The sequence below is a fragment of the Phyllostomus discolor genome, chromosome 3, assembly GCF_004126475.2.
Source record: "Phyllostomus discolor isolate MPI-MPIP mPhyDis1 chromosome 3, mPhyDis1.pri.v3, whole genome shotgun sequence".
NCBI lineage: Eukaryota > Metazoa > Chordata > Mammalia > Chiroptera > Phyllostomidae > Phyllostomus > Phyllostomus discolor.
The window spans coordinates 93,260,773-93,317,259 of record NC_040905.2 but is presented as its reverse complement, the minus strand read 5'-3'; the positions used below and the strand labels follow the sequence as shown (position 1 = coordinate 93,317,259).

The 56,487-nt window shown below is 42.5% G+C and overlaps 1 protein-coding gene and 2 long non-coding RNA genes across 4 annotated transcripts; 1 reads left to right on the top strand and 2 right to left on the bottom strand.

The window, feature by feature from the left end:
- Window positions 1–5,722: 5,722 nt before the first annotated feature.
- On the bottom strand, window positions 5,723–30,025 carry EIF4H (eukaryotic translation initiation factor 4H). Of its 2 annotated transcripts, XM_028507745.2 has the most exons (7): window positions 29,778–29,991; window positions 14,488–14,675; window positions 12,459–12,523; window positions 12,277–12,373; window positions 11,918–11,977; window positions 7,928–8,065; window positions 5,723–7,689 (listed from the first exon to the last, which is right to left on the bottom strand). In XM_028507745.2, the coding sequence occupies exons 1-7, from the start codon at window positions 29,834–29,836 to the stop codon at window positions 7,550–7,552; spliced, it is 747 nt and encodes a 248-aa protein (XP_028363546.1). In that variant the 5' UTR covers window positions 29,837–29,991; the 3' UTR covers window positions 5,723–7,549. The 2 variants fall into 2 exon arrangements, with proteins under 2 accessions (XP_028363546.1, XP_028363553.1); XM_028507752.2 differs by lacking the exon at window positions 11,918–11,977 and having other exon boundaries at window positions 29,778–30,025.
- LOC118499542 lies at window positions 8,171–10,043 on the bottom strand. The gene is made up of 2 exons (XR_004902039.1): window positions 8,684–10,043; window positions 8,171–8,589 (listed from the first exon to the last, which is right to left on the bottom strand). It is a non-coding gene; the product is annotated as an uncharacterized LOC118499542 (long non-coding RNA).
- LOC118499543 lies at window positions 22,689–23,274 on the top strand. Its single transcript, XR_004902040.1, has 2 exons — window positions 22,689–22,728; window positions 22,957–23,274. It is a non-coding gene; the product is annotated as an uncharacterized LOC118499543 (long non-coding RNA).
- Window positions 30,026–56,487: the final 26,462 nt, after the last annotated feature.

Genomic DNA, 56,487 nt, shown 5'->3' with positions numbered 1-56,487 from the left:
TCAGAGAGCGAGAGACAGAGAGGAAGAGGAACAGGCAGCGTGAGAATGAGAAAGAAGCACACAGCAGACACAGACACGCAGAGAGGGAGAGAGGGACAGGCAAAGACCGAGCCTGGGGTCAACCAAGACACTCAGGCTCAGCGAGACAGAGACACAGGAAGACAGAGGGAGACAGAGAGAGACTCACAGGCTGTCAGAGACACAGAGCCAGAGAGCCAGAGCCAGATACTCGAAGTGAGAGTCCCAAGAATGAGGCAGGCAATGCACACAGAGAACATGGGACCTGGGTGGATGGAGAAGGCAGAACTGGTAATGGCTGGAGACAAGGGCCGCTGACAGTGGAGCAGACATTAGGGGGAGCAAGACAGGCAGCCACACTGTGGGACAGAAAGGACAATCACGACCCCTCTAGTCCTGGGAGCCACGTCTCTTCACCCCCATTTTCCAGATGAGCTCATGGAGGTACAGAACAGAGTGAGGCCACTGCCCCACTCTGATGGCTGCAGCCCGCACACCAGCCCTCCGCTCAGCTGTGGGAGGCGTGATGGGAGGTCTGGAGAGCACCCGCTCAGTGGGAGATCAGTAGCTGCAAGTACGCTCCAGGATTCATGTTGCTGGTCATCAGTAACTTGTCCAATGCCATGGAACTGTCAGTGGCATCCATCTGCCAGAGATCCCAGGGAAGCCCCCGAGGGTCCCCTGACACCCCCTCAATCTAGCCCTTCAGAGCCTGGTCTCCCCAGCTGTAGGCCTGGGACAGGATGTCTCTGTGGGCCCAGGGTGGGGTCAGGGGGATGGCCAAAAACTGCAGCCAAGGCCCAGCCAGGGATGGCGAGGGGCCAAGTGCAGACAGGAGGCTCAGTCGCAACCGAAACAGGAACCAAGGGTGGGCTGGGCCTGCTGCTGACACCCCGTGGAGGAGAAGAGCAGTGCAGGGACCAGAGCCTGTTCTGGATCCTGTGGACCCTCAGTGCTAGGACCTCTTCCCTATTCCGGTGCGGGTGGGACTAGAACCAAAACTAACCTCATGTGACTCCCAAGCCGGTGATAGTGCAATCACACCACCACACTCCCTTATGTCATGGGGGCAAGGCCACATTTATGTTAGTTTCTTATACAGGCAAGAACACCATGGCTCACAGATGCAAACTGAATTTGAACCCAGGCCTCCAAAGCATCTAAAGCCCATTGTCTTTCCACCACCGGAATGCAAGGACATCAGTGGGTAAAAGCCTGGGTAAAAGCCAACAGCCCTCCTCTCTTGGCTGCCTGCCTGGCCCCTCCTCACACAACTGGGATGAGCCTGCGTGGGTCTCCACCCATGCCCGGACCATGTGCCTCACAGGGGTTTCCTGCCCGCAGAGACGTCAGAAGCTCCAACACACGTAATGGGAATGGACTTCTGCTCTACATCCCTGGTCTGTCTGGGCCTTAGCAATGGCAGGTGCTGGAGCAGTAACCTCGGACCGCTGGCAGTCTCCAGGCCCAACCACAGTGTGACCAGCAGCCCTCTCGGACCCTCTCTGAGCCTGCTTTCCACCTACAAGAACGGGCCTGTCAGCCCAAAGACCCCTTTTTGGACCCGGGTGGACCTTGCTCCCTTTCTAGGCACTTCTCAAATTCCTCCAAGTTCTATTTTATTTATAAACCATTCACTTGTGGACTTGACTGGTGTGGCTCAGTGGACTGAGTGCCAGCCTGCAAGCCAAAGGGTTGCTGGTTTGATTCCCAGTTAGCGCACATGTCTGGGTTGTGGGCCAGGTCCCCAGTAGGAGGTGTATGAGAGACAACTGCACACTGATGTTTCTCTCCCTCCCTTCCCTTCTAAAAATAAAAATAAATAAAATCTTTAAAAAAAAAAAACCCATTCACTTGTGAATTAGAAAATAAGTTTTAAAAAAACTAGACAGTTTATGTCCTGTTGTATAAATTCTAGCGCACTTAGTTTTTATTTTTTTACAATTAAATGGGCTTGGGTACATTACATTATATATAACATAAAATTTACCATTTTAACCACTTTAAGTGTGCAACTCAGTAGCATTATACTCACAATGTTGTACAACCATAACTAGTTCCAAACCTTTTTTTATCACTCCAAACAGGGTTATCTGGCTTAAAAAAAACCACTATTTTTAGAGAGAGGGGAAGGGGAGAAAGACGGAGAGAAACACTATGTGGTTGCCTCTCTGCAGACCCGGCCCACAACCCAGGCATGTGCCCTGATTGGGAACTGAACCAATAATCCTTTGGTTCGCAGGCTGGCACTCAATCCACTGAGCCACACCAGCCGGGGCCTAATCAGCTTTTTATTTCACAGCTGATTAAGTTGTGCACACACTTGTTATAGCAGCAAAATGCCTAGGCAGTAATGCAACAGCTTTAAGAACTCTAAACAGTTCCAAGAATGAGAATCTCCTGGGGTCACATATCCTTCAAAGGCTAATAGGAAGCTATGGATTTTCTTCAGGAAAAATGCATCTTGAGAAGCGCATACACTCTGGAAGCCCCTGGAATGCACTGTGAAGTTGTCTGCCTGCCACCCCCAAGTCTCAAGGTGCAAATGGACATTACTCCCACCTGTCACGCCAAGCCATGTATATTTCTCTCTGCTCATTAACTCACTACTCAGTGGAACCTAGAATATTCCATTGTTCTGCCTCACCCTACCTAAGTAACTGCTGTTTAAGACATTTTGTTGTTTCTGAAGTTTTTAATGTATTTTTTAGAAGTATCATGCTGTCTGTAAGCGTTTGGGACTTTCTATTACCATCACCGAGACCCATCCCCACCGTTGCGAGTGGCAGTGGTTCATTCCTTTAGACTTCTGTACAACATCCCATCATCTGAATACAGGTTTTGGATATGTAGCTGGGAGGGGAACCACCAGGCCTGGAGTACAGGGATGTTCAGTTTTCAAGTTCATTCCAAAAGCAGCTACACTCATCGACACCTTCAAATGACACTGAGCCCCACAAACTCTCCAGTACTGGTTTTTCAGGCATCCTGACCTGCTGTTTGAATGGGTGTGAAATATTTTATTTCTTCAGTCTTTACAATTCCTTGATTGCTAATGAGACTGAACATTTTCTGCCATATTTCCTATTCTGTGAAAGACCTTTTAATGTATTTTACTTAGTTGTTTCACCAGCTTGCAAAATTCTTCATATATCCTTCATTTTTTTTTTAGTTTATAATGTATCTTTTCCCTTTTTGTTTTGATAAAGTACTTTAACTGAAACTCTGGACTACCTGCAAAGCTGCTCTGATCCCCCTCCCTCCCAATCCCGTTAAGAAAAATTAAGCTTGTAGGCCAGTAATGATTTTAACATTGTACCTGGTCTCCCACAGTGCACGGAGACCAGGTACAGGGGACAGATTCTGTCTGCTGTCCCAACTGAACACGGAAGAGCCTGCTGCTGTGAAACAGTCTGCTTTTCTATTCGTATGTTTTCTTACAGTTAGAGGGTGGTTACAGGTGGGGAAAGAGAGTAGGAAGTTATAGTTAAATATGTAGTCTTCATATTTTGATTCATTTTCATGACAAAAATATTTCCAAAGTTAGACTTTAAGATACTGGATATGATTATACACCTGTTAACCTCACCCAAACACAAGAGTAACTCGAACACCTCAACATTGTAAAACACTGGCCAAGAAAACATGGAAGATGGACTGAAGCTCCTCATGGAAAAAGGGCCTCACAGCCAGGCTCAGGTTAGCCACTCCTATCACTGTGAGGAGACCAGCTGAGCGAGCCGCCTGCCCTCTGTGCAGATGTTAGGGCAGCCCCGGTGACAGCCTCCTGCCACACACTCCACAGCAGGCTGTCTTGTCCTGAAGACCCTTCAGGAAATCTGAGGTGTGACACCCCCGACCTGTAAGAGCACAGGTGAGAGGTCCCACTGGGCACACAGCAGTAAGTGGCTGAGCAGAACATGGGCCGCCTACCCACTTTTCTCCAGCAGATCAAGGAGCCTCATGGACGACCCTGGGCCCTGTCAAGTCCTGCTACAGCGGACATTCCAGTGTGAACCTTGTCCCAGAGGCAGTGACCCTGCATGACCTCCACAGCCATCTGGAATTGGAGAAGGGGACTGAGGGGAAAGAACAAAATGTATGAAAAGTACAACTTGTGAAAAGAGCAGATCCTAAGGCTGTTTAAAAACAGGCACCAGAATCTCTGGAGGCTGCGGAGCACACTGTAAAGGAATACCATTTCTAGTGAGTCTCAAGCTTGAAGGGCTTTCCGTTGAAGTTAATTAGCTCTTCTTGTTCTAGACTTAATCTCTACCAAGTAATCTCCTTCATTGAGAAAACCAGGCTATTCCTAAAAATCGCAAGTTGAAAGTCCAACACCTCCCTCCTATACTCAATGTCCCCTCCCGAATTTCTTCCTTTTAAGACTTCCCTGAAGGAACAATACCCGAGTCCTGACAGAAAACCCAGGCTTCTGTCTGCCCAGGAAACAATTCCTTTCCTAGGGCCTAGAGAAGCAATCTGGCCTCTGGCAAATGGATTGGAGTTAAGAACATGCTTAGAAACCTGAGCCACTTATTAATAATGAAGGGGCCTCATTTGTAATTTCATTAAATTTTCTCTGAAGCCAGGTCAATAGTAGAGAGAAATCAAGCATAAACTCTTAAACTCGTTTCTGGACCACTCACATAGTAGGTGCAAATGTTTATGAAAACGACACTATTTATTTAGGTGCTTCTTTGGGGAAAGACGCGCCCTCGTCTCTTAATTTAGTTACTTATGGACGGGAGGGAGACACTAAAATGCTTTCTGTACTGTTCAGTATTACACCCCAAGGGGATAGGTGCTTGTGGGATGCCACCATTGTGAATTCTGAGCAGCGCGGGAGGGGAGGCAGAAAGACAGCTGCACAGGAGTTTCCTTTCAATTGTAATTCCCTCTGAATTCCCGGCAAACCTGGCTGACTGGTGTGAGGGCCTGGACATCCTACAGGCCCTTCAAAGATGGAATCTTCAGAGGCCTCACAGAGTTGGATTTCAAGCCTCTGGCCACGGGGAGTCTCCCCCTTCAAGAAAATACCAGTAGGTATCAAGTCCTCTCCATGCTCTTGGCTGGGGAGTAGTTGGAGTGAACAGTCACTCATGCACTCCCTCCCCAAGCTTATTTCTCTAGATCAAGCGGCAATCAAGGCTCCCGCCTCAAGGAAGGGAATTCTGCATGGTTTCAGGCCCTCTACCTCTCCCCTGCACCAGCCAGGCAGGTCCCAGACAGCTCGAAGCTCTGCACCTTACCCACTGTCATAAAACCACCAAACTACACAGCAGTGCCTCCCTGAACATGATCTACTTGCCGCAGAGTAACACCCAGCACTGTCATGAAGGGTACCTAGAATTTCTTCTAAAAACAAGCAGTTAAAAAAGCAAGTATCTGTCGCACAAATCTTTGATTTCTTCCGTATTGGGGAAAAAAGTCCCTTTGTCCAACCAAAAACTATAGCCACACCATTATGTAAGGTTTCTATGTGCTAGGAAAACTGTATTTTTTAGGCAATGAAGAGAAAAAAAGTTGGCACCCCATTTTTAATCACCACTAATTCCTTTTAAGATAACCTCACTAGTCCTGAAACTTCAAAAAGATGCTTTTCTCACTTAAATTGCATGTCTACTAAATTTGGATACCACTTTCCAAATTTAAAATCGCTCATTTCATGAAGGTAAAAATAACTTGAAAATAAAGACAAGCATTAAATATTACGTAAGGTTTTCTTTTATTTAAAAGATCATTCACAAAATACCATATCCATAGATTTACTTTCTGTCATATAGTTGAATGTGTTAAGTGTTTGGAATTCCATTCTTACATTTAAAAGTCAACTGGATTGCCCAGAAGTTTAGATGAATTTGTTTTGTTCTTAATCTTTTCCACATTGAAGATATAAGTAGGTCGTCTGAAAGCATCAGGTTTGATTACAACCACATAATGCATGTCTTTCTTAAGTTAAGTACTGGTGTTACACAAATGGTTCTTATTCCAGAAGCAAAGATGACAGGTGGAAGGAAAGAAGGGAGAGTTCTGTAAATTGCTGAGCCCTCGTGACAAGGACAGAGTAAGAGGAGCCAAGGATGCCAGCTAGTGACAAACTCCTGTCTCAGCACAAGAGTGCTGCGTGGGCCGGGACACCCCTGGCCCTCCAGTCGTGCTGGCGGGGGTCTCTTTTCTCTAGGGCTCCAGCTGCTGGCTGCCCCCAAACTGCTCCAAATGAAACAGCTGGGGCCCAGGTGCTAAGGAACTTAAGTTGTCCACACGTGGGCCTTCAAGCTCAAAAGCTACTGCCTAGCCCCCAGCCCCGTGGACATGCTGCACATGGTATGTGGGAACAATAAACTTTGTCTCAAAGATGAGACCCAGCAACTTATGGCCACCTACCAATTATTTTAAGGTTCTTGATAGCACTGCATAGTAAAATTCTCAATTCATCAAGTGAAACAGTAAAGTGCCAGATTCTAGGCCCATTTTCATTATAAAATTAAGGGATGGTGGGAAGCACAGTATCTTATTGTTATATAGGAAACAGATAAATGCAAGGGAGAGACGCAGAACACACAGATAATAGGGATTTGGAAAAAGCAGTGTCTATACTATACAGTTAGCCCAGCACAGCTTTATCGCCACCACCCTTACCCCCAACCTTCAGTCCCCCAAAGCACCTGTGCCCAGCAGAGAGGAAACCAGCAGCAGGCAGTCTGCTACATCCAGCAGCCAGAGGAGCCTCTGGTGCAGCTGGTGAAGGAGGGAACCAGTTTGGACAGTGCTGAAAAGCAGTAATAAATGTGTGGACATGGTAGTACATTCAACTGATCTCCCATGTAAACTCCCTACCGACATTTCGCATCACCCTTTAGGTTTCACTGTTTGAAATTTGAGCCAAATATATTCTGCTCTAATAATCCATTCGGAGAGGGGGCAATAGACAGGACTACCTATTAAATAGGGATGGAAGGAATTTGAAAACAAGGTGCCTCAAAATCTGTATGTTGATCAAGGCTGAATAAAAATAAGATATATCCACTTTGTGACCTTTTTTGGGGGGGGGGGGAGCCACAGAAATACAGAACTCAACATGCAGGTCAGAAGCACTGAGAAAATCAAAGGAAGTGACTGGAGTCTGGCCAGTGTGTTTAAAGAAAGAAGAGAAAGCAAAGCAGAAAAATGAAGCAGCACCTATACCCAGAGACCTCCCACACAGTGGCTGCCTTTGTCCCTCTAGAGAAACTCATGTGCTGGAAGGAAACAAGGAGCAAGAAGGAAAAAAGACACAAGGAAAATGGGGGAAGGAGTGGCAGGAAAAAAAAATGCACGAAACAGGCACTAGATACAGCAAAGCCAAGAATGTACTAAAAACCACTTGTTAACTGCTGACATGCACTCACAAGCTCTGTTTCCTTTGTAAGAAAGGAGGACAAAGGTCAGGCGCAGGAATGGTAACTGCAGGACTGCCAGTCCAGGGGGCTAGCCAGGCTGCGGTCTCGCTCTAACTGCCCCTACACCCCATTCCCTCCCAACCGCAAGCTCATTCTTGCTCCTTGTGAACAACTTCCTCTCTGGGCCGGGCTCCCCCGAAGATAGCGGAGTTGGGATTGGCTACTTGATTGAGGGGCGTTGCAACTGTTCGAGGTTTAAGCTGGAGCCGTGGTCTCTGTGCTCTTTCCTCTGGGGGGGAAAAACAAGGTTTTTAAAGAATGGTTCTTGTTCCCCGCTGGGCCAAAGAGCAGACTGATGCTGATCCCTACAGCCCAGCCCAATTTCTAAAAATTAACAGCCTTGACAAACTACTCCACCCCTAGATACACCAATGAAGGTAAACTTACTATTTAAGACTAAGGGTGGTGTCCATGGCCTAAGAAGGTATTATGAAAAGGTACCCTCCATCTACAAGTTGTCGCCATACCTTCTGTGGGTTCTCTGAAATCCATGTTGGACCCTCGAAGGGGAGGGCCATCTCTGAAACGGCTCCCCATTGGAGGGCCCGTTCGCCGGTCCCCTGGACGACTCCCTCCCCTGCCTCCTAAGAAGTCGTCCCTGAAACCTGAAGAAAAAAGATGACACTGAATTACTTTTTAAACTGTCTCAAAGTGGATATTATCTTGAGTAGACTGTTTCTGACTTCAAAACGTTAGGTTCTTTAGTTTGTCCAGCGTCTGAAGTTCTTCCAAAATACAGTACATTGAAAATGAGTCCAAATGTGAATCTGCTTGGTAATTTCAATGCTAACAGACTTTTTAAATAAAAACGAATCTTAGGAGAGAAAAATAAAATAAGCCGCTTAAATTCTTAGCGTGCAGTTAAAGTGGGAAACAACGTGAGGCTATATTCTAATATGGTTTAAAACAAAATGAAAGTCCTCAAAGCACATTTTATTGTTTTCTATTATAAATCTATAGTTATTAAGAAGATAAACCTGAAACTTAGAAGTTACAATTCAGAATGCAAAATCACAAGAAAAAACTAGATACAAAGACAAAATAAAAATACAAAGTCACCTCTGGGTGACACTCCCCATTTTCCCTGTTCTGCTGCGTTTCAGCGTGGATCACTCTAAAAGCAAAGCACCTGTGTGGTAAACAAAGCAGTTATCTGAGTTAGGCCCACTCCCTAAGGGGGTGTGCTGAAGAGAAAGGAGCACTCACACCCAACCTTATCTCACCTCCTCTGGCTGCAGTGGGGTTTTCTCCATTCATTTCTGTATCTGCTAAAACAATTACCAACAGAAGTAAAATGCATCCATGTATAAGTGTTAAGAGTAAGTTATGCCCTGGCTGGTGTAGTTCAGTGGACTGAGAGCTGGCCTGTGAACCAAAAGGGTGCTGGTTCAATTCCCGGTCAGGGTACAAGCCTGGGATATATATAGGCCAGGTCCACAGTAGGGGGCATGTGAGAGGCAACCAACCCATGTTTCTCTGGCGTATCGATGTCTTTTTTACGCTTTCTCCCTCCTTTCCTCTCTCTCTAAAAATTAAGCCACAATTGTCATCAGTGTGTAGAATAGAGTATTTTCTCAATGGACTTTGGGCAGCTTAGGCTTCTTCAGTTTTGTATTTAAGTGAAAGTCCTTCCGTTACAAGGGTTTAAGCTAAGTAACCTTTTAATAGTATAGCCTACTAAAACTAAAGTTAACTTCCAGTAAAAATATAGGAAATAACATTGTAATTAAACAAATGTACTTGACTTTTGTTCATGCTCCCAAAGCTGACTCTTTTTCTCACTCTAATAATGGCGCCAATGCTCAAGGTTTTGTAGGAATGTATCTTTAAGAGACCTAAGCCTGAGGCATATTCTTCTAGAGAGAGGAGACCCCATTATCCAAAGATTTCATTTTTGCAAATGAAATCGACAACACTATCGACAACACTTTTGGTGCTTTTTCTGCCACCTGGACATGCACAGAGCAGTTAAAGATTGGGTCGCCTGACGCACAGGTTCTCAGCTGAAGCAATACTCTGGGCCTTGTTTCAGTTCATAATGTAAACAGACCCTTTCATGATCTGATTAGTGCTAGAGTTTTTTTTTGATCTTGTATTTATTTTGTTGGTGATTTCTGTTTAAAATAGCCCCCAAACAGTAATGAAGAACTTGTAGTATTCTCTAAGCACAAGAAAGCTGTGATGTGTCTTAGGGAGAAAGTATACGTTTGATAAGCTTCATTCAGGGCAGTTACAATGCTGTTGGCTGTGTGTTCAATGTTAATGAATCAACAATGCATGGTAAATGAGATGTCTTTAAAACAGAAACACATATAGTTTGTGTTGACCAGTTGGTTGACAAAATGCAGTGATCAGAGGCTGGAAGGATCCTGCCCCAGGGGCAGTGGATCAGCACTTGCTGGTTCGGTGCTCTCGGTGACTCTCCAGAACCTAACTACCGCACAGACGGAGAACCCACCCTATCTGTGATGGTGGCGCTTTCCCTGTTCTTTAAGGGTGGCAAGGTTTTTGGAAATATATCAAGTTATTTAAAAACCCAGTTCAGAAGCTGAGTTGAATAATACCAATTTTAACAAAAGAAGCAAAAGACAAAAACAAACAAAAGAAATACAAATGAACAAACAACAACAAAAAAACAATTCTAAAAGGATTTAGACCAAACAGGAACACTGCTTTGGGGGAAGACACATTGGGACGCATACAGTCAAGTGTAAGATTCTTCAGCCTTTGAACCTGACCTTCCCCAAACCAATCTAAACTGTAATATGTACCTTTCCATTGAGTATGAAAATTACTTTCTCTTAATGAAGTTTAAGTAATTTTTGCTGCCAGTTCAGCAAAAATCCATCAGCTCACACCCACACTGACAAGGCAGGTAAACACAACTGTTACTGTGTCCAAATTATGAGACAAGTATAGAAGAAAAACCACGTACATTATCACTGACAGCTTCATTTCAAAATATGGTAAGAGCAGTGGGAAGATTATGAGAGAAAAGCAAGGCTAATATTAACAAAGATCTTTTAATCAATTAGATGAGATTTCTAGGAGGTACACTATTCATAAGAATATTCTGAGTTTTCTTTACAAAGTTTAGTTTAACACACTGGCTATTTCTAGTGGCGGAACTTTTAAATTTTTACTTGATCTTTAGTAAAGCTTGATATATCTTTTACAAGTATGTACCATTAAAAAATAGCATCATTTTTTATTAGAGTAAAAGAGATCCATTTTCATAAATAACATATAAACGTAGGCATTACTCTACCATGTGGGCACTTCACCAAAACACTGCAGTTCACAGTGAACCTGGTGGGTGGCAAGGTCGTTTCTCTGGCTGTGTTCACTGTATGTCTCTGCTTCAGAGTAAAAGCAGAAGCTAAGTCAACAGCAGAAAGGCATTAGTTACTTAACTTCCACAGTTCCAGAGCTATGAGCTCACTGTGCTATTCCCAAACTACCAGGAAATGCACAACTGACAGGTCAAAGGCCACCGCTTATCAAGCCACTGACTGCTGTACCTGGACTGGCTCTGAGAAGACATCTGCTGCGTGTTTCAATCAGAGATTAGCTTATACATAAAATTACAGGTTTACTGGATTATACTGTACTTTTATGAATAAGCTCATTTCTGACTGGCTATAAAACTTTTAAAAATTAAATTACTCAACAGATATAAACTGTCATCTGTTTAGCTAAAGCAATACTGGAAATAAATTTTAAAACTTTTTAAGACTCACGAGACATTCTGCACCAGTTTCTCCATACTTACCCATTACTTTGTACTGAATTTGGTTTTGATGGGGGCAAGGTGATAGGGTGGGTGTGCTGATGTTCTCATATGTTGGAGAATATGGAAATAACCAAGTTCACAGGAAAGAAAACCCTTTAAAAAATTTCCTTTCTGTTTGTTATAATTGACAGGTTTATTACACATATGAATTACTTAAAAATAAAAGTAATTAAGAGAAGAAACGTTTAAGAGATCTTTCAAAGCAGAGGGCACACTGGCCTCTGGAGTTGAGCCAAGGAAGCCCCTACTTGCCTGCCTCGGTCAGGTCAGTCGGTGAGAAAAGGACAGGCAGAGCACGTCACACCCATCACGAAGGGATGAGCCCCTCACCTCTCAGAAGAAACAGGTCACCAGACTCTTACCGTCTCAGAGGGAGCCACCAGAAACCACAGTCACAAGGCTTTTTCTACATTTCTAGAACCTCCATACCATTTCTAGAAGTAAGTGTATTTCTATGTGTGCCGTACACATGAGAGCCACCAAGGAGCTTCCTTGGGCCAGACCCTGAGAAAAAACTGCTGCACGCCTGGGTACATTTTGGGAAAATTTCATTTGTCAAAGAAACTAAAGAAGTAGCCCAGCCAGGCCGGCTACTCACAGGAAAGGCACAATAGCGCCAAGGCCATTGAAAAAGGTTAAGTGGTGATACTTTAAATACTGATACCGGAATTGAAGTCATCCCGGGACTCCCATCCACCTCTAGATTCTCGAGAGCCACCCATTCCTGAGGATACACAAAAAAGAGTAAAGTTGAGGTTGGATCATTACCTTGCTGCACAAACATGGAAAAATTTACTGGGACGATGTACAACTCGTGATGGGAAGTTCAACAGAATTAGATTTTTTGTTGCCAGCAGGAAAAACAAAAACAACCCCAGGCTTGCAGAAGCATCATCCATTCTAAGATTTTATTTTATAAAAAGCTCACAAAAACCTATCGCACCTATAAGACAGAGTTCTACCAGTAACCTTCCAGAGTTGCAACCAGTAAGTTTTATGTTCAGTTTTAGAAGAACCAATCACCTCTGTCATCTGGTCCACCTTTCCTGAATCCAAAGCCACCTTTATCTTGTTTTCTGCCTTCTGCAATGTCCACACGAAGTGACCGATCACCCAACAGCTAATAGTAAGGGGAAAAGAGTGTCAGTATTTGCAAGAAAAAAGCCCAACTACTAACATGACAGAAAAAACGTGAACATACTTACTGCACCATCGTATGTCAAGGCTTCCTTAAGGGAATCCACCTCGTCAAATTCTACATAGCAGAATCCTGTAAGAGAAAATGAACTCCATTTCCTCAAGAAATTATGGGTCAAAAATACAGTGGGTCCCCTATTCATACAACTTGGTCACATTGGAACTACCACTTTTGCTGCATCTAGATGACTGCAGACTAGTAGATTCTGAAAGAACAGATTTTGCTTTTTAGTTAAGTAGAACCTGATTGGTATTCCTCCCTCTCAGTTATATTTTACCAGAAAACGCTAACCAAACAGGCACTAAAATAGCAGCTGTGTTTTTATAAAACTTTCTTCTCATGTGTTTTAACCATAATATTAAAACCTTTCTTGGATCACTGCAGAGTTGTTGGTTCTGGTTTCTGAATGACTTTAATATAATCTAATTGGGGTTTTAGGACAGATCTCAAAGTCAGTAACGACACTCTGAAGGAGAGGCTGAAGGTGCCTATCACTACACAGGTAGTTGGTATAAAGTCTGAGTAAGCAGTTCCCTTTATGTGCAACACTCTCGTCCACATGCTCCCAGAGTCTACATCTGGGTTAAGAACTCTCCTTGCCCTAATATATTCACACTGCACCATGTATTCCCTGCGCCTGCCAGAGTATCCTCATCCTACGTGAAGATTATACTTTACTTTCAAAGCCCATGAGACTGCAAGTGCTCCGAAGGCCTGGGTCCAAACTTTTCCTGTTCACCACCTGCTCAGTTATGTACTTACACGAAGAATGCACCGCTTGGCTGGAGAATGTCCCCGGGTCTCCCCACCCCCACTTCATTCCCTATGTGGATTTAATGTTGAGAGGAATCGAGTAGACCACTTTGAAGTTCAAAGAGGCAACAACAGCTCAGTCACACACCTGACACCATAGAGCTGCTGAAACCGAAGATGATCCTCTATGAAACGAAGTCTAAAACCCGCTATTGCTACTCACTTAGCAGCCCGAAGGTTGGCTTCATCCACCCATTTTGACCGTAAGTGTGAATTCTTAATGTTTGTTAGCAAGCAAACTGGGTGGGACTAACACAAGTTTAGTCAATACATGTTTTTATTGTTTGATCACTTGGTAACAAGGCTTCAGGTTCTAAAGTCGAAAAGCTTTCAAAAAGATAAAAAAATGCCACTACACACAGGACCACTCAAATGAACAACATCGTTTACCCTGCACCATGCACTTCACTGCTGGGCATGCTTCCCCTCAGGCAGCCCTGAAAGCTAGATGATAATGTCATTCGATTCTTCATTCTTACTCCTTCTCTGCTCAATTGCCCTGAAGACACTAATCTATAGATACTACCTGAATTTTGAGCCAACCCTCTCCCAAACACATTCCACATTTTTTGGACTATAAGACACACTTCCCTCCAAATTTGGGAGGAAAGCGGGGGTGTGTCTTATAGCCCAGAAGTAGTGTGCCTGGCTTGCTGTGGGGGTGGTGGCGGTGGAGCGGGTGTCAGAGGTTATTAAATATTTTACCACATCTTTTGCTTCAAAAATTTTTTTCCTACTCTAAAACCTAGGTGCGTCTGATAGTCCTAAAAATACGGTACTCTGAAGTCACAAATGTACAGTGATAACTTATTAGTTTATCTTTTGGATTTTATTATAAATAACTGAATCATAGGAAAACTACCAAGAAGAAAAGCACGAATTGGTTAAGGTGAAATATACCTGCAAAGTCCTCCGATTTGAATGCTCACATCTATTCACTGCCCTCCACCTTAGCTCCTTCACTGTCACACAGGAAGTCAGGCAGACAGCAGGTTTACTTGCGTATGTGCCATATACTTCCAGATGATATGTAAAACATCTTCCCCCAAGTAGAATTGAGGGCCTTCGCATTAAAGTGCTATGTTTATTTCAGATATAATACTTGAACCCTAAGCAAACATTTAGAACACTTTCATAATTAAAGCCCTCTAGTTCACTAACACATTCTGGTTTAGACCTCCCCCTTTACAATAATGTACAATAAGAATGTCCCCCAAACTCACCTTTGAATTTGTCTGTGTCTTTGTCTCGGACTAGCCGTACACTCCTTATGCTGAGATCCTTAAAGATAGCATCTATGTCGCCCTGAACTGTATTAAAAGGTAGATTTCCTACGTATGCTGTGTAGGGGGGCTCTGTGGGCAGCTCCTTCTGGCTTCGGGAACCATGGCCACCAGCATTGCCGCGGGACCTAGGAAATTAAAGACAGAGTTCAAGTCTGCTCACGTGTTCCAGCCCCAGACCAGGGACAATAAAAATGCCTCCCAGCTAGCTATACCACCCAGGTGAGACACTCCTCCTTGATGTAACATATCTTTACCTGGAAATTATGAGTATTCCAAATATCATTTTATGAAAAAGGTACTTGTTTTTAGTGACAGAAATGTCCACAGAATCATAGACTCTATGTAAACATATATTTCTCTGAAAAATCAAATCCAAATTTAACACATGTTCCTAATAAGAAGTTGTCTCATATTCACACAGAATCAGCATCTGCAAAGTGTTTACTTCCTAAAACCTAAGCAAATGCCTTCCCTCACACTCAATAATACTAATGCACGCATAAACGGACTGTTCAGAGTCACCGTGCTGAACTCAAGAGGAATTACTGAAGCTGCAAAAGTTTAGTGCATTAACAATACAATTGTTTCTTGCTATTATCTGGTTATGGATAATACTAGAAATTTTAGATTTCATTTAGCAAGTACTGTGTATGTATATACTACTCTCTATTCCCCATGCAACACTTCACTGGGCTCTCAAATACACATATGTGGTGCGTATTACTTATCCATTTAAACTTCAATGTCCTTTCCTCAGATTTAACAAGAAAGGTGTACTTGTTCTTGGTCACAGAGCTAAAAAGCGGCAAAGGCAGGACCTTGATTATACTTCATCACTGCTAATTTACAGAGATTACCAGCTCTGCCACTTACTCGCTGTGACCTAATAAGCTCTTTCTCTAAGCATTTATTAATTCGTGAAATTGGATTAATATTAAGACATCGAATTATTGAGAAATAACAAATATAAGGTGCTTCAACAAACACTGCCTAACAGACAGTATGTATGTATAGAGTAACAAGTAGTATTATCACTGCCACCTACAACCTGAGGTTAAAAATGTTTTACAGATAATTAAGTGGGACCATCCGTCCAAGCCCACAGAACGAACGTACAACACCAAGAGTGAACCTGAACACAACCGGACTTTGGGTGATAATGACGTTCTCAATGCAGAAGTTCACTGACTGTAGTGAACATACTACTACTCTGCAAGCAGGGGAGGCTGTGCACGTGCAAGGACAGGACGTATATGGGCACTCTGCCATTTCTGTTCAGTTTGGCCGTCAGTCTAAAAGTGCTCTAAAAAGTTCTATTTAAATGAATGAATGAATAAACAAACAGGAAGGGGAAGGGGAGATATTCTGTACATCAATAAGAACGTCAGCTAATAAATGTTGAAGGAATCATCGCTATTCTGCAATGTGGTTAGCAGTAACCGATTTAGGCCAAGGCCCATCAACAGATGCCAAAACCACTGATAAGCTGTTTTTTTGGGTACAAAATATTCACATGGTCTTAAATTATCACCCCGTAGATTATTAATCTCAGGGGGGGAAAAGTTCTTTCTCAAATGGAAAAAACCTGGCAGTTACCACCATAATCAGGTAATTGAACTTGGTACCACTAATAATGGAACAAACTTACACTGTATTATATGCCTTCTATATTGGTTCAGATTCTTCAAATACGTCAGTCAGGAAAGACAAAAAAAGGCAGAGACTAATAATGAAATATGAAAACCAATGCTATGGAGCTGGCTGGTATGGCACAGTCCACTGAACGTCAGCCTGTGAATCAAAAGGTCAGAGGTTTGATTCTCAGTCAGGGCACATGCCTGGGCTGGGGGCCAGGTCCCCAGTAGGGGCAGTCATGTAAGAGGCACTGATCCATGTTTCTCTCCCTCTCTTCCCTCTTAAGTAAATAAAATCTTTATAAAAAAAAGATAAAAGTACCCCCAATGGTACATGTGATGTTTGGATCCTGAAATAAACTGCTTTAAAAGAAAAAGCAGGTGGAGAAATTTGAATATAGCATATACAGATTTTTGTATCAATGTTAAATTTCTTACAAGTGACAACTGGTATTGCAGTCAGTAGAATGCTCTGTTCTCAAGACACTTTATGTAGTCAGGGGTGAAGTGTCAAGACAGCCAATGTTTACTGTATTTTCTTTCAAAAAGATTTTACTTATTTATTTTTAGAGAGAGAGGAAGGGAAGGAGAGAGGGAGGGAAACATCAGCATATTGTTGCCTCTCACAAGACCCCCACTGGGGACCTGGCCCACAACTCAGGAATGTGCCCTGACTGGGAATTGAACTGGCAACCCTTTGGTTTGGAGGCCTATGCTCAATCCACTGAGCTACACCAGCCAGGGCCATTTACTGTGTTTTCAAAGAGTTCAGCATGAAAGATATATAAGCATATGTGTGTGTGTGTGTGTGCGCACACACGTATATATACATATAAACATACATATATAACAAATGTGAAACTTGTTAAAAATCTGTCAGAGCCCATTGTTATTCCTTCAACTTTACTGTAAATCTGAAAAATTTTCAAAATATTTGCAGAACACAGAAAAAAGTGAAAAACGGAGGTATTGTTTCTTTTAAAAGAAATATTTAAAATAAATGAATCTTATCACAATAAAGATCTGCTCAAAGTCATCCTTTTTGCAGGGGAAATATGAGTATTAGTCTTAGATAATGCTCTAATCAACTGAGCTGCCTGGCCAGGGCCAAATATCATTCTTTAAGACAACATTTTTCTGAAGCAGAAGAACCAAGCCACGGTGTAATTCTTAGAGGGTAAAAAATTTAAGTTTAATGACTCAAAATTCTGTTACTTCCCAGTAGGAAGTATTAAGTATTATTCTGCATTCTGTTGTAAGAACACCAGAAAAACAGGTTTATAAATGAATTGTATCCCACTTCCCCCATCTAAAGCTTAACAAATGTGACTCATTTCTGCATTTGTAACACTACTGATAATACAAAACACACCTATTACTATCTCAATAACCACAAAATCTAAATTATTTTTGGTAAGATACTCTTTGAAACTAGATACTGAATATATAACCATATGGAAAAAATGTCAAAACAGAGAATGAATAATAATAAACACTTTAAATCAATTCATGCAACATCCATTAAATATCTTGAGGGAAAACAGCCCCTGGCCTCCAAGCCCCTCACAATTGAGTAGCACCCATGAAACAAATAACTGTACACACACATGCATACGTTTGTGCACATGTGTACATATATATAGTAAATTCTCATTTATTATTGATAGATTCTGTGACTTTAAGCAAAACACATAAGAAAACCAATTTTACCATAGGCTAATGAATATAAACCAAGAGTTAAGTTCCTATAGCATCATGTTAAGAAACTGTGTTGAAATGAAATCATTTGAGGACCTGTTATACAATACATGCAAACAAGCAAAAATCCACAATGTTTTTTAAAAATTTAAGGTAAAGGGGAAGATAGATGACAAATTCCGTGTGATTGATGCATCAGGAAAATGGAAGTAAGAAAGCTGGCCAAAGGGTATATTAAATGCATATTTGAGAACTTACGGAGGGTGTTCCATGTAGAACTGAAGAGGTAAGGTCAGATGACCTTTGAGTACAGGGAACCAGGAGAGCTTTCATAAGGGCTCCTGCTGCCTAGGTGAGCGGTAGGAAGATGATGGGGGCACTAATAAGAATGTAACTGGCTAAAAATCCAGCTTTGGGAAGATAGAAAAATCCCATTTCAGGAAAGCAGTATTTTAAGAGCTAGAAATGTGGAAACAGGCAAACTAATCCAAATCCAACAACTTGCTCATTTTACTCTAGTATCACAAAACCATCAGTGGCTTAACACTCTAGACCAATGATTTTCAACTGGTGTGCCTCAAGAATTTTTAAAACATGCAATACTTGACTACTCAGGGGCACTAACCTCTTTTGCTTAGGTTGTCCACAACAACAAAAAAGACAACCGCCCACAAAACAACAGCCATCCAGTGTGAATGAATCAAAATTATACCTATTTTTGCCCTGAATAGCGTGGCTCAGTTGACTGGGCATCATTCTGCAAAGAAAAGGTTGCTGGTTCAATTCCTAGCCTGGGCTGCGGATTCAGTTCCAGGCTGGGCTGTGTACAAGATGCAACCAATAGATGTTTCTCTTTCACATTGATATTTCTCTCCCCTTTCCCTTCTCTCTAAATAATAAATATTTTAGTCCTGGCTGGTGTGGCTCAGTGGACTGAGTGCCAGTCTGTGAACAAAGGGTCACTGGTTTGATTCCCAGTCAAGGCACGTGTCTGGCGGGCAGGCCAGGTCCCCAGTTGGGGTAATGAAAGAGACAACCAATTGATGTATATCTCTTAGACACCTGTTTCCCTCCCTCCCTGTCTCTCTAAAAATAAATACATAAAATCTTTTAAAAAATAGTTTAAAAACATCTATTTTTGTGAGATCAGCAAAAAAATCTATTTTTTGGTGTGCTGCAGAATTTCAGTAATTAGTTTGTGTGTGCCATGAGATAAAAAGGCTGAAAATTGCTGCTCTAACCACTTTCAAGAATTACTGAAGCAGGTCTAAATAATACCCTATCTGATGCAGTCAGTTTTACATGATTTAAGCATTTTTAAGCTTTTCACTGAGCAGTGCACTGAAGATACTGCAGGATGCCCCAAATGGAGCCATCTAGGTAGATTTCAATTTATCCACGCTAACATTTATGAAGCATCTAGTGTGCCAGCAACTGAGTGACAAATCCCGGAGAGTGCACATACACATGAAATACACATTCTGTTATCAACCAAATAAAAAAAAAATCCAGTGTCAGAAAATTCTTTGAGCAAATATAAGTTTAGAGGGGACCACTAACTAAACCAATAAGCTGTATTATTACATGAAAGCACTTCCTAAACCAGGTCGACAACACAGAAAAGACTCACTTGAGACCTTAGTTTGGTTCAGGACATCTTCCAAATCACTGCTGTACCTCAAGTTCCCTTGTCTATTTTAAATCTTTATTTTTAAAAGAAGTTTAAAATTGACCATAAATACACTTCATAAATACCAATCACTTTATAAAAGTTTGATGAAACTTCTGCGTGTTACAGGAAGACTAACCCACTGGAGGTTACACTGCGCCTGCAGCAGCAGGGGACTACACTGCCAGCAATAGATACGTGTAAACCAGAAAACAGATGACACAAATGGCAGGCCCAGGCAGACTCTCCTCCCCATTCAGAACGGACACCTGAAGGTCTGTGCAGCAAAGTCCCCGGCCACACCGTTGAACCACTGAGCAATGATCCTCCCTGCTCATTATCCCTTCTTACTGTCCCTTGGGGGACAGTCCATTGCTTTTTAAAACAACATGAGACTCTCCTGACCAATGGGGCCCAGTTGCTTGGGCACTGTCTGGCAACTCAAAAGGCTGCAAGTTCGAGTCCCAGTCAGGGCCCATGCCAGGGCTGTGGGTTCCTTCCCTAGTTGGGGTGTGTGCAAGAGGCAACAGACTGATGTTTCTCTCTCACATCTACGATTCTCTTCCTCTCTTTCTCCCTCCTTCCCTCCCTCTGGAATCAATAAAAGAAAAAACAAACAAACACACACTTAAATCCAAACAAAACATGTGCCCTGGCTGGTGTGGCTCAGTGGATTGAGTGCCAGCCTCTGAACTGAAAGGTCGCTGGTTTGCTTCCCAGTCAGGGCACAAGCCTGGGTAGCAGGCCAGGCCCCCAGTTGAAGGTATATGAGAGGCAGCTGATCCTGATGTTTCTCTCCTTTCCTCCCTCCCTTCCCCATTTTTAAAAAGAAATAAAACCTTAAAAAATAAAATACATGTGATAGTTAAGGTAATAAATTGCACCCTCAGAATTACAAAATCCAACTTTCAACTCCAAGTATGGCCAAAACATTTCACAGACAAATCACTTTCTTCACTCCCATCAACTAAGTATCTGAATGTCCATGAAGTATAAAGTGCAGTATAACAAACCTAAACCTCAGTTTCTGCCCTCAAGGAGCTTAGAATTCAACCAAGGGGTGTGTCCAGGCATCTGGGAAGAGGAAATCCCACCCTGAGTGAAAGGACTGCAGAGGATTCAGGAGACAGCAAGGAGAGCCGAGCCATCACTGCAGAGTAGAACAGCGGGCACTTGGATTCTGCTTTCCAGAGAGTAGACAAGGAGAGCACTGAACTGTTAACAAGATGGCAACATGTGAGTAAGCAAAGATATGTAGGACTGAAAGGAGGCTAAAGGGTGACCATAAGAAAAAATATAAAGATTAGAAATTACTAGGGCTGGGCCCTGGCTGGTGTGGCTCCTTTGGTTGGGTATCATTCCACAGAGTGCCAGTTGATTCCCAGTCAGGGTACATGCCTGGGTTTCGAGTTCAGTCCCCCATCTGGGTGAGTGTAAGAAGCAATCAGTAGATGTTTCCCTCCCTTCCCCTCTCTCCAAAAACAACTAAATCTTAAAAAAAAAAAAAAAAAGATTATGGCTGGGATTAGATTCAGCAAACAGATAAATGAGAAAATTAAGTGCTTAAGACTTACTTCCAAAGTATTTATAAAAGCTAATAAAAAATGAAGGAGATATGCTAACTTCTGGGAAAAAATTTATAAAGATTTCTAGGAGAAGTAAAAACTAACTATACACAACTTAAAGCACTGTTGCTGCCAAGCTTAAAACTTCAAGACCAATGCTAAGAAACCAAGAAGTACTAACCCCTCTTTGGTATTTGGACCATTTTTACCTCTAGGTGATGACTGAGATAATTTCATTAGCGATGAACAACCCTGCTCTTTCATGTGCCACCCCAAAACACTTAATAGTACATATCATTTGGCATGTAGAACCCACAAGAAATCACAAGACTGTCATTAGAAGAGTAAAATACAAGCAAGCAAAAATTTTGAACCCAGTGAGCATGCTTACAAGAAAAAAAAGAATGGTCAAAATGTGTAACCTAGTTTCTAGACAATAATAATAAAAAAAAGGTTAAGCTCTCAAAAGCCAAGCCCTCATTTCATTTATACCACCTATTATTATCTTACATTAGTTACATATACTAGTTATAATCACTGAACCAATGTTGATGCGTTAACTGAAGTTTATTCAGATTCCCTTAGTTTTTACCGTGTCCTTTTTTCTGTTCCAAGATCCCATCAAAGACGCCACATAGACTTTAGCTGTAGCGTTTTAAAAAACTAGCTCAATGCAACTTGGATTAAGGTGCTTTACTTCCAAGCAGATCTTCCTCTGAGTACATTCATTTTCCAAGGCCCTCGATCAGCACTCAATATTCCCTTCATCTTGACAACTGTCATTTAGTATAGAATGTGCATGGAAGCCTCTGGAAGTTTCTGGTAAGCACTGGGGGTAGGGCAATATCTATGGTGAATTCTTCGATGTACCTATTTCAAGGAGCTCTTTTCTGCTGTCAATGAGATTCTAATAATTTAATCACATCTATAAGATGAAAAAGCCTTGCAGGAAAATGCAAAGTAGTTCTAAGGCAGGAAAGTTCAGTATTGTACACTGCTTTATCTCCAGAACTTTGTATTATCTCATACTTACCAGAGGTGGAAGCAATGAAATCACAGGCCTAGCAACTACATTAGCATTGCAAATGACTTCTCTCATTAACATGGGTATTCTTATTCAGGAAAAAAAAAATCTGAATACACCAGAGGGTTCCACATATTTATTTTTTTGAATTTAAATTTTTTCCTATGTTTTATCTATTTATTTGTAGAGCGAGGGGAGGGAGAAAGAGAGGAAGAGAACCAGTGATTGGTTGCCTCTCTCACATCGCCAACCAGGGACTCAGCCTGCAACACAGGCATATATCCTGACTGCGAATTGAAAGTGACCTTTTGGTTCATAAGCTAGCACTCAATCCACTGAGCCACACCAGCCAGGGCAGGGTTCCATGTATTTAGATAATACCCACAATTAGGTACACTTAAGTGTTTTTCAAAAAACTTTTTTGGCTGTGACCAACACCAATAAATACACTTTACATCATGACTTAACAATGCATACATATATACATGCCTGCACATTAACTATACAAATAAAAGCTTGCCCAATAGCACTAACTCAGTGAGTTTTAGTGAGTTAGTGTATATTTGTATTTCATCTTCAAAAATGCTGGTCAGAAGCCCTGGCTGGCGTAGCTCGGTGGATTGAGCGCGGGGCTGTGAACCAACGTGTTGCAGGTTCAATTCCCAGTCAGGGCACATGCCTGGGTTGCAGGCCACAGCCCCCAGCAACCACACATTGATGTCTGTCTGTCTGTCTGTCTGTCTCTCTCTCTCTCTTTCTCCCTCCCTTCCCTCTCTAAAACAAAAATAAATAAATAAAATCTTAAAAAAAAAAAAGCTGGTCAGGACCCAATAAATTACTTCCATCATCTATCAGTAGGATACAACAGGCAGTCTGTAAGCCTTGTTCTACATGAACAGTGAACACCAGGGGGCTTTTGGTTTAAATACTCTTTTAGGGAAATTTTCTTACTAGGCAAAAAGCATTTATTATGATATATTAAAATTTTGGATTCCCACACATTAATGAAAGCAAATAAATGAGTAATCAATTTACTTCATATGGGTTACTCAATCCAGAAGTCCCAGATTTTCCAAAGGAAATAAAATCTTAAATCTCAGATCTATTTACTGGTCCTCAGAGAATACTGCCACACACACAAAAACACACTTGTGTCAAAGCTATGGTGTAACTATTTCTATGGATTAGTTCTGAACTTAATAGGCCAAAAGTTCTTTTTCCCCTAAATTAGAATGTGTATTATTTGACTTGACATTCTGCAAACCAGCTGCAATTAATTTTAAATGAAACTTCAGTTTTTCATTCAATGTTGTATTTCATATAATCAACAAATAAATTACAACTCTACAATTTATATTTTAAAATTTTCAATTATTTAATAACTACAAAATGCTATAGAAAGACTACCATTTCAAATCTAGAGTTCAAGGCATTCAGTAAGAGCTTTTTTCCTTTTTTAATTTTTTATTTATTGATTTGAGAGGAGAGAGGGAACTGGAGAATGAGAAAGAGACATCGATCTGTTGTCTTACTTATGCACTCATTACTTGACTCTTGTACATGCACCGACTGGGGATTGAACCTACAACCTTAGCTTATCACAGAGCCTTTTCTTCATGTAACATTTGAAAAACCAAAAATCTAAGCTATTTGTATTAAAAAAATTATTAAAATGAATACTCAACACTAATAATTATGTATGCCAATATCAAATTTATTTTAATTTATACTTATTTCACATATAATTACAAGAATTCAATGTATTAAAAGTACCTGGAAAAAAGCTACACATACTCCCCTTTTACAAACTAATAGCTAAGAAAACTAGAGGAACCTATCAATTAAGATATTTGGAAGGCAGAAAAATCAAATGCAATGTGCAAATTCTGCCTGGTCCTGACCCAAAAAGATCAGCTGCACATCAAAATATATGAGCTAAGCCCTGATCAGTGCGGCTTGGTTGGCTGAGTATCCTCCTTCAGACAAAGGGTTGCTGGTTTGGTCCCCAGATGAGGCGTGTACGAGATGCATGTTTCTCTCCCTCTCTTCCTGCCTCTCTAATAAATAAGTAAAATATTTTAAAAACATAAGCTATTAGAGAAATCTAAATATTTACTGGCCTGTTGTATTAAGTTTTCATATGTGATATTGTAGTCATTTTTAGAGGTCATTTAATTTAATTTACTTATTCATTTATTTTAGAAGAGGAAGGGAAGGAGAAAGAGAGGGAGAGAAACATCCACAAGAGAAACAGCGCTCAGACCAGGGGCTAAACCTGCAACCCAGGCACATGCCCACACCTGGAATTGAATTGGCGACCTTTTGCTTTGCGGGATGACGGCCAACCGACTGAGTCACAGTAGTTAGAACACCAAATTGAATTATTACTCATGGTTCACTTGTAGTATTTAAAGGAGAGAGAAAGAGAAAAAAAGCCAGGTTCAATAAAGAATATCCTTAATAAAGCAGTACAAATTATTAATTTTATTAAATTGTGACACATTTTTTATATCTAATGTATGGAATGGGGATAAAGCACTTCTGCTGCTTACAGAAGTACCATGGTTACCTCCAGGAAAGGCCCTCATGTAAATGAGTTACAGGCTGAACTAGCTATTCTTTTTATGAAACTACATTTTTGCCTGAGAACCAACAAACTGGTCATTCAGATTTGGATATTTGGCAGACACTTTCTTGAAGCCAGTATGGTCTTGGCCGGGTACCTCAGTTGTTTAGAGCATCTTCCCCATATGCCAGGGTTGCCGAATGACCCCCTGCTCAGGGCACATATAAAGAGCAACCAATGAAAATACATAAGTGGGTGGGACCAGAGATCGAATATTGCCCCCCCCCAATAAAATAAACAAATACAGCAAGCCTGTCACTTCAAGGAAAACAACATAACAGTACTTGTGGCTGATGATAAAATGCCGGCTTTCAAGCCTCCCCCAACCCTGAAAAAGAGTTTTAGAAAAGTTGTATTCATTAATGTTAGCTTGACAGACTTCTAATACCCGAAATTTTTTCAGATGAAATTGATGGTGAGGGTAATAAACATGATTTTTTGATACTATGTAATAAAATGTGTCAACATTTGGAAGACCTGCATAACTTAGCCTATTAATATCTCCCAAATGACCACTGTGTATCATGTCATTCAAAATATTAAGACTGAAGGATTTTAATGTAACAGTATGAAAAGTCTATTGATAATAAAGTTTCAAATTATCAACTAACCTTTATGTAAACTACCACTTATTGAGTTTTGGTATAATACAATAGCAAATAAGAATATCCAGAATTACCTGAAAAGGCTATTAAAATACTCCCTTTTCCAACTACTTATCTGTGCAAGGCTGGAGAGTACGGTATGTACCTTTGTTCATAAACCTATGTCAGCCAAAACCTATCTCAGAAGCAGGTATGAGAAACCAGCTGTTTTCTATTAAGCCAGATACTTGAAAGACTCCAAAAATGCAAATGACTAATCACAGAAGAATGTGTGCAGAAGAAGAGAGATCAGAACATCTCCATCTACTCTATACTAGAGTAAAATGCTTAACTGGAGGTGTCATATTTTCAATGCAGTATCAATATGTTGGAATACATCCAAAGGACGCATCAAAAAGAAGCTCAGAAACTATGGCATGAGGAAAACTTGAAAGAACCCAGGACACTCAATTTTAAAAGCTGACTTGAATGAAAAGGTCAAGAGGCAGGCAGGCTCTCCAGCCCAACTCTCCCTTCAGTTTCTCGGGAGAAGCTGAAAACTGGAAGATGGAATCTGATTTTGGACTGACCACTCCCTGCAAACATTCTGCTTTGGATGTTCTAAAGTTCTGGGAAGGCTAAAATTATGCCAAGTCTTCCCAGAATACTGTTAATTTCTAATAGAAATATGAATTTAAAAAATATGCTAAAACACTTTCAAGAAATCCCAGAGGCATTTATATTAAACATTTCAACCATAAATTCTTTAACAAACCAAGCAGGACCTTGTAGCGCAACAGTAGCACATCTGACTCCAAATTCTGTAACAAACCAGTAACTTCGAAGAATTACTTCGTACTCATTTTATAATACTTATGAACAGGCTTCTCTTACTTGGATTTAAAAATAAAGACAGTTAAGCAAAAACTTTTCCCCCTCTACTAACCACAAAGGAAGTATCTTAAGAATTAAAAAATAATAAACCAATAACTAAGCATTTTTATGTACTAGATACTATGCTGCGCACTTTAGAGATTTCTCATTTAATATTCCCAAAAGCCCTATAGAGAGAAGTTTCTATCTCACATGTGGGGGAAATGAGGCTCAGAGAGGTGAAGGACCTTGTTCCAGTTCACACAGCTAATACATGGCTGAACTGACACTCATGCTCTGGTCTGCCTGATTCTGAAGTAGGGCTTTTGTCTGAACTGTCTCCCAGACACTTCTTGATAAAACCAAGTATTTGTAATTGTAACACTTTCCATAGAGGGTGATTTGGAATCAAGCACTGAGAGGCTGGGGAGTGAAGAGATGGATAACAATAAACCCAAACAACTTGCCATTTGAAAGGTAAACAGAATTTTAAAATAAGCTTTTCAATACTTTTACATATCCTGGTGTCAGTCAAAATAGCTACTGTTATTATACACTGCTTTCCTTCTAGTGTTAAGTTAAATTATGCTTAAAAATTTAGATAGAGATGCCCAGCCTAACACCTACAAGACTCAGAAGTTTAGAATTCTAACACCCTTAATTGGAAACTGATAAAGAATATTTTAAGTTTGGTAGTTTAATCCATTTTTAGCAGGTAGCATTCCAGCAACCTCAATTCTTCTTTTTTAACCCTCACCCTAGGACATTTTTTCTCACTGCCTTTGAGAGATGGGAATTGGGGGGTGGGGGGCGGCGGTGGCAACAGAGAACATTGCCTTCTTGTACCTGCTCTGCTTGGGGACTGAACCTGCAACCTGAATATGTGTCCTGATCTGGAATTGAACCCACAACCTTGTGGTCTACTGGACAACAATGCTCCAACCAACTGAGCCCTGCTGGCCAGGGCAGCAACCAATTCTCAATTGGTTCCAAACCAATTTTCAGGATTGATGGTTTTAGGTTAAACACTCAAAAGGCTTTACTGCAGCCAAGAATATAAAATCAATATTACTCTCCACTTTATCGACAATGGCAAATGAAAAACTGGAAACTCAGAACAATTTAGCAAATGTGGTAACAAAATACATTCAAGTTCTAGTATAACCAACTCTTGATAATTTGGAATTTTGCTTTGTTTTCCCTTTTGAGCAGCAGTGTGGTCTCTGGTTCTCTCTCCTTGGCCGCGGGGGACACGCCTCTACAGGCTGGGAAATTAAGCAAGTCAGAATTGCTTCCTTACAACTGCACTGGTTATTACATATGGCTATAAAATAAACTTATGGGGAATGTGTAATTATAAAAACCAAGTTTTTAGATTATAACTGTACATTTCAAAGTTGAAATCTTACCTGTGACCCAAGTGGTTTACAGTTGAGGCATCTTATCTAGCTAAGGTGTTTTAGGCTAGAGGGAAGGAGCCTTACAAAAGTACCAAACAAAGCAACATTAAGACTGGCTTTCTATAGGTGGTATAATCTTCTATAATGCTTAAGCATTGTATCTGAACATAAGCAAATAGCACCAAGACATTTTGGTGTGGATATACTTCAAATAACAATTAAAAGGATCACAAACGAGTATCCAGTAAACTATTCTGCCACCTTGCTAAATTCCAGAGATCACAATAACATAAAATAACTGACTCCTGGGAAAAGGAAAGCTTTGGCACAGACCACAACGCAAGTCTGGTCTGCTGCGAAGTTTCAGGACCCACTTTAGACACTATCTGAATGAACACAGAAATTCACCAATAGGTTTTTGAGAATCTGAGTGATATTTCCTATTTACTTTTACATGAATAAGAAGTCAAATGGAAAATTTCAAGGTCAGATATAGATGTATAGCAGTAAAGAGACTTTTTACTAGAAAGCTTATAAAGTGCTATAGTGATATAGAGTGCTAGCTACTGTTCTCTCCCAAATTTTTGGAGCACATCTGAGCAAATGGCTAACATTTTCATTTGTCTTTTGATATTTGAAATAGTGTTTTAAGAGAATTTTACTTTTGACCACTTTAAGTCACTCCAACTGTCAAAACTGACATCCACTGAAAGTCAAACTTGAACACCTCAAGTCACCAGAAAAGCTGGCAAATCTGTGAAAAGGTAGAATTAAAAAAAAAAAAAAAACCCCAGGCTCAGTATAATGACTTATAGCAGTCCCAAACCAACTAAAAATCCTTGGATCTGCCTTACATTGAACCACTCTGTTGGTTCACTGGGTACTTCTAAACGAAGAGAGAAAAAACCCTAGTTATTAAACTTCAAGTGCAAATCTGATCTCTAGAAACCTACCCTGGAGGCAACATTATTTCACACGTCACCCAACATCTATTTCTTTTTTATTAGCAAATAAAATATTCTTTGAAATAACAGGTGGCTCCACTTCCATGTTATAGTGTAATGAATGATGTTGGGTCCACTCCCAAACCCAAACAAGCCTCTGAGCCATTCCCAAACCAAGGCATTAAAGGATCATTCTTCATCAAACAAAGATGCTTTTGGGATCGAAACCCAGGAGACAGGACACCTCAGTAGGTACTATTGTGGTGTTATCCTGGGAAAGTAATCTTTTTGTAAAAGCACACAAAGGCCAAGTGTGTCCTTGACAAATAGCAAGATGTTTGTAGCCTATCTTCTAAATTCTGTATGAGGTAACTTGTGAAAAAGTAATTCAGTGCGAGTTCTTGGAATTAAACACCATAAGCTTTTTATTCACCAAAGATTTTTTTCCTTTAAAACAGGGCACCTCAATTATATATAGTCTGTATATGGCCGGAATCAGAACGAGAAACTAGGAGAAATAAAATTTCCTGCCAGCAAGCTCGTAGCACCTTGTCAATAAGGCACTCTACCCCAAGACAGAATAAAAAACCCTCTGATGTATTTGTTTTGGTTGGTCTCCCCACTTCCGACGTAAACCGGACCATTCCCGGGCTCCAGTCACCAAATCCCTGCCTCACACGTAAGGGGAAGTGGATCGTCCCTCTCCCGGCCTCCCGACCTTACCCAGTCGGCTGGCCTCCCGGCGAAAACGGTCAGGGCGCCTGCTGCGCAAGCAAACAGGAGGGTCGAAGCGGGGATCGGGCCCCAACCCAAGCGGGGCAGGCCGTGGCCCCGACCCCAGGCTGCAACAGAGACCCATGCTGGCTCTGCCATACTGGGGGATGGGGTTGGAAGCGGGAGCTCGTCTTTCCGGGTGCTCAGTGCTGCTACCGCCTGGCTTTGAGGCTGAGAAAGGGGGAAGACGAAACGTCGTCTTCGGCAGAGCCAGTTACCCGCCCTGCGAGCAAGACCCCAGTAGTCTAACTGCCCCCTCCCCGAGCGCGCCATTTCCAGGCCCCAGCCCTCCAGGCGCCTATTTCAGGCCTCTGCTCACCCATCCCACACCCTACCTCTCGCCGCCCTGAGTTCAGAACAGGGAGGCTGCCACCCTGGGGTCCCGGAATCCTCCCGTCCCCGGCACCCGGCTAAAGTCCGTGCACAGCCGCCTCACCCTCTGCCGCCGCCGAAGCTGCTGTAGGCCCGATCGTCGTAGGTATCGAAGTCCGCCATTTGCCGTCTCCGCTCCGAGAGGAACCAGGGTGAGCGAGGAAGGACCCCGCAATATAACTCCCCCCTCCTCGCTGCCGGGGCTGTCCGCAGCAACGCCTGATCGCAAATTGCATGCACGCACGCGCGCGCGCGCGCACGTACGCCGCGCCGCGCCCTGCCTGGGCCGACGGGCTGCTTTGGGCCCGGCGATCTCTGCGGCCCACGTGGTGCCGTGGCGTGTTTGCTCGGCTCCTGGCCTCGCGCCCCCGCCCATTGTGTGCTAGCTCCGCGGCTTCACCGGCAGCCGCTTCTTGCCCCTGCCCCGCCCGTGGCGCGAGCCTTGCCTCTCTCGGGGACCTCCGGTGGCTCCATCCGCACTCTTTGAGGGCCGCTTGCCCTGCTGGCCTTGGACCTTGTGCCAGGCCCGCAATGCTTTCTGCTTTTGCCTAGCTTTTCCTATTCCAGAGCTGGCGGGACCCAGAATCCTGCTCAGCTTCGGCCCATTCCGAAACCTTCTTCCCGGCCAAGTATTGCCGGCCGACACCAAAGGGCCACCTCTTCCAGTTTGAGACTCTTTGAAAGCTGGGCGCTCCCTGAGAATGCACTGGGGCGAAGGGCCTTGAAGGGGTGAGATTGGGGTCAGATCGGAGCTTGTGAGGAGATAGGAATGCAGATCTGAGTCGCTTTCCAGGGTCTGATCGTGGCCTGAGTATTGGAGTTGGGGTGGGTGAGGGGTATGAGATTAGAGTGTAGGTTGTCATTGAATTGGCAAAAGAGTTGGCGTATCTCGGTTTTGCAGAGTCTCTGATGATATGAACATTGTAATCACAGAAAAAATGGCCAACTTCTCTATTACATAAAGACCTAAAAAGAATTTTTAAGACCGTTCAGTAATTTTAAAAAATGGTCAAAAGGAATAGACAGTGAAAGAAAAGGAAAATATATATGGAGTACCCAACCTTGTTCATTATAAGTATCAGCTTGGGAAAACTTAGATGATTCGTTGTGAAGGTGATAGTGTGGATGAACAGCACTCTAATCCACTGTTGGACACTATACGTTTATAGAGGGCAACTTGGAAACAACTATCAAAAACAAAAGCTCAAAAACCCTTTGATTCTGTAATTTCATTTGTGGAAACCAATTCACTGCATTATTTGTGGCAGCTGAAGTCTGGAACCACCAAATGATCTTTGACGGGAGACTAGTTAGATTATGATACACCATATAGTAGAATTCTAGATGAAACCGAAAAAGCCAGCATTCTTGCTGTTTCCTACCAGACCCAAAAAGCAGAGACAGGGATTGAATCTTTATGGGCGCTTCATTCAGATGGCGATACGAGAAGATGGTGGGTTTGTACCCTAACAGACCATCTTAAATTTCATTATAAACAGATCCTTTTTATAAGAAGAAGAAAAGTGTAGGTAAGGGGTTTGGAATTCAGGGAAAAAGTTAATCAGATAAAAAACAGCATTCTTTTATCTGTGTCCTGTGCGGTGGTTGTCTCATCCTGGAGCAGGATGACTCAGATACCATCTGCAGTCCTTGCAGTCTTCCTGAGGCACAGAGGAGGAAACTGCTTATGGTCTCCCAGAGTCAGGGTGGGTCATACTCTCAGTTGATGAAACAATAGCTTTTTATATACATTGATTACTAAGCTTATTAGCTATTACCTGAAACTAAAATTTTTCCAAATTTTGAGTCCCCCATCATAGATAAATATCAAAAAAATACAGGGTGGGCTATGGCTGGCTGACTTGGTTGGAGCGTTGTCCTGTACACCAAAAGGTTTGTGGTTCAATCCCCAGTCAGGCCACGTAGCTAGGGTGTGGGTTTGATGTCCAAGGTTGGGCGGGAGTGCTGGAGGCAACCGATCAATGTTTCTCTCTCAAATCAATAAACATATTGTTGGACGAAGGCACAAAAAAATTCCCCTAAATACTCGTATGGCCACATCCTACAAGTTTAATGTGTTGTGTTCATTTCTTCTTTGATCAGTAAATAGTCTGTTTTAAAGTTTCAGCTGTATGGGGACTTGATTATGCATTCTGTCATTGATTTCTCATTTTATTGTATTGTGGTCAGATATTATGGTATGTATGATATTAATTTTTTGGTGTTTATTAAGGCTTGTTTCTGACTTGGTCAGTTTTTGAAAATGTTGCATGTATATTCTCTATTGATTCTGGAGTTTTATGAAGGTAGTTTAAATCTATGTCACAATAATTTTATTTATTTATTTACTTATTTATTTATTTATTTTAGAAAGAGGGGAAGGGAAGGAGAAAGAGGGAGAAAAACATCAATGTGTGGTTGCCTCTTGCATGCCCCCAACTGGGGACCTGGCCCACAACCCAGGCAGGTGCTCTGACTGGGTATCAAACCTGGGACCCTTTGGTTCACAGGCCCACCTTCAATCCACTGAGCTACACCAGCCAGGGCTAATTTTTGTCTGTTTGATCTAGCTCTCACTTAGTGGGAGAAGTATATTAAAAACTTTCATTATGCTTGTGGATTTGTCCATTTATCCTTATAATTCTGTAATTTTTGCATCGTATATTTGGAGACTATGTTGTTACATGCATACAAGTTTGAATTACTTTATTTTGGTCAACCAATCCTTACAACATTATATAGTAGTGTTTTTTAACTTTTGCTTTAAAATCTAAATATGTTCATAATGTATAAGACACACATGCTCAACAGCTTCCTTTTGCCTAGTTTACTTTTTTCCTTATCACTTTACATTTAGCCTTTCTGAATTTTTTATATTTTTATCTTTTTAAAGATTTTATTTTCAGACAGAGGGCAGGGTGGGAGAGAGGGAGAGAAAGATCAATGTGCGGTTGCCTCTCATGCATCCCCTACTGGGGACCAGGCCAGCAGCCCAGGCATGTGCCCTGACTGTGAATCGAACCATTGACCCTTTGGTTCGCAGCCTGGCACTCAATCCATTGAGCCACACCAGCCAGGGCTGAATCTTTATATTTTTAGGTTAGCCTCTTAAGAATAGTGTGTGGTTAAACTATAATTAATAGCAAATGATCAGATTATGTTTACCATTCAATTGGCTAGTCCACTTTCATTTTTTGTGATTACTGATATATTTGGATTATATATGTCACCCTCTTTAGTGCTTTCTGTAGACTTTGCTTTTTCTTTATTGCCTTTCTATATTTTTATCTTCCATTAAATTCATCAACATTTTTATTCTTTCCCCAGTTTCCTTATAATTCTGTTTTAAATATTTTAGAATTTAGAAGTTGTTCAATTTCCAGCATGCATATTTGATTTAAAAAGTCTAAAATTAACCCCAAACAAAACAAGGACCCTAGAACTCTTTAATTACTCTATTGCCATCTGTAGTAAGTTGAATAGTGGCCCCAAAAGATGTGTAAAGGTGGAGGCAGAAATAGTCGTGAATGCCACGGAGTGCCAGCAGCGACCAGGATCTAGAAGAGAGGCATGGAATGGATTCTCCCTCAGGACCTCTGAAAGGAAGCCACACTGGTGACAGCTTGATTTTGGGCCTGCAGAACTGTGAGAGAATAAATTTCTGTTTTAGACCATCCAGTTTGTGGCAGTTTGCTAGCACAGACCTGAAAAAACAAATACAACATCTTACAAGTTATTGATTTCCAGTATTTTATTTTTAACACTGAAATTAGGCTTTTTAAAAGTTCATGCTTATTAGATTTATCCACATACATACTATTGTCTTCACCTCTTGCAACCTACCCCTTCATTCTGAATTGCAGTTCTTCCTGGAATACGTACTTTACAATTCTTTAGAAAGGTTTTTTAAAAATATATTTTATTGATTATGCTATTACAGTTGTCCCATTTCCCCCCTTCTCTCCCCTCCACCCTGTACCCCCTCTCCCACCCATGTTCCCCCTCTTTAGTTCATGTCCATGTGTCATACTTATGACTTCTTTAGCTTCTACATTTCCCATACTATTCTTGCCCTCCCCCTATCTATTTTCAACTTACATTCTATGCTACTTATTCTCTATACCTTTTCCCCCTCTCTCCCCCTCCCACCCCCCTGCTGCTAGCCCTCCATGTGCCCTCCATTTCTGTGGTTCTGTTCCTGTTCTAGTTGTTTACTTAGTTTCTTTTGGTTTTGCTTTAGGTGTGGTTGTTAATAATTGTGAGTTTGCTGTCCTTTTACTATACATGTCTTTTCTTTATCTTCTTTTCTTAGATAAGTCCCTTTAGCATTTCATAAAATAAGGGCTTGGTGATGATGAACTCCTTTAACTTGACCTTATCTGAAAAGCACTTTATCTTCCCTTCCATTCTAAATGAGAGCTTTGCTGGATAAAGCAATCTGGGATGTAGGTCCTTGTCTTTCATGACTTGGAACATTTCTTTCCAGCCCCTTCTTGCCTGTAAGGTCTCTTTGGAGAAATCAGCTGACAGTCTGATGGGAACTCCTTTGTAGGTGACTGTCCCCTTATCTCTTGCTGCTTCTAGGATTCTCTCCTTCGTTTTTACCTTGGCTAATATAATTATGATGTGCCTTGGTGTGTTTCTTCTTGGGTCCAACTTCTTTGGGGCTCTCTGAGCTTCTTGGATTTCTTGGAAGACTGTTCCCTTTGCCAGATTGGGGAAGTTCTCCTTTATTATTTGTTCAAATATGTGCTCAATCTGTTGCTTTTCCCCTTCCCATTCTGGTACCCCTATAATTCGGATGTTGGAATGTTTAAAGGTGTCCTGGATGCTCTTAAGCTTTTCCTCATTTTTTTGAATTCTTATTTCATCATGGTTTTCTACTTGGTTGATTCTGTCTTCCTTCTGGTCCACTGTATTGTTTTGAGACTCAGATTCCTTCCTTTCACTATTGGCTCTCCTCCGTATATCTTCCTGCATCTCTTTTATGGTAACCTGCATCCTTTCATCTAATTTGCGCCCAAAATCAATCAATTCCGTGAGCTTTCTGATCACCAGTGTTTTGAACTGTGCATCTGATAGATTAGCTATTTCTTAGTCACTCAAAAGGATGAGACCTGGGGGACTGATCTGTTCTGTTGGAAATATGTCTTATGTCTTTCCCTGTCTCTCCTTTTTTTTTTTTCTGGTCTGGTCGCTCTTGTTACGGTGGGGGGCGGAGCCTCAGGTGTTCACCGGGGCTGGGCACCCCAGTTGCTAGATTGTGACGTTATATGTGGGGGCGGGAGCGGGCACAGGAGGGAACAATGGCGGTAGTTCCGTTCTCCTGGGCTCAGACCCTTCTCTGGGATCCTGGGCTGCGAGCTCTGCCCTGGTCCACAATTGCTGCCTCACTGGGTCCACCAGCCGCAGCTTGAGTACTCAGGGATCACCGCTGCGTTCCTGCGCTCTGGATGGCTGTCGTGCCGATTTCGCGCCAAATTTTCCCCGACCTCCGCGCGCCGCTGACCCGTGCCCGCCCCGTGCCCGCCCCGCGCCCGCCCGGCTCATCGTCTCCTACCAGTCTGGATGTACGGGTCTACTTCAACTTCTTGGCTGTCCGACTTCCATTCAGATAAATCCTCTATCAGTTCCGAGTGTTATTCTGTCTGTAAATTATTGTTGTTCTAATCTTGGTTGTGCGAGGAGGTACGGTGCGTCCACCTATTCCTCCATCTTGCCAGAAGTCCTGTTTTCTAGAAAGGTTTTATGAGAGAGAAATTCTCTCAGTTTTTTCTGAACATTTTTTTTACTTTTATTATTAAAGGATAATTAAGCTAGGTATAGGTTTTACAGTTGAGAGTTATTTTCCCATAAAATTTGATGATGTTATTGTGTTGTCTTTTTTATCTTCTGTTGTTGCTATGGTTCCTATTGTCAGTCTTGTCAGATAATTAGCATTATTTTCTATGGTAGCTTTAAACATTTTTTCCTGTTTGCCTTTATTCTGTACTTTCACCACAGTGGTTCTAAATGTAGACTTCTGTTTCTAAGCATGGGAGGGTTTGTGCTTCTTGTATCTTGTCAATTCTGGAAATTTATTAATTGTTCTCTTTTTAAATATTGTCTTTGCCCCGTTTTTTCATTCTCCTGGTAGACTCCTATTAGATGTGTGCCAGATTTTGTTATTCTCTCCTTTGTGTCTCCTAACTTTGTGTTTTCCCTCTTTTTAGCTTTTTGTGCATTCTGGGCACAGATAGAGTGTTCCTCAGACATGTCTCCCAGGTCACTAATTTTCATTTCAGGTACATTTTACCTGATAAGTAACATTTCCTTTTTAAAACTGTTTCATTGAGTGCATTTTTAAGTTTTATTTGGTTCTTCTACAAACCTGCCCCATATAAAGTCTTATTCTGTACAATTCTGATCCTAATATTTTTCTGATCCTAATATTTTTTATTTAATCATTTGTTAAATCATATTATTGAGTTTCAATGTACATCCTGAAAAGTGTACAAATTATAGGTGTATACCTCACTCAGTTTCAAACACTGAAAAAAACCCTTGTAACCAGCACCGGGTCAGGACAGAGTACATTCCAGCCCCTGCCCCCCAAAAAGCCTCCATAATGCCTCCCAGTCACTCCTTCCTTCCAAAGGCAAACATTCTTTTAAGACACTTTTAAGACATTTTGTGTTCTCTTTCAGATTGTTGTATATTCTGGAGATAATCTGTTTGTTTTGTCTCCTGAGTTTCAGTCCTAGAGGACTGTGAGTTCATCCTTAGGGTGGCTGAGTCTTAATTATTTTTTTTACCTCCGATAAAATCTGTTGCAACATTGAATCCTGGGAGCATGGCTTCAGGCTTTTCCCCTTTTGTTCATGCCCCTGGGTGTCACTGGACTGGGTGCCAGTGTATCAGCTGGAAGTAAATTGACATCCCAAACCATGTCATGCTGGGTTGGGCGTTTTGGGTTCTCAGCCTAAAATGGACAGGCTTGCTTGTCACCTCCTTGTAGATGGGCACATTTTCTCAAGTTTGCCCTTTCACTGAGAGCTGTGGCTTTACAAGAGTCCAGCTTTATGTGGAGATCTCAAGTCCACTCTGACCTTACGTGTACCCCAAGGCTGTGTCCTGTCCCCACGTGGGCTCTAAGCGTAAGTCCCTGCTGCTCACTCCACCCTCATCCCAAGGCAGACTCAGGGTGAGCCCCTTAGCTGTCATCTGCAGGGGTCAGTCCCACCTTGTTTCTCTTCCTGTCGTGGAAACTCAGCTGTGCATTTCAAATAAGCTCTGTTCTGTTTCATTGGTCATTTTAAAGAGATGCGATGAGAAAATATTTAGGTTACTTAATTTGCAAAGTCAGAAATACCTGAGCTATTTAGTACTCAAAATGTGGCTGTGGAAGTGATTTTTAAATTTTATTTCATTTTAATTAATTGACATTGAAATTTAAATAGCCATCCATGGTTACTGGCTCCCATATGGGACAATGAAGCCTTAGAGAAGGAGGAGCTGACCATGTCCTCACAGCCTTGGCAGTGTCAGGTCAGACTAATTCCAGGGTGTGGACAACCTACATTCCAACCTTGGTCTGGTCCAGGTCTCTGACGACCTTGGTGGAGGTCAAATGGGAAGCATGTCAGTTGGCCTACATTCCATTCTGTGGATTTGGACCCACCAGTGCATGATGAATTGGGTCAGTCAGCCTGGAGGACAGGCCCTAGGGGTGTGTGTCAGGGATGTGCATTAGGCCTCACCTCTTTGGCGGTCTGGGGCATGGCACCGAGTTGTGAAGGAGCAGGGACTCCTTGAGTGGTCATGAGGAGTCAGGACTCTGATGGTCTATTTTGCCCTTTATTTATTTTTTTTAAGTTATATTTTATTGATTATGCTATTACAGTTGTCCCAGTCTTGTTTCCCCCTTTGTCCCCCTCTACCCAGCACCCCCAACTCTCTCAGGCAATCCCCACTCCTTTGTTCATGTCCATGGGTGATGTGTATAAGTTCTTTGGCTACTCCATTTCCTATACTATACTTTAACCCCATGGCTGTTCTGTAACTACCAATTTGTACTTCTTAATCCCCTCACCTCTTCACCCATTCCCCCACAACCATCTCCCGTCTGGCAACCATCAAAACACTCTCTGTATCCATGATTCTGTCTCTGTTCTTGTTTGCTTAGTTTGTTGTTTAGATTTGTTTGTTGACAGATCTGTATTTATTGCCATTTTATTGTTCATAGTTTTGATCTTTTTCTCAAATAAGTCCCTTTAACATTTCATATAGTAATAGTTTGGTGATGACAAACTCCTTTAGTTTTTTTTTGTTTTGAGAAGCTCTTTATCTGCCCTTCCATTCTAAATGATAGCTTTGCTGGGTAGAGCAATCTTGGCTGTAGGTCCCTGCTTTTCATGATTTTGAATATTGCTCGCCAGTCACTTCTAGCCTTCAAAGTTTCTTTTGAGAAAACAGCTGACAGTCTGATGGGAACTCTCCTGTAGGTAACTAACTGCTTTTCTCTTGATGCTTTTAAGTTCTCTCTTTATCTTTAACCTTTGGCATTTTAATTATGAGGTGTCTTGCAGTGGGCCTGTTTGCATCCATCTTGTTTAGGGCTCCCTGTGCTTCCTGGACTTGCATGTCTATTTCATTCACCAAATTAGGGAAGTTTTCTTTCATTATTTTTTCAAATAGATTTCCAATTTCTTGCTCCTCTTCTCCTTCTGGCACCTACTCTGTGATGCGAATATGGGAACGTTTGAAATTGTCCTGGAAGCTGTTTATAATATCTTAATTTTTTTTGGATTCTTTTTTTTCTTGTTCTGGTTGGTTGTTTTTTGCTTCTTGAGATTCCAAATCATTGATTTGATTCTCAGCTTCATCCACTCTACTGTTCTTTCCTTGTAAATTGTTCTTTATGTCAATTAGTGTATCCTTCATTTTTGACTGGATCTTTTTTATGCCGTTGAGGTCCTCACTAAGTTCCTTGAGCATCATTATAACTAGTGTTTTGAACTCTGCATCTGATAGATTGCTTATTTCCATTTTGTTTAGTTCTTTTTCTGAAGTTTTGATTTTCTTTCATTTTTTTGTCTCCTCATTTTGGCAGCTTTTCCACGTTTGTTTCTGTGTATTAGGCAGAGGTGCTATTACTCTGTGTCTTGGTAGTTGTGGCCTAATATAGCAGGTGTCCTGTATATTAATTAGGTCCAGGTCCAGTGGCACAGCCTCCATTATCACCAAAGCTGGGTACTTGAGGTGCACCCTCCCTGTTGGCAGAGTACACCCTCCTCATGTAGTTGATCCTTGATTGATATTTGCAGGTCAATGGGAGGAATTTACCCAGGCCAGTCAGCTGCAAGGATTGGCTCTGACCACTGACCACTAACCTCCACCCCCCGTGGAGGATCAGTTGTGCAGGGGCAGGGTGGTGGTGCTCCGATGTGATCTGTAGCTGCCCACTGGGTACACAGGCACTGGGGTTCCCTGGGTGGTGCAGGCCAAGTCCAGCCCCCACCTGTGTTCTGCCTAGGGCCACCCTGCATGAGCTACAAAGCAATCTGAGATGGCTGCTACTTGTGCTGGGCTTGGAGATTCCTAGGCGAAGCCAAACTGTGAGCCTAGTCTGGCTGCTGCTAGTGCCAGGCCTGGGGCCAGTTAGCAAGAGGAACAGGTACTGGGGGGCTCACTGAGGCTGGCTGTTGCTTGTTTGAGAGGATTTAGGAAGTTGTGAAGCCTGAGCCAAGATCAGCCATACATATGGAAAAGCCACTGTTAACAGCTTGGGTGGACCCATAAATTAGGGTGATTCAGAGCCTCAGAGGATCTCTAGAGAGATCCTCTGAGGGGCAAACAGTATTGGCCAGTGGACAGAGTCTCAGATATGTCACTGGCCTGATGGCTGTGTGGCTCTGTTCAGAAAAGGAACAATGGGGAGGACTTCCAGCTAAGATGGAGGCATAGGTGGACACACTGTGCCTCTTCACACAAACAAAAGAAATACAACAACAAATTTTTTTAAATATTTTATTTATTTATTTATTTATTTTTAGAGAGGGAAGGGAGGGAGATACAGAGAGAAAGAGAGAGAAATATCAGAGGAATATCAAAAAGAGAGGTTATAGCTTGCAACCCAGACATGTACCCTGGCTGGGAATCGAACCTGGGACACTTTGGTTCCCAGCCCACGCTCAATCCACTGAGCTACACCAGCCAGGGCTAACAAATTTAAAAACAAAAATAACCACAACTGCCAGAAAATTGAACTGTATGAAAGTCCAACAACCAAGGAGTTAAAGAAGAAATATTCATTCAGACTGGTAGGAGGGGTAGAGATGGGCAGTTGGGGTGGAGAGGATATGTGGCAAGGTGGCAGCTGGTAGACCAGGTGGTCCCACATTTGCATGCAGATAAATGGGGAGGAACAATTTGGGAGCAAGACAGACTGCACAACCCAGAGTCCTAACTCAGGGAAGTAAACCTCTAAAATCGCTGGCTGGAAAAACTTATGGGGGTTTCAGTGGCAGGAGAAACTGCCAGACTCACAGGAGAGTTTTTTGGAGAGACCCACAGGGTCCTAGAACATACACAAGACCACCCACCCAGGAATCAGCACCAGAAGGGCCCAATTTGATTATGGATAGTGGGGGAAGTGACTGAAAGCCAGCTGAGAGCCAATCAAATGGCATTGTTCCCTCTCAAATTCCTCTCCCACATATAGTACCACAACACAGCAAAGAGGGTTGCCCAGTCCTGGGAAATACCTAAGGCTCCCCTTAGAACGAAACAGGTGTGCAGAGACAAAAAAAAAAAAAATGGCCCAAATAAAAGAGCAGATCAAAGCTCTAAAAATAGAACTAAGTGATGAAGAGATAGCCAACCTATCAGATGTAGAGTTCAAAACACTGGTAATCAGGATGCTCACAGAAATGGCTGACTATGGTTACCAAATCGAGGAAGGAGTGAAGGCTATGCAAAGTGAAATAAAGAAAAATATACAGAGAACCAACAGTGAAGGGGAAAAAAATGGACACAAATCAATGATTTGGAGCAGATGGAAGAAATAAACATTCAACCAGAACAGAATGAAGAAACAAATTATTTTAAAAATGAGTGGCTTAGGAACCTCTGGGACAACTTTAAACATGCCAACATCTGAATCATAGGGGTGCCAGAGGGAGAATAGGAAGAGCAGGAAATGGAAAACTTATTTGAAAAAATAATGAAGGAGAACTTCTCCAATCTGGCAAAGGAAATAGACTTCTAGGAAGTCCAGGAAGCTCAGAGAGTCCCAAAGAAGTTGGACCCAAGGAAGCACACACCAAGGCACATCACAGTTACATCATTCAAGGTTAAAGATAAGGAGAGAATCTTAAAAGCAGAAGAGATAAGGAGGCAGTAACCTACAAAGGAGTTCCTGTAAGACTTTCAGCTGATTTCTCACAAGAAACCTTTTAGGCAAGAAGGGGCTGAAAAGATGTATTCCAAATCATGAAAGGCAAGGAGCTCCATCCAAGATTACTCTGTCCAGCAAAGCTATCATTTAGAATGGAAGGGCAGTTAAGGTGCTTCCCAGATAAGGCCAAGTTAAAGGAGTTCATCATTATCAAGCCCTTATTATATGAATGTAAAGGGAAGTATCTAAGAAAAAGATGATCAAAATTATGAACAGTAAAATGACAAGCTCACAATTGACAACTAAATCTGAAAACAAAAACAAACTAAGCAAACAACTAGAACAGAAACAGAATCACAGAAATGGAGATCACATGGAGGGTTATCAGGGGGGAAAGTGAGGGGAGAATAGGGGAGAAGGTACAGGGAATAAGAAGCATAAATGGTAGGTACAGAATAGACAGGGAGAGGGTAAGAATAGTATTGGAAATGGAGAAGCCAAAGAACTTATATGTATGACCCATGGACATGGACTAAGGGATGGGTGGGGGAATGCTGGTGGGAGGCGTGGTACAAGGTGGAGGAAAAAAGGGGACAACTGTAATAGCATAATCAATAAAATATATGTGAAAAAACTAAAAGGAACAATGGTCATTGCCACCTTTTTGTCTGGGAAAAGCTGTCCCCCAGCTCTCAACAGATACTTCAGTTCCTCCCTGTCTACCACTGGTGCCTTCCACGCTGCTATCCCATGCTAGAGCTCAGGGGAGTGAGTCTGAGTAAGTCCATGTACAGGTTCTTTAAGAGGAATTGCTTGGGACTCCAGAAGTTTCTCCCATCAACTCAGTCCCTGCTGATTTTTCAGTCAGAAGTTATGGGTACTTATCTTCCTGGCACTGGAACCCTGGGCTGGAAGGTCTGGTGTGGGGTTGGGACTCCTCACTCCTGAGATATCCCTTCCAAATTTTTATCCACCACATGTGGGTGTGGGACCAGCCCATTCCATCTCTCCACCCTTCCTACCAGGTGGATGGATGTGGTTTATTTAATTCCATAGTTGTTGGACTTCCATTCAACTTGATTTCTAATGGTTTTGAGTGATGGTCCTATAGTTGAGTTGTAATTTTCCCTATTTTGCCCTTTAAACCTTGGCTTTTTACCTTTTCCTACATTCTGTCCTCAGCCCTTTTCTGACCCTCAGACTCTTCCTGGAGAGCCCCCCCAGGAGGGGTACCCCTGCCCAAGCAGCTACAGATCCCTGGTATACCTCAGGTACCTCATTTTCAGCCTCACACATCTCATGATTCCCAAAACACATCTTGCTTTCCCAAGCCTGTAGGCCTTGCCCATGCTATGCCCCTTCCTAGTGAGCCCTCTCTGTTACCCCCTACCCACTTTCCTGATGTGTACTTTAATTTTTTTGTTGTTTGTTTAGATAGAGGGGAAGGGAGGGAGAAAAAGGGAGAGAAACATCAATGTGTGGTTGCCTCTCACACGCTCCTTACTGGGGACCTGGTCCGCAACCCAGGCATGTGCCTTGACTGGGAATAGAACCAGCAACCCTTTGGTTCACAGGCCGGCACTTAATCCACTGAGCCACACCAGCTAGGGCCTGATGGGTACATTTTAATTCTTTTTCAAAACCAATCTCCAATGTTACCTCCTGTAGAAAGCCTAACTTCTATGCTCTCAAAACTTGCTAACATACATATTCTATTCTAATCCATATGTATATGTATATTGTGTATATATACAAATAAAATTTAATTTTTGAAGGAAGCTTTATGTGTACAATGTGCAAGATTCAAAATCCATCCACAAGTATGTGGTGAGACTTTTTCTTCCCCACTCCCTGGGTTTCCAGCCACCGGTTCTTTCCAAGGACAACTGCTGCAGAACATTCTTCCTTAAGGGCCATGTGGATTTGTTTTAACTTGCCAGACGGTGCCAGGCACGGATGATCTTGTTCTTTGTTTGCGGGCTGCAGGGTACCAAGGAAGGGTTTGATGATTGTGCAAACCAAAACTGCAGCCGTCTGAGGACAGGGGTCTGGGATAGTAAGAGGGAACGTAGTGGAGCTGTAACAAGGGGTCCGGCCCTGAACTCAAACTTGTGAACCCCTGACAGAGGAGTGGACAACAGTGCTACTAAGAAACTCACCTGCCAGCTTTCTGAGGACACCAGAGGTGGGAGCTGACATTTGTTCCTGGTTAGGATCTTATTCGTAAACATTAGCCATGGCTCCTGATATGGTCAGGGACAATTGTACACATCAGTGCTGTGGACAAAAATGAAGTGCTGTGACAATTCTAACTGAAAGTAACCTCACAGGGTGATCTGATCATAAATTCTCAGCTGGGCAGGTTATGGTGGTAGTCACTGCCCCAGGCCTGTAACTTCTTTAGTAAAAGGTTTTTAAGCAAACCCTGTCCGTTGTTCTTGTGCATGGAGGTTAACATGCCTTCAAAATGCCAGAGTAAGCCTCTTTTCTAGACCACCTGTGAGGAAGCTTTTGAGATCTTGCATATGCTCAGACTGAGGCATGTCTCAGTATGGCTCAAATTCATAAAAATCCCCTACAGGTTTAGACATTTCTTACATTGTCGACTGTGCAAATGTTTCAGGCTCAGCCACTCCCAGCTTCTCTGGAATACCAGTGGAAATGCGCCTCCTTCATAAGGCATCATGGAGACCACATTCATGGGAACTTGATGACTCTGAGGCTACAGGTGTCACCGCACTTGGTTGGAAGTGACCATCTGGTCCCGCCTAACTACCAGCCCCATCCCCCGCCTCTCCACCATAGTGCATCCTCCTACAGTGCTGGACTCCTAGTGGTTCTGAGACACTCCTAGTCCTTGTTCACATCTGTGCCTTTGCACACACTGTTCCCACAATGTCCCTGTCTGTGCCTCCCCCTATCTGTCCTCACTGCCCCCCCCCCATGTCCACCAGGCAAACACCTGCTCCTTCTGTACACTTATTGCAAGTGACACCTCGACCAGGGAGCTCCTCACAGCATTGGTTTTACAACACTGTCTGTTAGCACGTCTGCCTCACCACTGCACTCTGGGCCCTCCAGTCCAAGGGCAACATGGGATTCACTTTTATCCCCCTCATCTTGGCAACTGGGTGTGCAACATGTTTGCCAAATAAATGGAGTTTTGAAAATGCTCATAGCATTATTTCAGGAAAAGAGAGACCTAGCTTTAAACTGTGTTAATGTGAAGTTTGTAGTCATCCATAAAGTCATTTCTCATTCTGAGATCCAATGAGCTCTGCTTTTCAAAAAGCAAATGCCGCCCATCTTTAAAGTAATAGACATCGACTGGATTTCATGTTGTCAGCATCGTTGTTCATCACATTCACGCATCTACCATGCAAGGACATAGGATCTAGGCATGGGCAATCATAGTACCCATCTTCCTGGGGACAATGATTGGTCCAAGGCGTGTGCACATGACCCCACAGATCCATCAGTAGCCTTCCCTGGACTGATGCACCTTTGCAGGGAGACCCCCCACCCTTGCTGGGTTGCTAAACTGGGACTGCTGTGCAAATCACTGGCTTTGATTTTGGTTTTGTTTTGCTTTTCTTAAGCCAGTTTGAGTTGGTTTCTATCAAGAGACCATAAGAGTTCAACTAACATAGGCTAGATCAAGTAAAATGAATGCTCCTGGACTGGTCAGGGAGGCTATCAGCTCTGAGCAGTACAATTTAGAGTTAGATAAATGAAATGATATTCCTTTTCTGTATGTTGAAAGGCTTGGAAACCATGTCTTTATGTAAAAAGAGGATGACCTAGGGATTTTTTAGAAGAGAAAGCTGAAGTTCAAGATGGTTTAGATTTGCTGTCCACATGATGAGAGAAGTGAACTTGGATAATGGCTGAAAGAGAAGAAGTAAGGGCTGAGCAGCCATCAGAGCCACCCAAAATCGGAGGGGCTGCCTTGTAAGTCAGTGAGGTCTCCATCACTGGAGCTGTTTGAACAGATGTGCGGTGTGACTCAAGAATTCAAGAATGAGGCAATTCTTGTGCTGGTTGCAGCAATAATCCCCATAGGGAAAGTGTTGCTCTTCCCAATGGGAAATGTGTGGGGACTTAAAAAAAATTCTCTATGACTAGGGAATGCAATTGACATTTAATGAATCCAATTCTTTGGACCAATGCATACAGTAAAGGTTGCCTAAAATGCTAAGAGTGCTTGTATTTAGAAACACTGGGGAGAAAGGGTTAATTTGAAGTAGTTTTAAGTTTTATTTTAGTAATGGAACAAATTTTATATAGAATCCTAAAACATGACAATTCCACTTTCACTATATTCACACTCATGGGAAATGACATATATACAAGATTATTTCAGTAAGAAAGTTGGAAGTAATTTAACTACCTATAAATTATGGTTCATCCACACAGCAGTTTACTGTGCAGCCCTCAAAACAAATGGGGCATCTACTCACAGGTACCTGTTTATCAGAAATAACAAACAGGATTTTGTTTGTTAAAAGACATGGACTAGAATGTTCACAGAAGCACTATTAATTCTAATCATGGTGGAAACCTTAGACCCTGTCCAGACACTCGTGGACAGTAGAATGGATACATTGTCATGCATTCCTTCACGGGAGTAACTCACAGAAGTGAGAATGAGTCAGCTACAACTATACAAAACGTGGATGAATTTCAGACACAATGTTGAGTAAAAGAAGCTAAAGAGAACTTACTCTGAGTCTATATAAAAAAATACAAAAGCAGGCAAAACTAAACTCCAGTGTTAGAAGTCAGAGTCGTGGTTACTTTTAGGGCAGTTCAGTGCTGGCATTGGGAGGCTGGATTCTCCTGTGTCTTCACCTGGGTGCTGGTGACATGGGTGTGTTCACTTTGTGAGATGTCATTGAATGTTTCCTTCATGTGCATGTTAACATGTTTGTAGTACACTTTGAAAAGAGGTTACAAAAAAAGGCATGAGAAACTTTTTCATGTACTGGAACGAAGTGATCGCTGAGATTACAAGGTAGATCAAAGGAACAGAGGCGTGTATGCCTGTTATGAACAAGTGCGTGCTGGGAGCTGGGGGAGAGTATGCTGCGTCTGCTGGGCACAGCTGCGGTACAAATTGTTGCACCTTTTGAATTTGCTGCCACCTGAATATATTTCTAATTCAAACAAATAAAGGAAATTTGGGCTCTGGCTGGTGTGGCTCAGTGTATTGAGTGCTAGCCTGTGAACCAAAAAGTCACCTGTTAGATTCCCAGTCAGGGCACATGCCCAGATTGCGGGCCAGGTCCTCGGTCAGGGGTGTGTGAGAGGCAACCAATCTACGTATCTCCCACACATTGATGTTTTTCTCCTCTCTTTCTCCCTCCCTTCCCCTCTCTCTAAAAATAAATAAATAAAATCTTTTAAAAAAGAAATCTGGATTTGGCTTTAACAAACATGGAGCCCCTGCAATGAGCCAGGCACTGGCTGGGCCACGCTTCCTGCACTCTGTAAGAGCAGGTGGGCACTGCTGTCCCCTCACCAGAGCATGAGGGAGTCAGAGCCTGAGTGACGGAGGCTGTGAGGACTGCAATAGACAGCCTGCGCCTGTGATAGAGGCAGAGGCTTTTAGAAGAGTCTGGATCTCAGGCCACCAAACTCGGTGGTTTTCACCCATGTTCTTCGGTGCCTTAGTGTTCTGGACAGGGGCCATGGTGGAAACCACCCTGGCTTTAAGCACTGTGATTCTATTATATATTCTGGGTCTGCAAAACTATTGCTAGAAAAATATTTTCATTGCTGAAGGAAAGTTGAAAGCCATTTTCTAAACGGGCTTCTTACCCAGAAGTTCTCAGTTCTTTTTATGGGACTGTCCCAGGGCCGTTAAGTGTCCACTGTCTATGAACATGTGCAGTCATTGCGACAGCCAAGTATCCAGCTGGAGTGAGCGAGGGGAGGGTGACGCTCTTCCCAACGCAAGAGACTCCTCATGAGTGTACTTGATGTCGCAACACTCCCTGTGACGAGGAGCTCAGTCTCACAAGGCAGCCCATACCACATTCAGCAGCACTGGTCTTTATACACAGCTTGTTCTTTTTTCCCGTAATGTTCACCAGTTAGTTCCAGGTAATCAGTCTGAACTCAGAGGCGAAATCAAACTCCTTTCCCTTTTGTACACTGCACCACCTAAGAGATACTCTTGTCAGAATGGCTGATCTGATCCCGGACAAGCCGTTACATTAACTTCTCTTCCCAGTAACAGGAAATATAGGGGATGGAGGAATGCGTTAAATGACAACTCAAGGAAATGTGACAAATCCAGAAGACGGAACTTTATATGAGACAATTGCCCTGGTTGCTTAATGAAAGGGGAAAAAAAAAAAAAGTAAGGGACAAAGGATTGGTGGAGGCAACTGTTACGTACTGGTGAGGCCAAATTGCTGAAGAAGGCAGGGGGCAGGGAGAACCCCCAGGCAGAGCTGAAGATCAAAAGCAGCTTGCCCTCCCCATGAAAGGAGGGTCCGCAGAGCAGGAAGGTTGCCTGGGGCAGCTGGAGAGGTTCTCACTCTGCAGAAGGCTGCTCATACAAAACTAGCCTGCCTAGGCAACATGGCGGCTGGCCGGAAAAGGGGCAAAGACAAACGTGGCCGACGTAAGCCCTCATTGGTTGAAAAGCTGGACACTCCCTTTGACTTCCGGAGCTGCTGGGATTCTGCAAGAGGACTTTTAAACAGAGGGTGGGTAGAAGCTCACTTTCTTGGCTCTTGGCTGCTTGGTGTTTTGGCTTCACGTGCTCTTGTTTTGCTCCGCACAGGCAGGAGTGGCAGACACCAGGGCTGCTCAAGATTTAGGCCTCACAGGGTTGGAAGCCAGCTCCCCGAGGCATGGTCACACACTGGGATAAATGCCTCGCTGGGCACAGCCCTTGGGATGCTATGACCCAGTGCAGCATGGCATACAGATCCTAGACTGCTTCCACTCTTTTAGCCCTGAGAGCAGCACATGGAGGCATGAGCTGGCAAGTTCCTTGCAGATGGAGTTTCCACTGTACAACTGTCTGGAGTGATCTGGCAGTGCACCCAAGACCCTGAGAGAGAGAGAGAGAGAGAGCGAGCGCGCTGCTGTGAGATGATGGTGACTCTGAAACCCACAAGTGCACACCCCAGAAAGGATGGAGACCTATTTACATGGTCAGCTTAAACTGCAAGATGACAGGTGAGCAATAATGTGGAACTTCTGGGCATGGCTTTGGGTTGCAGTCTCTTTAGAAGCAAGGGAGGTTTGTTTCTTGCAGAAGAGAAGGGCTCAGAACAGGAATGCTCCCAGCCCCCTCAAACTGGGGACTCTGTTATTAAAAACCTATTTCCTTCCCCCATCCCCCACAAATCTTCATGTTGAACATATACACGGTGACAAGCAGCCAGATCCCATACTACCCCATTACACAATGACACAGCAGGCAGGGGAGTCCTCAAGCCTTGGTTGGATCCTGATGTGACCAACAAGACAACAACAAAACATATAAAATATTTTCTGAGACAATTGGGGAAACTATGGATTAGATAATATTATACTGGGAACTGTTGTTAGTTGCCGTGACTCTGATCATAGTTATTGTGTTTTGAAGAGAAGGTACTTTTAGGAGATGCATACTAAAATATTCACTGTACTCAGGAAGTGAAATGTTATGATGTTTATGAATTAATTTCAAATGGTTCAGCAAAACCAACCAACCAACTAACCAACCCTATACGCACATAGGCATATGGTAACTATTGTTGAATGTAGATGATGGGCACAGGGACTCGTTAACTTACGATTTTCCCCAAACTTTGGGGAAAATCTCTCCTCCAAGACAGCCCATTGGATAGTGTTCTATACTTCATGTGGATGAAAAAGAGGATCTATGGAAAGCGACCTTAAGGGTAATCTGATCATAAATTCCTAACTGGGCAGGTCATGGTAGCCAGTCATGCCCCAGGCACATAACTTCTTTGCAAAAGGCTATCTTTGCCTTGACAAGCCTTGTCCATTGTTTCTGTGTCCTGGGTTAACACACCTTTGAAGTGCCCCTTCTTCTAAAGACTGACCACACCCCCGAGAGAGCACATAATCTTATTAACTTCCTATAATCCATTCTCCACCTTGTTTTCTCCCACTTTTATGTACTCTTCCTTCTCTCCTTAATTTCAAATGCATAAAAGAGACTGCAATACTGCTGTTCTCTGGAGCATTTAAAATCTTGCTCCCTGGCATATGTCGTTTGGCTCAAATAAACCATACAATTTCTCTACCGGTTTGGACATTTCTTACATGGACATTAGTGTTCACACTTTTGTGTATATAGCTCTGTACAATTATTCTTATGTAAATTAAGGAGGATCAAAGGCCCAACTTATATGCAAGAAAGGTTTGGGAAAATGGACACATTTGGGAGATGTAAGACGAGGTCTTACATCTTACGTCTTACTGCAAGGCAGTAACTGTGGTGCTCTAGGGGAGCAAAAAGACTGGGGTGAGGCCAGAGACATAGCATGGGAAGAATTGAGACAGGCTGGTAAGCCCGCACAAGCAGAATAGGCAACCTGAGATAGTTAAACAAGCAGTTTGCAGTCATCTAGTAAGTCAAAATACCAAGTGTTTGCCACTGTCTAGTAAACCCTATTTTTCCTAAATGGAGAACAATTAAGAGTAAATGGTTTGCACTTCTCCCCAACTAGAGGGTATCTAGCTTAAATCACCCTACTCAGGGAGATGCATAGCAGAAATCCAATTAAAGCCATTTGTCAACCACACCCAAGGACAGATGAAATTAAGGGGATAAATCTCATTTTGGCACATTGGCATAAAACTGGTAAGTATTCTATTGAGGTCCTCTCCTAAACTGTTAGCCTTTAAAACCCCTCAAAATGAAGGTTCTGGCGCCTTCTCTCCTTCCCAGGAGCACACCTGCACCTTTCCTTTCCCTTCCCTCTCCTCTTCTTCCCCCATGGGCACACATCTCCTAAACCTTAAGGGACCCCAGGAGACTTGCAGTGGCAGATCATCCCAGGCTAACCCCCTGACCATGGTCCCAAGACCCCCTTTTCTCTGACTTGTGAGCTGAAGCATCCTGGCCTAGGCTCATTTTCCCACCATTTTCTCCTGTTGCTTCTTCTATCCTAGACCCTTCCTTGTTTGACTGCCCCAACCTTTAATACACGTACTCTAAAAATCACCTGGACTTGTGTTGTGAAATCTTTCCTGCACGAAGTCAAGAACCCACACACTACTAGCCAGCCCTAGGCAGACCCGCTTAGGGTTGGGTCCCCTTTCCAGTAACAGAATAGGAAATGCCTTGAATGCCAGGTTAAAGAGGCTGATTTCTTCTATGGGACTTAGACAAGTGCTAAACGGCAAGGTCAACTCTGGTATTTTTATTGGGAGCAGTGAGGGTGATAATGAACTGGAAAGACAGGAGCCTCAATCTCTAGGGCCTTTAGGGGCAAGGCAGACTGGTTAGGGTCTTTGTTAATCAGGAGTCTGTTCTCTCTGAAAGGAACAGCTGCCACTTGGGGACAGTTGATGTTCCCTCCAAGGGGGTGAAATGTATGTGGGCCCAGCAAACTTCTCAAAGGCAGACAGAATTTTTTTTTTAATGTGAAAGCTTCTAGTTTATATAGTCTTAGCCCATTTAAAAACAAAAGCGAAGCAAACAACTTTTTGAAGCAAACAAAGCAGTTCTGAGGCCCTGGTCAGGCTCAGGGCCCACCATTCCTGGTGTGATAATCCAGACGGCAGTGCTGGTGGCTGACAGGTGATGGTGAAGAGGGTGGCTGTCAGAGACCTGACTGCAGAGATGCCCAGAAGTGGACTCCACCCCGGAGATCTGGTGACTAAGCAGAAAAGGGGAGGGTGGAGTCCGGGGTGACACTCTGGAGATGGAATCGTGGAGGACAGAGTAAGGGGGAAAGGAAAGTCTTTGAAGAGCCTCTGGGCCCTCCTGCAACAGACTGCACACCTGGCGAGTGGATGCGCTGGAGCCTCTTGGGTAGGCAACTGTGCTGGAGGAAGAGTTCTCCAGAGAGAGTCAGAGGCAGGAAAGGGCTGAGGACAGAATGGAGGAGAGAGGGTAGGGAATGGAGAAGGAAAGTTAAGACTTTATGGGGCAAAAGATGCCATCCTGGGTGCTAACTGAATGTGTCCCTGATTCTTTACAACTCTGTGCCAAGCTTTAAACAGATGAATGGGTGGGGCCTAATACAGATTCCTGACACACCCCCTAGGGCCTGTCCTCCAAGCTGACTGGCCCATTCATCAAGCACCTGTGGTCCAAATCCGAGAATGGAAACTAGGCCAACCCACATGCTTCCCACTTGACCTCCATCAGGGTCGTCAGAGACCTGGACCAAGGCTGGAATGCAGGTTGTCCACACCCTGGAATTAGTCTGACCTGAGCCTGCCAAACCCTTGGAGTGGTGCTGAGCTCCTCTTCCCCATTTTAGGGTAAGGAAAAATGGACCTTTGTTTAGCAGTTACTATGTGTTGGGTTGTGTCAGGTACTGTCTAGTTTGATTGTATATCAGACATACACAATAGGCATTCTTGTTATTTTACATTGATCACAAAGCATGTGCTGATAATTATTTGTTCATTCATCCATTCAGTATACATTTACCCAGTATCTTTTATAGGTCATGAAACTGCACTAGGCACTATTAGGGGATACAAAAGTCTAAAATACTAGGAATTGAATCAGAATACCCGAGAAGTGAGTTATGTGTTGTTTTTCACATTGCACAGGAATGATCCGCACCTCCATCCAATTACTAGCCCAACTCCACCCAAATTTTGCGTACTCCTTAGGGGGCTGTATCAGAATTTTGGCAGAGGAAGAGGGGCTTTGAAACATACTCTGAAAAACCTCCCCATATGTTTCTGATTTGGCAGGCTAGATAACCAAAAAAGATTCCCCTATTAAAACTCTTTGAAATGTGTGATAAAATTTAAAAATTGTATTTTAAATGCACAGCTGAGCTCCCATAAAAGAAAAGGAAATCTCAGGAGTCCAGTAAGAAACAGGGGATAAAACATCGTAGATGACAGCTAGTGAGTTGATAATGTGTCCTCCCTTAGGTGTCAAGGAGAGTCAGTAATCAGGAGTGACAGAAGATGAGGCCCTGCACTGTGGTTGCCAAGAAGAAAATGAAACAGCATAATACAGCATCTCCAGTCAAGATGGAGGCATAGGTAGACACACTTTGCCTCCTCGCACAACCATAGAAAGAATTAACAACTGGATCTCAAAAACAAAAAACACCCAGAACCATCAGAAAATTGAGCTGTATAGAAGTCTGACAACCAAGGAATTAAGCCACATTCATCCAGACAGGTAAGATGGGTGGAGTTGTGGAGACAGGGCAGAGAGGAGGTGGTGGCACCAAAAGTCTCACATTCACATGTGGTAAATAAAAATTGGGAGGGATACCCTGGGAGTGAGCCATCCCAGCCCCAGGCCAGACAACACAGACCAGGGTTCCAGCATAGGGAAGATAAACCCCCATTACCTCTGGCTGTAAAAACCAGTGGGGGTTGGGGTGGCAGAAGAACTGCTGGATTTTCACCACTTAAAGTATCTAAGACTAAAGTTCACCACTTAGTCTTAGAAATATGCACACCCCAGGGCAGCATCTAGAGAGGTGCCAGTTGGATACAGGAAGTGGGTGAAGTGACTACAAATGGGGCAGGTGCCAGACAAACCTCCAGAAGCCAGGCAGTGGTGTTGTCCCCTCTCTGAGTCCTGTCTCTGAGCCCCCGCCCCTTACCCAGAGCCACAAAGCAGTAAAGTGGATTGCCCCACCCTGGTGATTACCTAAGGCTCTGTTCCACATAATTTACGGGTTCCTTTTCTACATAGGCCATGCTACTAAGACAGAGAGTAAAAGCAGCTCTACCTAATACACAGAAAACACACACACACACACACACACACACACACACGGAGGCTGCCAAATTAAGGAGACAAAGAAATATGGCCCAAATGAAAGAACAGACAAAACCCCAGAAAAAGAACTAAATGAAATGGAGATAGCCAACCTGTTAGATGTAGAGTTCAAACCACTGGGGATCAGGATGCTCAGAGAAATCATTCGGTACAGCCACAAAATAAAGGAAGAAATGAAGTTTATACAAGGTGAAATAAAGAAAAATCTAGAGGGTACCAACAGTGAAGTGGAGGAAGCCAGGATTCAGTTAAACAATTAGGAACAAAAGGAAGAAGTAAACATTTAACCAGAACAGAAGGAAGAAACAAGAATTCAAAAAAAACAAGGAGAGGCTTAGGAGGAACCTATGGGATAACTTTAAACATACCAATGTCTGAATCATAGAGGTGCCAGAAGGAGAAGAGGAAGAGCAAGAAATTGAAAACTTATTTAAAAAATAATGAAAGAGAACTTCCCTAATTTGGTGAAGAAAGTAGACACACAAGTCCAGCAAGCACAGAGAATCCCAAACAAGTTGGACCCAAAGAGGACCACACCGAGACACATCATAATTAAAATGTCAGGTTAAAGATAAAGAGAGAATCTTAAAAGCAAGAGAAAAGCAGAGATTTACCTACAAAGCAGTTCCCATAAGACTATCAGCTGATTTCCAAAAGAAACTTTGCAGGCAAGAAGGAGCTGGCAAGAAGTATTCAAAGTGATGAAAAGCAAGGACCTACAACCTAGATTACTTTATCCAGAAAAGCTAGCATTTAGAATAGAAGGGCAGATAAAGTACTCCCCAGGCAAGGTAAAGCTAAAGGAATTCATCATCATTATAACATCATGTAACATTATTACATGAAATGTTAAAGGGACTTATTTCAGAAAAAGAACATCAAAACTATGAACATTAAAATGACAACAAACTCACACTGGATATAAAAAACAAAAACACACAAGCAAACTACTAGAACAGGAACAGAATCATAGTTATGGGGATCATTTGGAAGGTTATCAGCTAGAAGGCGGAAAGGGGAAAAAGGGGAAGGTGGTATAGGAATTAAGAAGCATAATTGGTAGGAGCAAAATAAACAGGGGGATGTAAAGAATAGTACAGGAAAGAGAGAAGCCAAAGAACTTACACACATGACCCATGGACATGAACTGAGGGGAGAACTGCTGGAGTGAAGGGGGGTGCTGGGTGGAAGGGGGCAAAGGTGGAAAACTGGGACAATGATAACAGCATAATCAATAAAATATACTTAAAATAACAGGATAATACAGGATTCTTGTGTGTGTACATACAAAATACAGAGATAGATATTTTATATATGTATAAAATTTATATTTATGTATAGATTTTTATATGTATATATAAATATATATTTATATGTATATGTCAACCTAGGCCCACCTATAATGGAAATTGTACCTAAGAACCCCGTAAAACTTGACCCTTGAAAATCCACACTCTCAGTGAAAGGATAGACTAGAGATAATGTGTCTGCCCAGGGAAGTGATAAGCTTGCCTGCCTCAGCCTGAGAATTCAAAGCCCTGACCTGGCTTCAAGTGTCTGTGGGATTCCAGATCACTTTTTAGAGATGGTTCAGTAAATTGAAAGCCAAGAAATGAACAGGAATAAAGATACTCCTGAGGTAGAAAAAAAAAGTGAGGGTGGAGGACTGAAGAGCCTGGAAGGTATGCCCCCAGGCTGCAAGGGATTCTCAAATAAAGTGAAAAACAAAAATAAATGATGAATTTGCAGTTAAGAAATGCTGAAGCCCTTGAGGGAATAATTTTCCTCATGTGAGACTCAAAGTACAACAGTTAAGACAATCAGAGCCCCTAGATATTGAAATTATACAAATAAAACTTGAAAGAGAATGTAAAAATTCACTATGTTGCCCTTGCCAGTGTGGCTGAGTTGGCTGGATGTTGTGCAAAGTGAAAGGTCACAGGTTGGATTCTTGATCAGGGCACATGCTTGGGTTGTGGGTTCAGTCTTTGGTCAGGGCACATACAAGAGGCAAGCAATCAATATTTCTCCCTCCCATCAGTGTTTCTCTCCCTCTCCCCCCTTCTCTCTAAAAATCCATAAATAAAATCTTTTTAAAAATTCACTATGTTGAAAATTATTAAAGACATAAAATAAGAAATCTAAACCTTAAGAAAATGAACACTAAAACTACGAGGACTTGATAAAGCACTAGAGTTTCTAAAAATGAAAAATGTAGTAACTGAAACAAAGATCACAATAAATCCTTCAATGGGTGGATTTAACAGCAGATTGAACACAGTCGAAGAAAGGATTAGTGAACTGGAAGAGATTTGAGGTACAGAGAAATGAAATGATAAAAAAAATGACAAAAAGGAAACACAGACAATAGAATCAGAATATTCAACATATGTTTAATAGAGTCTCCAGGTGGAAAGAATGACGTAGAAATAGTATTTGAAGAAATAATGACTAAGAATTTTCCAGAATAGCTGAATCATAATCCTCAAAGGTGAAGAAACACTATGAATCCTAAACATAATTTTAACTGGGCTCATAAGAAAAAGAGATATAAAAAAGATTTTATTGCTCACAGATCCTTTCTGAAACAATTGCTAATGGATTTACTCCACGAAGAAGAAACTTTTACATAGAGCACTGTAAGAAGCAGTGAGGAACAAAGAGGGGAAGTGACGGAGGGAAGACCTCACCTCAAAAAAAGCAATGATGAAAGTGGCAAAAGTATCAAATGCAACCATTTCAGTGCTCTGGAAGTTAACTAAAGGCATACACCAAATTGAAAGGCATGTATTCAAGAAAAACTCCTGAACCTTGGTAATAACAGTGGTATCTATCTATGGCATTTTACCTTTAAATTGCCCCCAAGTCCCTCTCCTCCCCTCCAAATGCCATGGAAGCCCTGAGAGCTGGCAGCCTCGCTGCTGGGGCTGACCTGACTTGGAGCGCTGCAAAGATCATGGTGAGGGGTGATGTCGAAAGTAATATCAATGGGTGGTTAACAGTTGGGAAAGGCCAATGTCACAGTCACCTAAGATGACAGTGCTGCCTGGGGCGAATGAGAGATCAGTCCAATTATTAAAAAAGAGATGTAGAGCACAAGATAGCTGTAGGGGGCTTCCAGAAAGTTCCAACATATTCTTGGGATCTCAAAGAGTTCACACACTAAGGGCTGTGTATACATGCAGGAGAGGATGCCAACTCCAGGTCCCTGGCTGATCACGAGGCTTTGTGAAGCAGAAAGTAAAAGGCAGGCTTGTAACCTGCCTGAACTTTGTGTGACCCAGCACAGACAGAGATCCTCTTGGAAAAGGTGGAAGCCACTGGCTCAAGGTGTTTAAGGGAAACTTCTTACCAACCTTTGGCTGGCCATTAAGCTATGCTGACTCAGGGGTGAGGCCTAGGAAGCCAGGCTTAAAAATAAACCTTAGAACAAAC

Excerpts from the sequence above, each read along its gene's own strand:
- EIF4H (XM_028507745.2), bottom strand. The coding sequence starts at position 29,836 with ATGGCGGACTTCGATACCTACGACGATCGGGCCTACAGCAGCTTCGGC. Across the intron at positions 12,524-14,487 it reads AGACACAGACAAATTCAAAG|GATTCTGCTATGTAGAATTT; the intron begins GTGAGTTTGGGG and ends TTTCTCTTACAG. Across the intron at positions 8,066-11,917 it reads CCGGGATGACTTCAATTCCG|GTTTCAGGGACGACTTCTTA; the intron begins GTATCAGTATTT and ends TTTTTTCTTCAG.